Source organism: Lissotriton vulgaris, chromosome 1_1, assembly GCF_964263255.1.
Source record: "Lissotriton vulgaris chromosome 1_1, aLisVul1.2, whole genome shotgun sequence".
NCBI classification, from domain to species: domain Eukaryota; kingdom Metazoa; phylum Chordata; class Amphibia; order Caudata; family Salamandridae; genus Lissotriton; species Lissotriton vulgaris.
In genome coordinates, this window is record NC_141685.1 from 270,188,653 (window position 1) to 270,260,741 (window position 72,089).

The window sequence follows — 72,089 nt, forward strand, 5'->3', positions numbered from 1 at the left end:
GCTATTAGGGACACGCAAAACGGCCCGTACATGAATCAGGCTGTAAGTGCCTTCTGTGAATACGAAAATGGTAGTAAGTTTAGGATTTTGTCTTAAGTTAGTTTTGTGAATCGGGCCCCACATCTCCAGCAACATACTCATATTTTTTCACCACCCATTTGAAAAATTCACAGGTCTCTCTCATTGATGGCCAGCACCGACATACACTTTTAGACACACCTCCCGCCACAAGTTCTAGAATTGCGAACTTTAGAGCTGGGGAGCTACGTTCGAATATCGGCATCAGCTCAACATCCTGTGATTCCAGGCATATCGCTTTGTCTCCCTGTGCTTACCACAAATGAATGTGTTCTACTGTAATGTAAATTGTGCACATGCCATGTTGTCGAGTTCGCGCTATATAATATTGCAAGGAAAAATAAAGTAGGGAAACTCGAGTTCACACACTACTGTACGCACACTCTTAAGTGCATCAGCAGTGCACTGTGAATCGGAGCATTTCACAGGCCTGTCACAGATAAGGAATGCTATCAAAACGAAATCCTACAAAACATTATACCGGCAGCAATTCATACCCAGACAACGTCGGGACGGGCTGCTAGTCTATACTACTATTATAAAGAGAGAACTGTGTCCTTTGAGCCAGGTAAACTCAAAAAGTACACCACCGATCCCAACACCCAATACAGCGTTGGAAAGGGCAGTTGCAGCAGAAGGACATAGGCTAGGCAGACGCCCACCATATACATTTAAAAAGTAAAAGAACCGTGCCAGTAAAGTAGTCCCTTGTGGGCGTGTCTGTGTTGTGCTGTGGGCTTGTGCTGGGGGGGCGTGACAAATGCTGGGGGCGTGTGGTACGTTCCGCCCTTCGGGCTGGACTGTTCCCATGAGGCATAGGGTCAAGGCTGATTTGCATATGGCCATGTCTGAACTGGGGTGGTGTGGAGTGCAAAGAAACTATGGATTTAGGCCCAGATCTCTGTACTGGGGTGAATGTATGACACTGTTCTGTATTCTGTCCATCAACTGTTGTTTTTGCATTTGTCACCCCGAGTGGGATGGGTATGCTGAGACGTGAGTCCCATGCTCGCCACAACACTGGAGTCAAGCTATCCTGGCTGAAGATGGCTGATATCCTGAAATTGGTGAAAGAAATGGCTTGGCAGTACGACCTGGAATGTTTCCACGAGGCCCAGGGTCAAGGCAGACTTGCTCATTGCAGTATCTGAACTTGGGGGGGCGTGGAGTGCAAAAGAAATGATGGATTAGTCCAAGATTTCTCTATTGGGGTGAATTTATGGCATTGTTCTGCATTCTGTTCATCAACTGTTGTTTTTACATTTTGCCCTTCATGCCATGTCTCATATTGTGTGCTGGGGGTGTGGGCGTGTGCGGGGCGCGCGTTGTGTCAAATATTTCATTGTTTTTTCTTCCCAGGTTCTGTACATTCCAGCTCCTTGTGTCCACTCTGCTCCCTTTAAATACTCCTGCACCCCACAATCAAAACCCACCCTTACTCCGTAAATTACCCCAACACCCTTAAACACTAACCCATCTTAACCCTATAAATATACCCTATACCCCATAACCCAAACCTATACCGATATCCTAAAAATACCCCAAAAACCAAACCTACCCCTGAACCCTAAAATACCCCTGTACCCCATAACCCAAACCTAGCCCTGAACCCTAAAAATACCCCTGCACGCCAAAGCCCAAACCTAGCCCTGAGCCATAAAAATAACCCTGTACCCCAAAGTCCAAACCTACCCCTGAACCCTAAAATACCCCTGCACCCCAAAACCCAAACCTAGCCCTGAACCCTTAAAACACCCCTGTACCCCAAAACCCAAAACTACCCCTGAACCCTAAAAATACACCTGTACCCCAAAACCCATACCTAGCCCTAAACGCTAAAACTACCCCTGTACCCCATAACCCAAAACTATATCTGATCCCTTAAAATACCCAAACACCCCAAAACATATACCTCAGTACCCCAAAAACATACACCCCTATACCCATACTTACCTTATCCAAACATTAAAAATAAAACATGCTTTTACCATTCATGCATTTACAACGCATTTCGTTGTAAATGTATGCGTGGTTAAAGAATATAAAATGTAATGCCATGTGTTATAATGGCATTGCGGAGTCATGGCACTTTCATAATGAAAGTATGCAGAGTGATGGTCTGCGGAAAGAAAGTTGCGGAATAATGGGGGTTTACCCTCCTACGGTAAGTACATTGGTGGCACGGCGGCCCACATCTCCAGCAACATACTCATATTTTTTCACCACCGATTTGAAAAATGCACAGGTCTCTCTCATTGATGGCCAGCACCGACATACACTTTTAGACACACCTCCCGCCACAAGTTCTAGAGCTGCGAACTTTAGAGCTGGGGAGCTACGTTCGAATCTCGGCTTCAGGTCAACATCCTCTGATTCCAGGCAAATTGCTTTGTCTCCCCGTGCCTACCACAAATTAATGTAATCTTCTGTAATGTAAATTGTGCTCATGCCATGTTGTCGAGTTCGCGCTATATAATATCGCAAGGAAAAATAAAGTAGGGAAACTCGAGTTCACACACTACTGAATGCGCACTCTTAAGTGCATCAGCAGTGCACTGTAAATCGGAGCGTTTCACAGGCCTGTCACAGATAAGAAATGCTATCAAAACGAAATCCTACAAAACAATATACTACTTGCCGGCAGCAATTCATACCCGGACAACGTCGGGACGGGCTGCTAGTACTATTATAAAGAGAGAACTGTGTCCTTTGAGCCAGATAAACTCAAAAAGTACACCACCAATCGTAACACCCAATACAGCGTTGGAAAGGGCAGTTGCAGAAGAAGGACATAGGCTAGGCAGACGCCCACCATATACATTTAAAAAGTAAAAGAACCGTGCCAGCAAAGTAGTCCCTTGTGGGCGTGTCTGTGTTGTGCTGTGGGCTTGTGCTGGGGGGCGTAACAAATGCTGGGGGCGTGTGGTACGTTCCGCCCTTCGGGCTGGACTGTTCCCATGAGGCACAGGGTCAAGGCTGATTTGCATATGGCCATGTCTGAACTGGAGTGGTGTGGAGTGCAAAAAAATGATGGATTTAGGCCCAGATCTCTGTACTGGGGTGAATGTATGACAATGTTCTGCATTCTGTCCATCAACTGTTGTTTTTGCATTTGTCACCCCGAGTGGGATGGGTATGCTGAAACGTGAGTCCCATGCTTTGCACACCACTGCAGTCAAGCTATCCTGGCTGAAGACGGCTCTGATAGCCAGAAATTGGTGAAAGAAATGGCTTGGCAGTTCATCCTGGAATGTTTCTGTGAGACACAGGATCAATGCAGTCTTGCGCATGGCTGTGTCTGAACTGGGAGTGGCGTGGAGTGCTAAATAAATGATGGATTAAACCAAGATCTCTCTATTAGGGTGAATATATGGCATTGGTCTGCATTCTGTACATCAACTGTTGATTTTACATTCTGACCTTCATGTATTGTCTCATATTGTGTGCTGGGGGTGTGGGTGTGTGCGGGGCGCGCGTTGTGTCATATATTTCATTGTTTTTCTTCCCAGGTTCTGTACATTCAAGCTCCGCGTGTCCACCCTGCTCCCTTTAAATACCCCTGCACCCCGCAATCAAAACCCACCCTTACTCCTTAAAATACCCCAACACCCTTAAACACTAACCCATCTTAACCCTATAAATATACCCTGTACCCAAAAACCCAAACCAATACCTAAATCCTAAAAATACCCCAAAAACCAAACCTACCACTGAACCCTAAAATACCCCTGTACCCCATAACCCAAACCTAGCCCTGAACCCTTAAAATACCCCTGTACCACAAAACCCAAACCTACCCCATAATCCTAAAAATACCCCTGCACCCCAAAACCCAAACCTATACCTGAACCATAAAAATAACCCTGTACCCCAAAACCCAAACCTACCCCTGAACCCTAAAATACCCCCGTACCCCAAAACCCAAACCTAGCCCTGAACCCTAAATATGCCCCTGTACCCCAAAACCCAAACGTAGCCCTGAACCCCTAAAATACCCCTGTACCCCAAAACCCAAAACTACCCCTGAACCCTGAAAATACCCCTATACCCCAAAACCCAAACCTAGCCCTGAACCCTAAAAATAAGCCTGTAGCCCAAAACCCATACCTATCCCTAAACACTAAAACTACCCCTGTACCCCATCATTCAAAACTATATCTGAACCCTTAAAATACCCAAACACCCCAAAACATATACCTCAGTACCTCAAAAACATACACCCCTATATCCATACTTACCTTATCCAAACATTAAAAATAAAACATGCTTTTACCATTCATGCATTTACAACAAATTTCGTTGTAAATGTATGCGTGGTTAAAGCATTTTAAAATGTAATGCCATGCGTTATAATGGCATTGCGGAGTCATGGTACTTTCATAATGATAAGTATGCAGAGTGATGGTCTGCGGAAAGAAAGTTGCGGAATAATGGGTGTTCACCCTCCTCCGGTAAGTACATTGGTGTCACGGCGGCCCACATCTCCAGCAACATACTCATATTTTTTCACCACCGATTTGAAAAATGCATAGTTTCTCTCATTGATGGCCAGCACCGACATACACTTTTAGACACACCTTCCGCCACAAGTTCTAGAATTGCGAACTTTAGAGCTGGGGAGCTACGTTCGAATCTCGGCATCAGGTCAACATCCTGTGATTCCAGGCAAATTGCTTTGTCTCACCGTGCCTATCACAAATTAATGTGTTCTTCTGTAATGTAAATTGTGCTCATGCCATGTTGTCGAGTTTGCGCTTTAGAATATTGCAGGGAAAAATAAAGTAGGGAAACTCAAGTTCACACACTACTGAATGCGCACTCTTAAGTGCATCAGCAGTGCACTGTGAATCGTAGCGTTTCACAGGCCTGTCACAGATAAGAAATGCTATCAAAACGAAATCCTACAAAACAATATACAAATGGCCGGCTGCAATTCCTACCCGGACAACGTCGGGACGGGCTGCTAGTATATCTATATATATATAAATATATATATTGATATATATATACATATATATCTATACTACTATTATAAAGAGAGAACTTGAACCTTTTGGCCAGGTAAACTCAGGAACCACAGCACCAATCACAACACCCAATACAGCGTTGGAAAGGGCAGTTGCAGCAGAAGGACAAAGGCTATGCAGACGCCCACCATATTCATTTAAAATGTAAAAGAACCGTGCCAGCAAAGTAGTCCCTTGTGGGCGTGTCTGCATTGTGCTGTGGGTGTGTGCTGGGGGCGTGACAATCGCTGGGGGCATTCTGTCACGAGTGTTGTCTTTTCTTCCCAGGTTCTATACATTCCTGCTCCCTTTAAATAGTAATTCAGTGGAGGTCCCATTCTCTTAGAACCACCTCAAGCACAGTTATGGGCAAAAATACAACTAAAAGGCCCTGCAAAGCATTATGGGATAAGCTTAGCATAATTTTTAGCATTCATGAAAGGGTTTCAATGTTTTTGAATTTTACTCATCAGGGACATCTTGGGACGACGAGGTGAACTGCAGCTTGATGTATAATATTTTAAATGCTATTGCATTTGCCTCATCAGGGACATCTAGGGACGGCGAGGTGAACTGCAGCTTGATATATAATATTTTAAATGCTATTGCATTTGCATCATCAGGGACATCTAGGGACATGAGGTGAACTGCAGCTTGATGTGTAATATTTTAAATGCTATTGCATTTGCCTCATCAGGGACATCTAGGGACCATGAGGTGAACTGCAGCTTGATGTATAATATTTTAAATGCTATTGCATTTGCCTCTTGGGGACAACTGGGGAGAACGAGGTGAACTGCAGCTCTTTGTAGAATTATTTGGATACTATAATATTCACTTCCCACTGCTAACGTCGTCCCATAATGGTTTGCAGGGGCTTGATCTCAAAATCATCACCTCTCTCACTGCTTGCTGGAAGCTAATTTCACTTTTGTGAAATGACTATATGCATTTTAGCATGTAGAAATACTTGGGGACAGATTTATGTTAACTGGCGCATCCCGAGAGATGCGCCAGTTAACGTGCGCCACAATGCGCCACAGCTACGCCACCCATGGTGCGCCGCATTTATAATGCGGCGCACCATGCTGCAAAAACGGCACAGATGGGTGATGCATCTGTGCCGGAAATATGGCGCATTGCTGGAGTTGCGTCGCAAGCGCGATGCAGCTCCAGCAAGGGTCGGGGGTACACATTCTGCACAATGCTGCGTCAAGACCTACGCCTGCTTCAAGCAGGCGCAGGGTTTTGATGCAGCATTGCCCTGCAAGTGGTCTCATAGATTTCACTCAGCCACTTTCAGGAGGCGTTCCTGCGCAGGAACGCCCCCCCTGCGCAGGAACGCCATCCTTATGGTGCAGTGCTTTACAACGTGACGCATCTCCTAGATGTGTCACGTTGTAAATAGGGCGCATTGTTTGCGCCGCAGTTGCGTCAAATAAAGTGACGCAATTGCGGCGCAAAGAGGCGCAACAGCCTCATAAATCTGCCCCTTGTTATTTTACCTTGAATAAATGAGGTTTCTGTTTTAATAATTGGAAATCTGACGGAACGAAATATTGCGGATTTATTGTACCAAGTTCGCGCCAATTCCGCCCACCCGTACTTTAAATACCCCTGCACTCCATAATCATAACCCACCCTTACTCTATGAAAAACCCCAACACCCTTAAACACTAACCCATCTTAACCCTATATATCTACCCTGTACCCCAAAACCCAAACCTATCCCTAAACCCTAAAAATACCACTGTACCCCAAAACCCAAACCTAGCCCATAACCCTTAAAATAGCCTTGTACCCCAAAACCCAAACCTACCCCTGAACCCTAAAATACCCCTGTACCCCAAAACCCAAACCTAGCCCATAACCCTTAAAATACCCCTGTACCCCAAAACCCAAACCTACCCCTGAACCCTAAAAATACCCCTGTACCCCAAAACTCAAACCTAGCCCAAAACCCTGTACCCCAAAACCAAAACCTAGCCCTGAACCCTATAAATACCCATGTACCTCAAAATCCAAACATACCCCTGAACCCTAAAAATACCCCTGTACCCCAACACGCAAACCTACCCCTGAACCCTAAAATACCCCTGTATCCCAAAACCCAAACCTAGCCCATAACCCTTAAAATACCCCTGTACCCCAAAACCCAAACCTACCCCTGAACCCTAAAAATACCCCTGTACCCCAAAACTCAAACCTAGCCCAGAACCCTAAAATACCCCTGTATCCCAAAACCCAAACCTAGCCCTGAACCCTAAAAATACCCCTGTACCCCAAAACCCAAACATAGCCCTGAACCCTTAAAATACCCCTGTACCCCAAAACCCAAACCTACCCTTGAACCCTAAAAATACCCCTATACCCCAAAACCCAAACCTAGCCCTGAACCCTAAAAATACCCCTGTACCTCATAACCCAAAACTATATCTGAACCATTAAAATACCCAAACACCCCAAAACATATACCTCAGTACCCCAAAACATATACCCCTATACCCATACTTGCCTTATCCAAACATTTTTAAAAAACATGCTTTTACCATTCATGCATTTACAACAAATTTCGTTGTAAATGTGTGCGTGGTAAAAGCATATAAAATGTAATGCCATGCGTTATATTGGCATTGCGGAGTCATGGTACTTTCGTAATGAAAGTATGCAGAGTGATGGTATGCGGAAAGAAATTTGCGGAATAAAGGGTGTTTACCCTCCCCCATAAGTACATTGGTGGCACCGCGGACCACATCTCCAGCAACATACTCATATTTTTTCAACACCAATTGGAAAAATGCACAGGTCTCTCTCATTGATGCCCAGCACCGACATACACTTTTAGACACACCTCCCACCACAAGTTCTAGAATTGCGAACTTTAGAGATGGGGAGCTACGTTAGAATCTCGGCATCAGCTCAACATCCTGTGATTCCAGGCAAATCGCTTTGTCTCCCCGTGCCTACCACAAATCAATGTGTTCTTCTGCAATGTAAATTGTGCTCATGCCATGTTGTCGAGTTCGCGCTATATAATATTGCAAGGAAAATAAAGTAGGGAAACTCGAGTTCACACACTACAGAACGCGCACTCTTAAGTGCATCAGCAGTGCACTGTGAATCGGAGCGTTTCACAGGCCTGTCACAGATAAGAAATGCTATCAAAATGAAATCCTACGAAACAATATACTACTGGCCGGCAGCAATTCATACCCGGACAACGTCGGGACAGGCTGCTAGTTTACACAATAAAACAAAATGAAGCATGTCCTGGGGAGATATAAGATCGCAGCCACAGGAGCCTCCTTGGGATAAGGGAAGCAATCCAGCTGGTGATGCTAAAAGGTGGTGAAGTTGATTAAATCTGAAGCGCGACATAAAAATCTATCATGGGCGCTAGAGTGCAAAAATATATGTTTCCATACCCAGCATAGACTGTAGCATTACATAAGCCCTCACTGTAGGTTTACTGAGCTATTGTTTTCGCGTTGGGCAGTGACAAATTTATGATGCAACTCTTTTGTGATGCTAAGATCTCCAGGGCATGAAGTGTCATGTGCAAAAAAAAGGTGTGGCCTTCCTATAGCCTGTACGAATTCCTTAATATAACATACCCAGGGGATTGTAGTGCCCTGATCCTGGGCCTGACAATCCTCTAAAATAAAGTGGTTTTGAAATGACCTCCAGTGCCCATGAGCCCAGTCTGCTGGGATAGCTGGTACTCAATCAGTCAATCAATCAAGCATTTATAAAGCGCGCTACGTACCCGGAAGGGTTCAAAGGTGCTGGGGGAGGGGGGATGGGTGGGCGGGGGGGCTGCAGCTAGTGGTCGAAGAGCCAGGTCTTGAGTAGTCTCCTGAAGGTCTGAGGGTCTTCCGTCTGCCGAAGGTGGAGAGGGAGGGTGTTCCATGTCTTGGCGGCGCGGTAGGAGAAGGACCTACCTCCGGAGTTGGTCCTGTGGATGCTTGGGACGGCGGCCAGGGAGAGGTCAGCGGAGCGGAGTCTCCTGTTGGGTGCCTAGAATGACAGTCGGTTGTTGAGGTATGCTGGGCCGGTGTTGTGAAGGGCCTTGTGTGCGTGGGTTAGGAGCTTGATGGCGATGGTCCCCACGGACAGATTCCTACGCCTTCCCAGGGTATGCGTAAGGGAGACTCAGCAAAGTGAAATACCTAAATGTTTGCCTTTTATTTAACTACTAGCAGCCCGTCCCGACGTTGTCCGGGAGCAAAAGGCTGCTTCTAGGCCCCTGCCCGCCCCGACGTTAAGGCTGCTTCTGGGCCCCCGCCTGACGTTAAGGCTGCTTCAGGGCCTCGCCCGCCCCGACCCGCCCGCCCGACGTTAAGGCTGATTCAGGGACCCTGAGCAGTGGGAGTCTTTCTTACCTGCTCCTGAGTTCTCCGCTCGGCCCCTCCTTGCCGGTCATCACCCCACCCGTCCCGACGTTAAGGCTGCTTCAGGGCCCCGCCCGCCCTGACGTTAAGCCTGCTTCAGGGCCCCTGAGCAGTGGGAGTCTTTCTTACCTGCTCCTGAGTTCCCCACTCTGCCGCTCCTCACCGGTCGTCACCGCTCCTCCCCGCTTGTCCGCCAGTCCTCTCCGCTCCTCCCCGCTCTTCCTCTTGCTCCGGTACGCCGCTCCTCTCCGCGCTCGTGATGTCAGCACGCACGTTGCGGCCGGCGCTTCTTCCTAGAGACTACTTTTTTTTTTTAATATAGCCTATGTCCATCTGCTTGCCCTGACGTTTTCAAAGATGTTTTGGGTGTTTGGATTGGTGGTGTAGTTTTCGAGTTTACCTGGCTCAAAGGACACACTTCTCTCCTTATAATAGTAGTATAGATAATCCCCCCTAGAAGTTATCCACTGTGGTCACTATAGTCGCTGAAATTTCATTACTTTCTCAGTGGTGAAGGGAAGATCAAATATTTCTTACAAACACCTATGGGTATTGTCTTGGGAGAGCAGTGTGGATGAGGGAGGTGTTATGTTTTGAATATGTCAAATCATGGTCTGGGGGGTTTTTCGTATGAGGCTTTACAGAAAGATGTTAACAGGATATTATAACACATCCTAGCTTTCTTTTCTGTGAACATTTTTTATTTGATTAAGAACATCGAAACATGGCTTATGCCTCAGTGATATGTAGTCATCATGTTCCGTTCCGTTGCTTATTTTGTTCTGCTGTTTACATGGCTGCTGAGAATGCAAAATAATGAAATCAGAGCTGTGTGAATAATAACTGCGTGAGCCCCGTGCTGAGGTGCATCATCAGAGCTGTGTGAATAATAACTGCGTCAGCCCCGTGCTGAGGTGCATCATCAGAGCTGTGTGAATAATAACAGCTGTGAGCCCATGCCTGAGATGCATCGTCAGAGCTGTGTGAATAATAACAGCTGTGACCCCCGTGCCTGAGGTTCATCATCAGAGCTGTATGAATAATAACAGCTGTGAGCCCGTGCCTGAGGTGCATCATCAGAGCTGTGTGAATAATAAGTGCGTCAGCCCCTTGCGTGAGGTGCATCATCAGAGCTGTGTGAATAATAACAGCTGTGAGCCCTTGCCTGAGGTGCATCATCAGAGCTGTGTGAATAATAACTGCGTCAGCCCCGTGCGTGAGGTGCATCATCAGAGCAGTGTGAATAATAACAGCTGTGAGAAACAGCATACTCTTGCACACACTCTCGCTGCTCACCAATTCAAAGTTTGCTAAAAAATTATGCAACGCATTGTCATACACAATGCCAATAACTCAAACTTTAATGCTGCGAGACCTATTGCATTGTAATTGCTTGTTTTGTTGTTGTTATTCTGCTTCAAAGTACTGTCACTTTTGTACTGGGAACGCAGAGTTCAATAGCTATTTTGTGAAAGTGTGTTAGAGTTTCAAAATCGGCAAATGTGACCTGTTTAATGAAGATGCTATTTTCTGGAAGGGCCTTTCCTTCTTTTACGTTTTGCATCCCTTGAATAATGTTTCCGTTTCGTTTTTCTAATTCTTGTTTTTTTTTGGTTAAGCTTTTAATATTGTTCGCAACATCCGTAATTAGTCGTAGTTTTGGGAGGAAAGTCTCAGGAAAGTTCACTCGATTGCCTTTCTCTGGTAAGAAATGGCCGCTTCTTTTGTTCCGGTTCATCCCCCTGGAACGTCGTTGGCGAATGGTTAAAGAGTTGTTATTTATTTTCACTGAAGTCGTGTGTGTGTGTTAATTATTGTGGGTTGTGATTGGTGTACTGTGTGAAGCAAAGCGATGATAGGTGGTTCTCATTTGTAACCCTGCCCCCAGTGTCACGCCATTGTTATTGAATCTGCGACGATGGAAGGCACGGCCATTTTTTCATGTGTGTTAATTATTGTGCGTTGTGATTGGTGTACTGTGTGAAGCAAAGCAATGATAGGTGGTTGTCATTTGTAATCCTGACCCCTTTGTCACGTTATTGTTATTGAATCCGCGACGATGGAAGGCACGCTCATTTTTTCATGAAATCCGACTAATGCGTCAATGTTGTCAGGGTAACGCCGACGAATGTTCGTATGTTGATGTTAGTATATTTGTGATACCGCGCACCTCTGTTGTTATATTTTGAAAAGTGTGTTATAAAGTCATTGAAAGCACATTCCCGCTATGTATGTAGTTGGAAGTGTGTGGTGAAGTGTGTAGCTTGCACAGTGAAATGCGGTTACGCCGACCAATGTGCGTATGTTGATGTTAATATATTTGTGATCCCGCGCACCTCTGTTGTCGGATTTGCAAATGCGCGTTATAAATCCAGTGAAAGCGCAATTCAGTGAAAGCGCATTCCCGCTATCTGTGCAGATCGAAGTGTGTGGTTAAGTCGCTTTGCCTATGTTTGTTCTTCGCCCTGTAAATGCCAGCATTTGTCCTTCGACACGCCCACGTTCTTCTTCCACACGACCGCCAACATTTGTTCTTTGACACGCCCACGTCCACGTTCTTCTTACACACGACCACGCCCATGCTAACGCCCACAAGGGACTACTTTTCCACTTTTGGAGTTTTTGCTTTTTTAATGTATATGGTGTAGACATCTATACCCTATGTCCTTCTGCTACATCTCCCCTTTCAAATGGTGTATTGGGTGTAGTGATTGGTGCAGTACTTTTTGAGATTACCTGGCTCAAAGGTTTGTGTTCTCTCTTTATAATAGTAGTATAGATTGAAAAAGTTTCCACTTAAAGCCCTGGTGACATCTGCCGCCCGTGCGCCTCAAGATGAGTCACGCATCTGCCCCTCCTTGCTCGATGGTGCGCTGCATTGTAAATGTGACGAATCTGTTCTGGCGCATCCCTGCTGATTTGCAGAGATCCGCCAGAAGACGTAAATATGCCCCCAAATGTTTACACCAGTGTACATTAAAATAAGCAGAAGCCAGGAGGACAATGTCAGGAAATCCAGTAGTGAAGTGGACGTTTTTTTTATTATACCTTTTCAACATAATAGACAGCAGCCACACTGCTCTACCACATAACCGTAACACATTGGCATCCTCAACTCCCCCTGCACCACCTCTAATCTGCTCTAATGACCATTTCTCTCACTGTATCTTGTCCATTTCTAACTATATCTTTTACTTAATATGTACCTGCTATGTTCATGTGCCATCACTATGTAAAGCGCTCTGATACTCTTGGGTCCAGCAGCGCTATATAAAACTTTTTAAATAAATAAATAAATAAATAAATAGCCAATAGCTCTAGTCATACAATTAAAAGGTCCCACAGGCCAGACCTATTGGCTATGCCAATGCTTGTTTAGTTGGGTGGTGGGCGAGTTTGGGGACAGGTTGGGGTTCAAAAGTGCCTCTAAGGTTCATCTCTTCAGGAGGCCCCGCCCCATCAAGGTCTCGCCCCCTCTTGACTCGTGAGATTGTTCAGGTTCTTGGCTGGTATGACGTGCCTGGTTGTCCGGAAATAAGCAAGGTACTCGAGATTATGCATACCCACAATTTTTTGCAAAGTCACAGCATACTTATGGATGGTATTTATTTAAAGTGAAGCTACAGATGTGTACCCAAATAGAGAAGAAATACGTGCGCTGTGATAACTGATGCGAAGAATGTTTAATGATAGTCGCTTTAGCATGTTTAGGGTGATGAATTCCAGAGTCATACAAGCAGAATTTCATGTTCTCAGGGTCTTGATACATGCAAGTCCCAGGCCCATGTATGTAAAGACATCTTCAGTTCAGTCATTGTAAATGGTTGTAAAACAGACCCCTTTCCTATCAGGTCTGGGGTAAGACAAGGCTGCCCGCTCTCGCCACCTCTGTTTGTTTTGGTTACAGAACTTCTTGCCGAGTACATCAGGAAGAACCCAAACATCAGAGGGGTCCAGACACCCGGCGACGCGAAGAAGGTCAAGTGTTTGCTGTACATGGACGATATCACCCTCTTCTGCGCGGATGGAGAATCAGTCAAATCCCTGCGGGAGGCGTGCACAGACTTCGGAAAGGCATCAGGGACGAGAATCAACGTGGACAAGTCGCAGGCCAAACTCTTCGGGCGATGGGACCTCTGCAACGAGCCTCTCCCCTTCCCCATCGAGACAGGACTGATGAAGATCCTCGGCGTCTGGTTTGGAGGACCAAGGCCAGCAGCAAAGAGCTGGAACGAACGCTTGACCAAGGTGAAGCAGAAACTGGGCCTCTGGAGCCTGAGAAACCTGAGCATTGAGGGGAAGGCTCTGGTGCTCAGGAACGACGCCCTGCCCGTGCTGCAATATGTGACACAGGCCTGGCCACTCCTGGCCAACGTAGCACGGGCCATAAACAGCAGGGTGTTCCACTTCATCTGGCACTCAAAGATGGACAAGGTGAAACGGTCGGTCATGCACAAGGAGCACCGCAAAGGGGGGAAGGCAGTCCCCGACATCCCAACAATCCTCAGGGCTTTCTTTGTGTGTGGCTGCGTCCGAATAACTCTGTTAAATATGAACAAGGACCACTCTGCCTACAAAGTCTTCCGCTTTTTCCTCCTCCCGGTGTGGAGACGACTGCGGGGGTGAGATTTTGATCGATTATCTTATCACCCTGATCCTTATCTCACTTGAGTCCCTATCTGAATCGATTATTGACTGTCATTGAGTAAAAGGCAAACCCACATAGATCAAATCAACCCCATAGACTGACGCAACTCTAAAGAACCACCTACTACTGGAAAGTTTTAAAGATTTATTATAATGCCAAAATCAGTTGCAAGTACAAACACCTCATTAGGAGGTTCAAAAGATATACAGGTAATAGAATGAACATGAACTCTCTAAGAGATCTCAATCGACAGAAGAAAACTACTAAAACCAATTCAAAAATCAATAAGTTGAATATCGTTGACACAAGATGAATCTGAAGCGTCATTTACAGAAAGAAATGAAACAGGTTAAACTGTCCCTACTCTATGCTAGATGACATCCCTACTTAACAAGCTCTTTACCTAAAAAGGTGTCAGCCGTTGAACTTTCAAAGAAGCTCAATACCTCTTAGTCTCAGATGGAAACCTATGTCGTGTAGCAGTACCCTTTCTGCCTACCCATCCGCTCTCTAAGAGTCCTCAGGCCTTCTGCTCCACCTCCTCCCCGGGGTACTGTCCCTAATACAAAATCACAGTATGGGTGGAACGCCCCTTTGAGACGCCCACCACGTATACATTTCACGTGGTCTTGCTTCTGTTTTTTTTCCATAGTTTCGTTTCTTTGGATCGTCTGTTAAGTTGACCTTGCTTCCCAGACGCCGTCTCCATCGTGCCGGTACCCCCATGACATTCCGGTTGACTCCTCCGGACCCAAGCCTATCTCCTCAAACAGAGCTCTATTCATAAAGCTTTTGATTGGTACCCCCCTTGCACCTGGAAACAGACACTTCGAAACAGGGCCCCAAATTCCAGGCTTCTCTTATCTTACTAGGCCGTAAAACTTCGACCAGCATTGGCAATTTGTTTTAACGAGACTTTTGACTTTTAACTCACACGTGCAGATCAAAGACAAGCCACTATCTCTCCGGGCTCACTAAATTATATGCAGTATTCTACACTCTGTGAACTCTTATTCCCTCAGCTTAAAATAACACGCTAACCTACCACACTAAAGTTATACAAAACACTTCTATAAAATATTGCCTTTAACTTATATATGTAAGCAAAATCATTGATTATAATGAATCCATGTCGCATAAAAGATGCAATTGTATCTTTCTTCTCACACAGTGCCGCGTGGTCTGCACGTTTCTTCATTTTACATTTTACATCTTTCTTCCTTTTACAGCTACATACATGGAACTCGATTAACACGTCTAATATTTCTAACCAGTCCCACACATTTCTACTTTAGCTCACACTCTATATGGATTTTCTACTTCTAATAAACACTCTAGAGTAAATACGAATACATTTTCTCACTTCTGCGGTTACATTGGCTAACTTTACGCCACAAGCTTGTAAATATGATGTATACATAATTTTCATTCAAATTTCGCTCTCTCAGTTCCCCCCTTTGATGACCTCTAGGGGTCATCACTAATATGTCAATTTGAATGTGTCACACAGAACTTATTGCAGAGCTCCCTCTTTTTACCGTTTCCAGAGCTCTCAAACTTCTGTATTGATTATCTTGCATAGCAGCTAATCTCCGCTCCTGCTCTCTCATGGATCTTTCCAACTTATTTGATCTATACCATCTGTACAGTCTCACTAAACCCCATAATATGATTATACAGATTAAGACTATGAAAATAGGCTTCAGAATATACCAGACAAAGCTCTTCCCGAGATTGGCAAACCAACCTCCAACTTTACCCATTCCATGACCTACTTTTTCCCAAACATTTACCCTTGTTAGGTCTTCAATCTCTTGGTGTATCTTAGTAATATTCTGTATAGCCTTCTCAAGAGGTTTTGAATTGTCTGGAATGTAAGTGCAACATTCCTGGACCTTCAAAGCCTTACAGACTCCGCCCTCTTTTGCTAGCAGAACGTCTAATGCAAGACGGTTCTGAAGAACCATTGCCCTAATCGATTGCATCTCTCCTTCCACCAGCATCAATGACCTTGCAGTACTGGCAGACAACCTATCTACAACTGTAGCTAATCTCCTGATCTTGACATCATTAAGTATCAAACCTAAAAGAGGAAACATGGCTCCAAATACGTCTCCAACTACTTCAGCATCTCCTGCATCCCTTTTCCCTCTTGCCGAAACCTTTCCCTCTATAATCTCCATATCCTTTGCATGATATATTTTGGGGAAGACAATTGCCAAATAACATGAACCATACCAATTGTCAGGCAACTTTACGTAGGCATTTCTTCCACATACAAAATATACATTAGGAATCACTTGCATCCCTTTCATGAAATCTTTCGTATAATATTCTAATCGAAAAGCGTGTTCACAACTAACTTCACCTACAAATACACTCTCATAGTACGTTTTACTTCGGGTCAGACATAACTTTCCTTTCTGTGTTCGATCCAAAGCTATTGGACCATTACTACCCTTCTTTTTGTGTGCCTTTTCCTCTTCAGTCCAATCTGTTTTCCATTGTCCTGACATTTTTAATATCTTCTGCCTCCTGTAACGGTCATCAACTTGACCAATAAACTTTTTCTCGATCTCTGACACCTTGCAGGTCAGATTATTTCGGCGTGCATATGAAGTATCTAATGTATCCCAAGGAAGGAAGAATTTAGCCAACCTATCTTCCTTCTTGTAATAGTCCCATTTGTTCATCTGTTTATAATTCGGGACTTCGGCAGTACCGAATCATAATTCGAAAAGTAGTATTCAAACCCCTCTCGACCATAAAATATACTGAGCAGTAAACTACATGTGATCCCATATGTCAATGGAAGGTGATGATATCGAATGCCTTCATCTACGGAAGCCGGCAATTGCATGCAGACATAACAATCCTTGGCCTCCATGGCATCAATATACTCATACAATAGTTTAGCATATGCGTTTGTCCTGAAATTTCCCTGTGACTCATCTACGTGTAACCTACGAGCCTCAGCTGCCAACAACGCCTTTTCCTGTATTACATTGCTCTCCTCCTTCTTTCCATCAAGAGCAGATTTCAAAGTCGTTACAGGCTTTACATCTCTTGTCTCAGTTCCACTTGCATGTCCCACTGTGTATGATACAGTAACTACTATGATTATGAGAAAAATTACTACTGCTATAAGTGTGCCTACTATGCATTTTGCTTTGCGGTTCGAACTGCCGGTTTCCATTTTATCAGATAGCGTAGCTTTCTTTGAAAAAAGTCTCTTTTGATTTCTTCACTCAGCTTACATTTGATTTTTCGGTCTACGAATCACACTTGAAAAATGACAAAGTCTCTTCACCACAAAGTCTCTTTATATTCAATAACAGACAACCCTAGCCCTTCTCCATCCACTAAATGGAGTCCCTAATTTTCTTCTTCTTTCCACTAGGCGCTAGGTTATCTTCTTTCTCACTGGTTTATTTACAAAGTCTTTAGATATCTACAATAATTCTGGTGCCAGCAGCCCTAATGGCGTATTCCAACAGTTCTAGACGAAGGATGGTTTCCTCTTGTGCTGGTACCGGATGACCCAAGGTTGGAAACTCTAATCTATTTAGCACCAAGTCCTTTATCCGGCTTAGATACAGGGGAACGGGGAGTGTGAACGTTAGCAACCCTTCAGTTTCGATTCCAGGTGTCAACAGCCGAACTTCCACCGTTACAATTGGATAGAGATTGTTCACTTGCACTTCCCTCACCCTCCCGGATCTCTGTCCCCAAGACATCTGCCGCCAGGTAGGTCCACTCAGGAGTGGCGTATCTTCGGCAGGGCACACGTACTCTCCTTGATCTTCTTGGACTCTCGGAGTCTGAGTCTGCTGCACCTTCGTCTAGGTCTGAGTCTTCAGAAATCGGGACAAGAGTTCTCTCTGGATTTGCTCTCAGGCTTGGCCTCCTTCTTCTTTCCGGCCAGCTAGCTTCTCCACTCCTTGTCCTCCTGCTTCTTGTTCTTGCACTTGACTCCGGACCACTTGCAGCTTGATCAGTGTCCGATTCGTACTCCCAGCTACTTTCTCCTTCTGTCGCAGCTTCAGTTTCGCTGGTGTATTGACCGTCCTCGGCCTGGTCAGATACGCTTTCAGTCTCCTCTAACACCTCTGCAGCTTGGCTGATCCCCTCTGTGGCTTCTCCGCTTTCAGCTGGATTTTCATCCGAGAGAGGAGCTGTTTCTTCCAGAGGTGCTGGAACTCTTCGAGTGTGTGAGGCGTGGATCCAGTTAGGCAAGCCTCCACACTTCACTGCAGTGTTCGTGACCAATATGACTTGGAAAGGTCCACGCCAGCGCACGTCTAGACAATTCTTCCTGACGTGTTTCTTCACCAGGACCCAGTCCCCCGGACACAGGTCGTGGCACAGGTCGTGAGACGACGGGACTTCGGCAGCCTGCACCGATCGTTTCACTCTTTCTTGGCGTCTGGTCAAACTCCGGTCGTACGCCGCCCTGAACCATGCATTGAGGGCTTCGAATTGTGTTGGCCTGGGTAGAGGTCTTGTTGCGAGCATTACTGCTTTCAACTGGTTCAACGCTTCCAACCTAAACGTTCCGAATCTCGGGAACGTCAGTTCCTCATTTCCCTCTGTTAACTTGCTCCACTCAGAGATCCATAGTATAGTATGTAACCCAACATTCACAGCCATGTAATAAGCTGGTGTGCCCTCCGGTGGGGCCTCTTCCCCAGCATATTTAGTTCCCTCTGTCTCTCTTAAAGATCGCCCTTAGACATTTAAAACACTTCATTTTTAAGACTCTACGATTTTCCTCAATTCTCTTCCTTGTTTACTTCCCGATGATGATGAGCCACCAATCCCTACGCGGCTTTCGCTGATCAGCCTATCCCAGCGCGGCTCTACACCGGCCAGCCTATCCCAGCGCGGCTCAACACCAACCAGCCTATCCCAGCGCGGCTCACTCTGACGTCACTCCTCCCCTTTGCAGCAGTTCCCCTCCTTTCTCAGCTCGTCTCCCGGTCATGCATGCGTCTCATTCATACACCGAAAAATGACTACTTCCGACCAAGCAATCACTTATCTTGACTGTACGTCCACAGTCGAACTGTAATTGTCACCTCAACTGACGAAGCGTCTTCCCTAACGGTCAGACGTTCGCCTTACTGATAGGTTACTTACACACAGTAAACGTCCGTCCAGCGTCCGTTTACTCATAGACTCACTCTTACGTTCCCCCTATCACGGTCCTGCGGGCGATCAATGGTACCTCATGACCCCCTTCACAATGGTAGACAATTACTCTGGATGTCCGATACACCGGAACCACTTAAGCCCTTCTCTGGACTTAAGATTTTCTCCGATTGCGCGCGCTCACAACCGTCTCTCAATCACACTACAGGCATTTGACTCCGCTTGACATTACAACACAGGTACAACACAAAACACCGCAATCTGGCAACGCATGACCCTTATACTCACTCTCGACCGACTCTGCTGCTTTTCTCTCGCACCGTCAGCACCTTCTTCGACAGGTGGCTCTTCTTCTGGTCATCGATGACTAGGGCCTTGGGGTAATCTTAACCTAACCTAGGTCGCCTTCCTCAAGAAGCCAACCATCTTTCTCTGCTACCAACTGCGGGCGTGAGATTTTGATCGATTATCTTATCACCCTGATCCTTATCTCACTTGAGTCCCTATCTGAATCGATTATTGACTGTCATTGAGTAAAAGGCAAACCCACATAGATCAAATCAACCCCATAGACTGACGCAACTCTAAAGAACCACCTACTACTGGAAAGTTTTAAAGATTTATTATAAAGCCAAAATCAGTTGCAAGTACAAACACCTCATTAGGAGGTTCAAAAGATATACAGGTAATAGAATGAACATGAACTCTCTAAGAGATCTCAATCGACAGAAGAAAACTACTAAAACCAATTCAAAAATCAATAAGTTGAATATCGTTGACACAAGATGAATCTGAAGCGTCATTTACAGAAAGAAATGAAACAGGTTAAACTGTCCCTACTCTATGCTAGATGACATCCCTACTTAACAAGCTCTTTACCTAAAAAGGTGTCAGCCGTTGAACTTCCGAAGAAGCTCAATACCTCTTAGTCTCAGATGGAAACCTATGTCGTGTAGCAGTACCCTTTCTGCCCACACATCCTCAGGCCATCTGCTCTACCTCCTCCCCGGGGTACTGTCCCTAATACAAAATCACAGTATGGGTGGAACGCCCCTTTGAGACGCCCACCACGTATACATTTCACGTGGTCTTGCTTCTGGTTTTTTTCCATAGTTTCGTTTCTTTGGATCGTCTGTTAAGTTGACCTTGCTTCCCAGGCGCCGTCTCCATCGTGCCGGTACCCCCATGACATTCCGGTTGACTCCTCCGGACCCGAGCCTATCTCCTCAAACAGAGCTCTATTCATAAAGCTTTTGATTGGTACCCCCTTGCACCGGGAAACAGACACTTCGAAACAGGGCCCCATATTCCAGGCTTCTCTTATCTTACTAGGCCGTAAAACTTCGACCAGCATTGGCAATTTGTTTTAACGAGACTTTTGACTTTTAACTCACACGTGCAGATCAAAGACAAGCCACTATCTCTCCGGGCTCACTAAATTATATGCAGTATTCTACACTCTGTGAACTCTTATTCCCTCAGCTTAAAATAACACGCTAACCTACCACACTAAAGTTATACAAAACACTTCTATAAAATATTGCCTTTAACTTATATATGTAAGCAAAATCATTGATTATAATGAATCCATGTCGCATAAAAGATGCAATTGTATCTTTCTTCTCACACAGTGCCGCGTGGTCTGCACGTTTCTTCATTTTACATTTTACATCTTTCTTCATTTTACAGCTACATACATGGAACCTGATTAACACGTCTAATATTTCTAAACAGCCCCACACATTTCTACTTTAGCTCACACTCTATATGGATTTTCTACTTCTAATAAACACTCTAGAGTAAATACGAATACATTTTCTCACTTCTGCGGTTACATTGGCTAACTTTACGCCACAAGCTTGTAAATATGATGTATACATAATTTTCATTCAAATTTCGCTCTCTCACGGCTGGGATGGGATAAGTGGGAAAATGCAGTAACTTTCAACTGGGACCTACCATGGTACTACAGGGAGGTGGAAAAGTTTGTGGGTGAATTTGGGCTGAACTGCGTCATCCCTTGCCTTTGGAAGCCCAAGACAATCCGCAAACTGATCAGGACCAGGGACACCGCCGAACCAGTAAGCGACCTGCCCCCAGCAATGGCAGCGCACGTGTGGGGGAATGTATCCTCCCCAAGTCTGACCAACAGACACAAGGACATAGCATCGATGTCTGTGAAGGGGGGCCTGCCAGTAAGGTCCTTCATGCACAGCAGAGGCCTGTGCCCGCACAGGAACTGTCAAAGGGGATGCCCCGCAGAGGAATCTGCACACCATCTCTTCTGGGCCTGCCCCTTTGCCCTGAGACTACGGGCTGTCTTACGCCAAGAACTGCTAGCTCTCATCCCCTACGAGAACATTACTGAACAGTCCATGATGTACGGGCTGTTTCCAGGGACACACACAGAGGAAGCTATCCAGGGGTGCTGAGGCTCCTTTGCTGTATTAAAGGCATTCTCCTGTTCGCCAGGACCCGCCTGGTGACCAATGGAGAGGTGGTGAACCGAGAAGGGTGCCGCAGGATGGTGCTCATAGAGACTATGCAGCCATGGACAAGCAGAAAAGTGATGAAGGGGAAGAACTGTAACACCCCCACCCCCCCTACCCCACTAGACTCTTTAAAGTGGCCCCATTAATAACTGCAAACGCTATCTGCAGACATTCTTGAACCCCAAACTGACGACTTGTAAAATGTTTAAATACATTGATTAAAAGTTAAAGTGGACTGCCTTCCCTAAGGGGGAGGTACCACTTCCTTGAAAACTATGTATCGCAAACTTTTAAGCACTTAATAAAAGTCTTTCCCCCAAAACTAAAAAAAAACCTAAAAAAAGCACTCCGTGTGTCAATGATCGGCCGGCCTCGAATCTTGTTGAATATATGGATATGGGATATCTCTGCATGTATAAAGATCTATAGCGCTGTTACATATGATTCGTGTAATGTATCCGTTTCGTAATGGAGGGCAGACCGGTGCCTCCAGTGAGTTGTTCCGATGGTAAAGAGCTACTATTTTGAGTTACAATATAACTTTTAACATCTGTAGATGTGTGGAAGCCTTAACTAACAATTACGGTGAAATGCAGAACACTGAACTTATTTAGAACAGGCAATGTCAATGCTTGTTTAGTTTAGTTTTTTTTTGGGGGGGGGGGGGTTATGGACAGGTTGGGGTTCAAATGTGCCTCTTAGGTACTTCTCTTCAGGAGGCCCCGCCCCTTCAAGGCGCCCCCTCCCCCCTCTTCATAGGGTGAGATTGTTCCACAGCTTGGCTGGTATGACGTGCTGGTTGTCCGGATATAAGCAAGGTACTCGGGAATATGCATACCCACAATCCCTTGTAAAGCCACTGCATACATATGGATGGTATTTATTTAAAGTGAAGCTACAGAGGTGAATCTTTGAGAATACCATCTGGAGAAGAAATACGTGCGCTGTGATAACTGATGCGAAGAATGTTTAATGATAGTCGCTCTAACATTTTTAAGGTGATAAATTTTTGAGTCATAGAAGCAGAATAGCACGCTCTATTGAAAGAAAACGAGTCCAGGGCGCAGTCATGTGCACTTCGTGTGGCGATGATCAGCGTCGTGGTTTGTTGAATTTTTGGAGATCTCTGCATGTGTAGAGATCTACATCGCTGTTAAAAGAGTAATGTGATAATTACCAGTTATATACTGGAGGGCAGACCGTTGCTTACAGAGAGTAGTTCCTTTTAGAAAGATGTCCTATATTGTGTAAAATATAACTTTTAATGTCTGCAGATGTGTTCAAGCCTTTACAAACAATTACGGTGAAATGCAGAACTCTGAACTTTTAGAACAGACAATGTCAATGCTTGTTTAGATAATTTTTTTTGGGTGGGTGGGTGGGGGAGTTTATGGACAGGTTGGGGTTCAAATGTGCCTCTTAGGTACTTCTCTTCAGGAGGCCCCGCCCCTTCAAGGCCGCTCCCCTCTTCATAGGGTGAGATTGTTCCACAGCTTGGCTGGTATGACGTGCCTGGTTGTCCGGAAATATGCAAGGTCCTCGAGAATATGCATACCCACAATCCCTTGCATAGCCACAGCATACTTATTCGCAACTGTCAGATATAGGGGCAATGCATAGCCACAGCATACTTATTTGCAACTGTCAGATATAGGGGCAATTCAAGGCGCTAGGCCTGCGTCACCCTGGCTTGTCCGGGGCCAGGCTGCGTGTCGGGGAGGGGGAGGGTAGATAGTCCAGTGTGGACCCTCGGCTACTAGACCCTGCGGCTGGGCCTTCGACCTCTGGCTTGTCCAGAGCAGGCTGTGCCATAGGGAATAGGAACCTGGGTGAAGGGCTGCTGCAGGGCAGTATCGTTCCTCCGAATTTGGGAACTCTTCTTTGCCAGTTTGGATGACCGTCGCTGAGGGGGAGGAGACCCTGGCTGAGAGCCAGGCAGGGTCATTTCACCACTATAGTTCTGGGATTTACAGTGAGCCCCCTCGGGGCCCCTATTTGAGCAGGGGTCCCTAAGGAAGCAGGGCGCTGCACACGGCGAGAATCCATTGCGGCCTGTCGGGACCTCCGGCCACAGCTTTGCACCAAAGCTGACCAAGGATCACCGGCCACAAGGGATGCGAGGCGTTGCCCCTTGCCCCTGACCCCTGCAAAGTGCCCCCACACCTCCGAGGAGAGGAAACACGGAGGGGTGAAGGAGGCTGCCGGGAGACTTCAAGATTCACCCTGCAGTACCGCCTTTTGCCCCAAGAGGGCCGGGCCGGAGCAGTGAAGCAACCTTGAGGGGAGTCTGGGTCCCGGTTCTTACTCGGAAGTCGCTGGAGGCACACGCGAGAGAGGAAGGCTTCTCCCCCCTTTAACATTAACACCGCGGAGCAGGAATCTCTCCCTCTACCCGCCAGCAAACCCACCCCAAACAGCAGTGGGGACTCGCACCACCACCCGAGTGCACCCCGGTTTGAGGCGCAGAAAAGCCCTACCGCCCGATTCATGTACCTAAATTGCGCTCGCAAGGGGCCGGATTCTGAGAATCCGGCCCTTTGCGAGAGCGATTTTTGCATTTGGGATTCAGCATCCCAAATGCAAAAATCGCTAATTGCGATGTCGCAAATGTGCGAGGAATTACATTTAAGGAATCTCTATTAGAGATTCCTTAAATGCAATTCAACATCCAATTTAAATTTGCGAATTCGCAATTTCTAGGCGCAATTTACCGTGAGGTCAGACCTCGTGGTAAATTGCGAAAACTCAGAAAAATGCATTTAAATGCATTTTTCTGAGTTGCATGTTACACACACACATGTCCTCTGGACATGTGTGTGTGCAACACCTGTGTGAAATTTCATTTGAGGGGTGCTACAGGGTGTCCTGTGGACACCCCTGGCACCCTTCAAATCGCAATCTTATTTGCGATTAGCTAATTGCTAATCGCAAATAAGGAATACTCCCCATTCATTCCTATGGGCCTTTTGGCCCATAGGAATGAATGGCGAGTTATTCCTTATTTGCGATTAGCAAGTTGCTAATCGCAAATAAGGAATCAGTAGGAATCGCATTTTATTATGCGATTCCTACATGATTACCGTTTTGCGAGACCTTAATAGCGAATCGCTATGATTCGCTATTAGGGGCTCGCAAAACTGCCTGTTGATGAATCAGGCTGTAAGGGCCTTATTTATGAGGCCTTGCGTCAGTGGGAACAGCTCATTAAAGAATTAACAGGACAGGCATCCCTGTCCTATGAACTGGTTCTATATGGGTTGGGCATGAATTGCAATGTAAATAAAGAAAGGACACTATGGAGAATAATAAACTGCGTGAAAGAGGCGATGTGGGAAAACAGGAACCTTTCCTTGTATAAACACCAAGCAATCACGGAAAAAGAATGCCAAAAACTTGTTTTCACTAAAATGTTCTCTTACATGTGCACAGGCACCCATATATTTGGACAAGAGTGGGCAAAAGAAACCTGGAAAATCAGGAGTTGGTCTGGATGGGTAAAATGAGAAATCTTGATGGAAAACCACCAAAGATAGCCTGATGCGCTTCTTTGAGAATGGTTAAATGTACAGCACCCAAATATAAGGGACTGCTTGAAATGTAAACCTGACAAATAATTTTTAAAAAAGTATATTTTTACAAAAAAAAAAATCAGGGTCAAAACAAAGGTTCACCTGGGAAGCAGAAAGTGACAAAGTCAAATCAAGAATTGGTTTCATTTTCACCTCCAAAAATATAAAAGCAAGGAATTATGAAACAAACGAGTGTGGTATGTCAGACCACAAAATCTTGAAATCAACCAGGAAGATATACTCGACAACCTCGCCAATCTTGGACTCAAGCAGCTGGTGTCCGCCCCCACCCACCTCGCCGGACACACACTCAACGCAGTCTTCTCTTCCTGCACAGACATCGACTTCAGCCATGCCACAGAGCTTCAATGGACGGACCACAGCTGCGTCCACTTCACCTTCAAGAGAACGACGACCCACCACCACCAGCAACAGGCCGCCCGCAGAAGCTGGAACAAGATCACAGCAGACCAGCTCGCCACCTCCCTGAGCCAGCACCCTCCTGCCAGCTCAGCAAACCCCAGCCAGGCCGCCGACAACCTCACGAAGTGGATCAGCATCTGCGCGGACGAACTCGCCCCGCTGAGGACCCCGCCCAGCAGACCCGGCAGCAAGAAAGCCCCGTGGTTCACCGACGAACTCAAGAGCTCCAAGAAGAAATGCCGAGCCCTCGAGAAAGTCTGGAGAAGGGAACCTACACCGGACAACAGGACCACCTTCAAGCTGGCCACCCGGAAGCACCACCAGCTGATCCGCGCCGCCAAGAAAACTGCATTCAAGGACCGGCTGGACAACAACGCACACAACTGCAAGGAACTCTTCAACATCGTGAAAGAGCTATCCAACCCCAGCGCAGGAAACAACGACATCACCCCATCGCAAGACCTCTGCAACTCCCTCGCTTCATACTTCCACAACAAGATCGCGGACATACACAACAGCTTCAACAACCAACCAACGCACACCAAGACCGAACAACCACCCCCCACCACCACCCTCCACGCCTGGACCCCGATCAGCACCGAAGACACCATCCTCACGATGAACTCCATCCACTCCGGATCACCGACCGACCCCTGCCCTCACCACGTCTTCAACAAGGCCGACGCTGTCATCGCACCCCACCTGCGAGACATCATCAACACATCCTTTGACACCGCCACCTTCCCTGAGAGCTGGAAGCACGCCGAACTCAGCGCTCTACTCAAGAAACCCACTGCGGACCCTACCGAACTCAAGAATTACCGCCCCATCTCGCTCCTCCCGTTTCCAGCCAAAGTCATCGAGAAGACCGTCAGATGGCCGCCTTCCTCGAGACGAATGGATCCCTCGACCCCTCACAGTCCGGCTTCCGAGCCAATCACAGCACCGAGACCGCCCTCATCGCCGCCACCGATGACATCCGAGCCCTGATGGACAACAGAGAAACAGCGGCCCTCATCCTCCTAGACCTCTCCGCGGCATTCAACACTGTCTGCCACCGCACCCTAGCTCAGCGCCTCAGCAACGTCGGAATCCTGGACAAGGCGCTGGAATGGATCATCTCCTTCCTCGACGGACGAACACAGAGAGTCCGCCTACCACCATACAAGTCAGAGGCCACCGAAGTCATCTGCGGCGTCCCTCAAGGATCCTCACTGAGCCCCACCCTCCTCAATGTCTACATGAGCCCCCTCGCGGCCATCGCACGCCAACACAACCTCAACATAATCTCCTACGCCGACGACACCCAGCTGATCCTCTCCCTGACCAACGACCACGCCGCCGCCAGAGCCAACCTGCACGAAGGGATGAAAGAGGTAGCCGAGTGGATGACGACCAGCCGCCTGAAACTGAACTCGGACAAGACGGAGGTCCTCATCCTGGGCTCTTCACCCTCCGCCTGGGACGACTCCTGGTGGCCTCCCGCCCTGGGCACCGCACCCAAACCGACAGACCATGCACGCAACCTGGGCTTCATCCTGGACTCCTCCCTCTCCATGACCAGGCAAGTCAACAACGTCTCCTCGGCGTGCTTCAACATCCTACGCATGCTACGGAAGATCTTCTGGTGGATCCCCACCGAGACCAGGAAGACCGTCACCCAGGCCCTCGTCACTAGCCGACTGGACTACGGCAACGCCCTCTACGCCGGTACCACCGCCAAGCTCCAGAAGAGACTCCAGCGGATCCAGAACGCCTCAGCCAGACTCATCCTCGACATCCCACGAACCAGATACATCTCCGGACATCTGAGAGACCTCCACTGGCTCCCCGTCAACAAAAGAATCACCTTCCGCCTCCTCACCCACGCACACAAAGCCCTACACGACCAAGGCCCGAGCTACCTCAACAGCCGAATCAACTTCTACGCTCCCAAACGCCACCTCCGATCAGCCAACCACGCCCTCGCCGCCGTCCCCCGCATCCGAAGAGCGACTACAGGAGGAAGGTCCTTCTCCTACCTGGCCGCCAAGACCTGGAACTCCCTCCCGACCGACCTGCGCCTGACCCAAGACCACCTCTCCTTCAGGAAGAAGCTGAAGACCTGGCTGTTCGAGCAGTAGCGGCACCCCCCCACCCCCAGCGCCTTGAGACCCTACGGGTAGGTAGTGCGCTCTATAAATGTCACTGATTGATTGATATGAAAAAATTACAGTGATATGTACAACAACTTAACAACTAGAAAGGTAAGTTTCCCATCCTTAGCAGAATGGTGGGAAGAGGTAAAAAAACAAACAAAACTTTTTTTCAGAAAACAGAGCATGATCAAAAGCAAGGAAAACTTTCAAAAATTTGATGAAATACAACAAAGAATGATCACGCTAGAAAACCTGGAAAGGGGTGGAATGGAAGTAGGGGAGGAAAGAGAAAAAACTAAAACAGAACTGAAAGAATGGCTGAAACAACGAGGGAAAGAACACATTTTTAACTCCAGGGTCAAGATCTTTGAGGAAGATGAAAAGTGCTTAAGGTTCTTTTTCAAAAAGGCACACAAGTGCAAAAGGTAATGAATGAACTGAAAGACACAAATGGACAAACACAAAAGGGCACAGAGAAAGTAGAGAAAATAACAACAGCCTTTTTTCCCAATTGTACAAAAAAGAGCCATCAGATATAAGTGCATGTGAAGATTTTCTAGGGTCTTTGCAGAGCTCTTTATCCCAAGAGGAACAACATTTTCTAACCACCCCCATTTCAGGAGAAGAACTCTTCCAAATCATTCAGGAAGCCCCAAAAAGGATCAGCCCCTGGGCAAGACGGCCTTCCATGGGAGTTTTACAAAGCTTTCTGGGGGCTTATTGCAAAGGATTTTTGGAGTCTGTTGAAAGAATGCTTGGAAAAAAATGTTTTGCCCCCCTCCTTTCCACAGGGCATCATCAAACTGCTGGAGAAAAAGGGGGACAAGCTGGACATCAACAATTGGAGGCCAATCACCCTCTTGAATGTGGACAGTAACAGTGGCGGTTCGTCCATTGGGGGCGTTGGGGCGTTGCCCCATTAGCCAGACGACCGTCACTGACACTGTCATTACTGCGCGCACCAAAAAGTACAATTATGAGACAACAACAACAGCCCGAGTGCCGAGTGAGTCATAATGATTTGGGTCGGAGACTCGGAGTACTGTCACAACAATAGTGACGTCATCGCGATCTCAGAAGGTGGGGGGCGGGCCTGCAGCAGAGAGTGAGGGAGGGCAGCAGTAGTGTGCGCATTTAGGACAAGTCATTTTTATGACTTGCCCACGCATGTGCACAAATACAGTAGCCCCTTCCCTCCTCCTCCCTCCCCCTAGCACTCATACAGGCAGAGACCCGGGGGAGCCGGGTCTCATTATGGGCAGTATTAGCCCTGCTCTGTAGCCAATCCTGGCGCAGTGGCGATGTAATGCTGCGCCAGGATTGGCTGTTTTACCGCGCACGAGGTGGGTGGGTGGCTGGCTGTGCTTAGCCTGCCGCACTGTATGGCCAATCACCAGTGCCCATTGGCGGCAACCATGTAGTCAGTGGTGATTGGCCGGCGTTGGCCGCTGTCGGGACGTCACTCGTCCTGGCGTGGACTGCCACAACAACAACACCAGAGCCACGAGGAGACTACCTCGCGACTCAGACCTCGTGACTCGTGCCTGCCTGTGCATGGTCATCATTGTCTTCTTCTGTGACTGTCGAGTGACTGACAAACAAGAGTCTGTCAGTCAGTTCTGATAAAACCGTCCGCGTAAGCTTTTTTATGGTGGTGGTAGCATCATACGGGGTGGGATGGTAAAATAATAAAAAGGTGTGTATCCCACTGTTGGCCACTTTCCGAGTAACCGCTTTGCTTGATTCATGTCTGAGGAAAGGCCAGAGTCGTATTGTTATGCGGAGTCCCAACAAACAGGTAGTTATGGAAGACAGACCACATAGGCCTGGGTGGCGCTGTCTCTCGGCCTCTTCAAAGCGGGCAGCGGCGCTGTCCGATTAGTAAACACTGCAGTTAAAACAGAGATCGCTGAGGGCTTAGATTCACACCCCATCAAGTGCCCGCTGAGAGGCTAAATAACTCATTAACTGCCGCCCTCACATCAGGCTTTGAATACACAAATGATTAGTATAGGCCTCAGCGCGGTCTGGGTCCCGGTCCTGTCAGAGGTGGGGTGACTGCCAGCGGCGCACGTCTCCCCACAGACCCCCATATCCTCACACACAGCCTCGCCTCTAGCCCTTTATAAACCTCTGTTTATGTTGTAGCCAGTCCCAGGGTGACGTATTACTGCTGCAGTCCAGTAAGTGCTTTATTGAATGTTTTGGTGCCTGTGTGTATGTATGCTTGTAAATGTATATACACAGTTCTTCCGTGAATGGGTGTCTGCATTTCTGTGCATGTGTGTCTGTGAATGGATGGGTGTAATTGTGTACGTGTGTGCTTGTGAATGGATGGATGGGCATATCTGAGTGTGTGAATAGTTGGGTGTGCGTGTGTGACCTCCCCACTACTCCTCTAATTAATCAGCCACCACTACACTGTTTTGTATATTCCAGCTGGAAGGGCAGATGAGATGGCTACCATGGGAGGATTATTTTATCCTCATGCACAGAGAGATACAAAAGGCAGTCCGTCGATACACGTCACATGTGCGAGTATGGAAGAGGATGTTGTCTTGTGAAGGAAACCTAAATAATATTAAGGGCCCCACAGCGGTTATGTGTGGTATGTCGACTGATACACCACAAAAGGTTTGACCTGCAGCAGGCTTTGTTCTATAATTGGAATATTTAATGATTCAGTCGAGGCGGATACAGGAAGAGAGCCAGGTCGAGATGGAGAAGTGGATTGAAGGGCCTACGTAGCTTAAGTGTTGTTTCCACCAGTGATTCTCCACAAAGAAGCAAAATACCTCCACTTGGAAGTTGGAACCATGTCGCACCACATCAGTCTCCGAAATCCACATTCCCAACTCTTTTAAGGATGGCCCATTGGATTTGTGCTTCTCTTTTCTACTTTCCATCTTTCTTTCCATCTTTGCTTTCTACTTTCCTTCCTTCTTTCAGACTCTCATTTCCTTCTTTTATCTTTTGTCTTCTTTAATCATGTTTCATTCCATTGCCACCCTTTATCCCCACCCCAAACTTGCAGTATTATTTACTAGCTTCTGTTTCAGGCTTGTGGCCTGCGACTAACAGATAGAAGTTAAGAAGTGTCAATAAGAATTGTTTAAACTGTCCACTGAAAACGAGCTGAACGTATGTCTCTACTCCCTACTGCATGGTGGTCGAGAGACGAATATAGTTCCAGGTGCCTAGAAGCAGTTCAATCCAGGTGCTAGACCATTGACTAAAAAGGCCTAAAGGTAGAGGGCATTTATTTTCGGTGCACCAAAGAGCAGTGGCAATGTGCTCTGCACACAGATTTTTTTTTAATCGCAGCTGATAGATGTTAAACATGTATTACTGAAATTACATTCTATTACAAGTATTTCGATTTGAAACACAAGGAAGTAAAGTGATTTGCCCAGAATCACATGACGTTTGGTCAAGTGCGATGCTGGGATTAAGGGCCAGGCTAGCAATTTAGGAATTGTATTAGATCTCTTTCCTGTGGTCTGATAAGTGTCATCTTCTTTGGTGAAGGTACCCATGGGCCCAATAGGAAAATATTTCCTCTGAATTTTCCACTGAAAAATTAAATATACCCCTAACATCTCTTGCTTAAAGTTCTCATCCTATGAGTGATGTCCGAATAGATCACAAACCCTAGCAGGCATTATCAGAGGAACAGTTTAATGTTCTTATTGTTGGAGATTGTAAGAGATGCAAGACTGGCTAGAGAGAACTCCTTTCCCCCAACACTGGAGGGCCCCTTTGAAATTCAAGTCAGGGACCTAGGATTTATACCACTTCCTGTCTACACAGTGAGGCATTAATCAGGCACAATTAGTAGACTAGGCAGCAGAAGAGCATACAGATTCACTTGTCAGATAATACAAAGGTTAGCTGGTAATTTGGACTTTGCAGAATAGGACAACCCCCAGGATCTGTGAGGTACTCAGAAATGCATTATATCTCAGTCTGTTATGAAGCTCTGTGGTTATACTGAATAAGCAGCTACATATGTTATATGTCATCTCTTTAATAATGTAATACCTGCACTTTCACAATTGCTTTCTTAACATTCCTGCTATTCTCAAATTTGCTTGAAAATGCACCATTTTCCCACTCTTTTTTCAAAATTTTCGAACCTTGGGTGGTTCGGGCTCGCTCGCTACGCTCACTCGCTACGGTGAGGTATGACAACCGTTTTACGCCCCATCACTTTCAAATGTCACTGGACAGTAAGAGCCTAAGTAAAGTCCTGGCAGGAAGATGCAGAAAGGTGCTGGTCTCCATTGTGCACCCAGACCAAACATGTGCGGTCCCAGGAAGTAAAATCTGGCACAGCTTGACCATCATTAGAGACACCTTGAGGTTAGCGAAAGATAGGGGGAATCCACTAGCTATCTTGGCCCTTGATTTCCAGAAAGCCTTTGACTCCCTAAGTCATGAAGACCTTTTCAAAGTGCTCAGGAAAATGGGATTCCCAGAAGGTTTCAACAAAACTGTTGGCTTAATATACACTGGATGTGAAAGCCAGGTCCTTATAAAGGGTACACTATCTGAGGGGTTCCACATTGAATCAGGGGTCAGACAGGGATGCCCCTTATCACCGGAACTCTTTGTATGTACAATTGAACCTCTCCTATGTGCCATCAGGAAGGACACGTGCATAACTGGCCCTCTGGTACCGGGCAACCAAGGCAAACAGGTCAAATGTGTAGCATACATGGACGATGTCACCATTGCTTGCATTGACGCTAAATCGATAAAAAGAACTTTCCTTAAAACCCAACTCTTTTTCCTAGCAGCTGGGCTACAGGTGAATGTGGAGAAAACGCACTGCATGACGATGGGACAATGGGACAAACTGTCTCAGCTGCCAGTGAAACCTTCCAAAGACCCAGTAAAAATACTGGGGATTCTTTTTTCACAGGACATGAAGGGAGAAATAAACTGGGAGAAGATCCAGACAAAGCTCAAGCAGAAAATGGCGCTCTGGACGACAAGAAAACTTTCCCTGGAAGGGAAAGTCTTGGTGCTGAAAGCAATATGTCTTACAATCCTGATGTGTATTGCCATGATTTTCCCTCCATCATACAGGTGGACAAAAGTGAGACAAAGACTTTTTGCAAACTTCTTTTGGGGGTCAAAAATTGAAAAACTAAAAAGAGACACTGTTTTCAAACTACCCACAAAAGGAGGGAAAGACCTGCCAAACCTCCATGACTTCCTGATGTCACACTTTGTTAAAAACGTACTGGGGAATGCAAAGAAAGACTCACATGTGGCTGCCTACACACTGTTTGCTACAAGCTTCATCTTATCAAGAGTGGGAATATGTAAACTGGACAATACAAAGCCCTCTTTACTAGAACCACCCCCTGCGTACAAAGGCATCAAACCTTTTTTCAAGAGGCTGGAAGAGAGACAAATTCAAGCGAAGGACATCAAACCCCAGATGGCCTTAAGCAAAGAACTGAAAGAAACGGACTCAGTGACAATGGTAAACAACTTATCAGAGAAGCAATCAGGGAAGGTTTGGGAGAGGGTGAACCACAAAGACTTGACAAACTCCCAGAAAGACTTGGCATGGATGATGGTATACAAATGCCTACCAGTGAAGCAATTCCAACATGCAAGGAAACTGGCAAAAACAGCAAGATGTCCAACACCAGGCTGTGCAGCAGATGAATCCCTGATGCACTTCATTTGGAACTGCGACGGAGCACAAAGCATGTGGAAGGCAATGGGACAGCTCATTAAAGAATTAACAGGACAGGCATCCCTGTCCTATGAACTGGTTCTCTATGGTTTGGGCATGAATTGCAATGCAAATAAAGAAAGGACGCTATGGAGAATAATAAACTGCGTGAAAGAGGCGATGTGGGAAAACAGGAACCTTTTCTTGTACAAACACCAAGCAATCACGGAAAAAGAATGCCAAAAACTTGTTTTCACTAAAATGTTCTCTTACATGTGCATAGGCACCCATAGATTTGGACAAGAGTGGGCAAAGGAAACCTGGAAAATCAGGAGTTGGTCTGAATGGGTAAAATGAGAAATCTTGATGGAAAACCACCAAAGATAGCCTGCGTGCGCTTCTTTGAGAATGGTTAAATGTACAGCACCCAAATATAAGGGACTGCTTAAAGTGTAAACCTGACAATAATTTTTAAATAAAGTATATTTTTACAAAAAAAAAAAAATCACAAAGATAGAGGTTTTTTTACGTTTTTTACAGAGCTGAAATATGAATATTTTTTACAGGGTGTGTCACTCATGTGTTCACATGAGAACCTCAAGGGGGTCAACATTACTGCTATGGCAGCAGCAAAGGAGGTGGCAGTAATTGTCCATATGTATAATGCCCATGTGTCTACCTGGGAGATTGAATGTTTTTTAAATAGGTTTTGCGCAAAGGTGAGGGGAGGTATTTTACAAAGAAATAAGTTTGGAATCTGGAATGGCAAGAGAACGTTTTTTGTGATACTTAAACCAAACCCTGCTGGGGGAGTGACCCACAAACCTTTGCATTGGGCCCAAACAGAGGCTATTTAAACTACCCAAGCCAACCACAATATTGTAGGAACTGTTTAAGTTTTGGCCACCTTAAAGAAGAATGCAAAAATGAGGGTTGCAAGTTCTGTGGGGACATAGGCCACAAACACACCGAATGTAATGCCCCCAAATCATGTAACCTATGTGGATCCAAAGAGCACCTTTATAGAGCATGCCCAAAGCAAAGATTCTCATATGCGGCATCTGCAGCTGCCAAACATCACCAGACAGGGGATAGTAAACCTTACGCCGCAGTACTGGCACCATTAATCTTTAAGACAGTTAGTGATGGAGGCACCGGGGAAACACCCAACACAAAAAAACAAGTAATACAGGTTGAACCTACCCCTACCCCACAGGCAGAATGGGAACAAACCAAGGAAAGTACACAGGTAGTAGAGGAAACTCAAATGACAGAAATAGTGGAAAGTGAAAAGAAAGTTAAAGGGATGTCAGACATAGACTCACAAGTGGAAGACAGGGAAACAGATTCAGATTGTACTCTTATCCCTACAGATATATATAACATCATCAAAGAAGCCAAGGACAGGGCACAGGAAAAAACGGAAAGAGAAGAACAGACCTCCTCAGAAGAGGAAACAAAAACCACTGAGGGCCAAATGCAGATGGTTAAAAAAGAAATAAAATCAAAATTAAAAACAAACGGCAGACCCAAGTGGTCTGGCCGCAACAGAACAGAAGGAAACTAGGAAGAAAACTCTACCAAAAGAGAACTGCTCAGGGTCCAGGTATAGTGTACTAGGGGACCTCTCAGACTCAGAAGACCTACGACGAGCTTATTCTCACAAGAGGTAGGAGTAACCCCCCACAAAGACCTTTTTCTACAGTCCCCATTTTTAGGGGGAGCAGAAGAAATTGGCGAGCAAGAGACCAAAATCGTGAGAGCAATCAGCAAATATGTGACAGCATCTGGTCGCCATTGAGCTTTGAAAATGTTCAGGTTTAACATGTATTGTATACCATGCAAAGTAATCACCATTGCAAATATAATGTTTAACATAATATCATGGAATGCCCGAGGAATGGTCTCACAAGTGAAAAGAGCGTCAGTGTTTGAGCTCTGCAAAGTACAAAAAGGGGACATTATATGTTTACAGGAATGTGCAATTCCCCACTCCACGGACTACAGTCACATATCCAAATATTGGGAAGAAGGCCCCTCCAAATGGTCTGGGGGTGGAAACAAGAAAGCTAGAATAGGCATTCTCATAAAAAACAAAGAAATGTCAATCCTTGATACTAAAATTATACGGCAGGGCTATGATGGTCACCATACAATACAGAAACACCACCTTTAAGATCTGTAATATTTATGCACCAACCGACAAGAATGAAAGAATGTCCCTGTTTGAAATGCTCCCACTTTTTATTGCAGGTGCAACCCCAAAGGTGTTAACAGGGGATTTCAACTGCATCATAAACCCCACAGACAGATGTGGCAAAAAAATTGTTACAAAATTGATAAGTCTGCAAAATGTCTCAAAAACATGTGTAAAGATTTGCAACTGTCAGATACAGGGGCAAAACCAGGGTCAAAACAAAGGTTCACCTCGGAAGCAGAAAGTGGCAAAGTCAAATCAAGAATTGAATTCAGTTTCACCTCCAAAAATATAAAAGCAAGGAATTATGAAACAAACGAGAGTGGTATGTCAGACCACAAAATCTTGAAAGCAACCGTTGAAATCTCAAACATGTGTCAAATGGGGAGGGGTGTGTGGAAAATGAACATCTTGTTATTTTTTTTTTTTTTTTGTCCTCATCTTGCGATTACTGTATGCCTGTGGAGTATCAGGTGTCTGCCTCTTTGTTCTTTTCCGACACTGCCCCTTGTTCTCTCTTGGCTGGGGAGTTTTTTGGCCTCTAGTTGGTGTGAGGAGTTTCCTTTTACTCTTTGCATATCAAAGCTTCTGGTTTGGATCGGGGGGAGCTAGCCAACTTGACTACTCGGCAAGTACCATACTTGTCCACCAGAAGATGTATCGCTTTAATCATTGGACTTAAGTTTGGATCTTATTTGGGGTTAACAAAAGTTTCAAAACTATCCCAAAACTTAAATCTTTTGCTTACATTTCTTAGCTTATCAAGTTTGTTGATTCTTATTGCCGAGTTCAGCCATTCTGTATGAGTAGGGCTAGAGGCTCCTATCCGTTTAATACAAATTTCTCTCCTTGCAAGAACTATTAACACAAAGAGGAGATTTTCCTGCTCCCTAGTAAGCCCCCCTTCATTACTTGAGTCTAATATCCCAAAAAGAATAAGTGTAATACTCACAGTTAGTTGTTTGGACAAGATAGTGCTCAGGGTCTTACCGACTTGATCCCAAAACTCTTTCAGTTGGGGACAGTTTTTAAACATGTGGATATCGTCTGATTTTTCCTCTCCACATTTTGGACATTTCTTTATTCCAGCGTTTTTAAATTTGGAGAGTTTTTTTGGCGTCCAATAAGCCCTATGAATTGTATACAAATGATTCCTCTTCAGAGCGGCAGATTTCAAGTTAGACCAACATTTATCTACTGATTTTTCCCAAATTAAGTCCAAATCTGTGGTTACAATGTCTTTCCCCCATATTTGGGTTTCCATGTTGATATTAGTATCATTGGCCATTATCAGAGCCCAGTACCACTTTGCTACTTCCTTTGGTAGTCGCGCTGGTTTGATCATGTCATCTTCCAGTTTTTCATTACCATTTATACTGGGCAGAGTTCTAGACCAGCTTTGCATTTGGTAATATTTAAATTTAGATAGAGTATTATTTGACATTTCTTGTAGTTCTAACCATGTTTTTAAATTTGTACCATTTAGAATTTGTCCCCAATATTTGATATCAGCTTTTTTTAATGCCAGAGCAAGAGTGTCTTTTAAGCATTCTGGAGTTCCAGGAGAGTCCCAGATAGGAGCCCACTTACTGTAATACGATATGTTTAGGATGCCTCTAATTTGTGTCCACATCTTTGCTGCATCCCTTAATATCTTGAGCTTTATTTTTTTGAAATATTTGGGGTGTCCAAACTTAAACAACGCATGATCTTCTGATTTTGTAATTACCTTGAAGTAGGTGGGATAATAATCGTGGTTTTTTAGTAATACTTTGATATTTTTGAATTGAAAAGCTCTGCAATACTCCACCAAATCTGGGCTCGCCAGCCCACCGTCTTTCTTGCTCCTCCTGATCTTTTTGCATGCTATCCTCGATCCTTTTGCTGCCCATATGAAGCTTGTTAAGTTTCTCTGCACTCGAGCTAAATCCGACTTTCCAAATTCCATTGGTATCGCATTAAATAGGAATGTAAACTTTGGCAAAATGGTCATCTTGATTATATTCGATCTCCCAATCAGACTCAAAGGTAGAGAGTACCATGTCTCAAGGAGTTTTCTTACATCTCCGGCAACTTTGGTTAGATTTCTGTTTGCAGTCTTCATTATATCATGATTGATTAGAATTTCTAAGTACCTTATTTCGTTTTTTATAAAGTTGCTTTGAAAAGTCGTATTCCATGTCATGACCTCTGTCTTCATTTGATTCACCAAATAACCTGAGATTATCCCGAATTTCTTTAAAGATTTCTCAATTTCTGTTTTAGCTTTTGGATAATCATCCGTAAAGATCATTAAATCATCCGCATATAGAGCGATTTTTTTCTCCCATGTGTTGTATTTAAATGGATTGATTTTGTTGTTGTTTCTTAGCTCGTTTGCCAATGGTTCAATATATAAGTTGAATAATAAAGGAGAAAGCGGACATCCCTGTCTCGTTCCTCTGGTTATCTTTATATTTTCTGTTAAACTACCATTGATTAAAACCTTTGATCTTGGATCTTTATAAATCTGCTTTACCATACCGATAAAATGAGGTCCGAAATTGTTGTTGACCATAACTTTCTCAAGGAAGGCCCAATTGACTCTATCGAAAGCCTTTGCGGCATCAACAGTGAGTATGGTAAGTGGGATTTTCTCAGTTGTTGCGATATCTATTGCAATTAGGAGTTCTTGTGTTACTTCGTGTAAGTATCTTCCTTTAATGAAACCTTTTTGATCTTGATGTAACAATTTTGAGAGTATTTTCCCTAGTCTAGCTGCCATTATTTTAGTAAATATTTTATAGTCTGCATTTAATAATGATATTGGGCGATATGACTCGCATTTATGAGGGTTCTTGCCGGGTTTCAGAATAACTGTGATTATGGCATCATTCCAGGAGTCTGGTATCGTTTTCTGTTGTATTAAAATTAGGTTAATTAGTTTGGTTATATGAGGGAGTACAGAGGTTTTCAGTTTCATGTATAATTCATTTGGTAAGGCATCCGGCCCTGCTGCTTTTCCCTTTTTTAAACTTTTAATAGCTTCTGCCACTTCCTCTTCTTGAACTTCTTTTTCTAACTCTTCTCTTTCATTCTCTGCGAGTTTAAGAAGTGTTGCTTCTTTAAGGTAAGAATTAATCATTTGATCCGAGGGAGTTATATCTTCCGTGTATAGGTCTTTAAAGAATTTCCAGAATTCATGCTTAAAAACATTTTCATCAGTGGTAGGAGTTGTTTGGTCGTCAGGAATAACACTTTCTACTTTGTTTTTCGCTAGATCCGTTTTGAGCTTCCATGCCAGCCATTTTCCGCAGCCCTCACCAAACTCATGTTTCGCTAGCTTGCTAGAATCCCATTTTTTCTGTAACCTGTCTTCCAAAATGTTATCGATTTTATCCTTTTGTGCCTGTCTTTTGTTAAGAAGATCTCGTTTTTTTTCCTCCTCTTGTTCTCTGGATATAGCAATATCTAAGGAGCTGATCTCTGATTCCAAGTCTGAGATCTCTTGTTTTAGTTGTTTATTTTTATGTGCCCCTAAACTCAAGAGTTTGCCCCTTATGACAGCTTTATAAGTGTCCCACGTTATTTGTTCTGAGGTGCCAGATGCGTTTAGCTCAAAGAAGATATTTGTTTCCTGTTTCTAGCTCCTTTATAATTTCTTCGTCTTCCAACAAAGTTCTTTCGACTGTGAATCTCCTTTCAGTTATGTTTTCGGTGAATTGTATGTCTAGTTGTACCGCTGAATGATCTGACAGATGAGCTGGTAGGTGAGATACTCTTCTCACTTCTTTTGATAATTCATTGCTGACCAAAAAGAAGTCGATCCTAGATTTATGTCCCAGTTTTTTGTTGTGTAGTGTAAACGGGTGTGATTTTTCTCCTTTGTTTTTCCAGATGTCTACCAGATTGAGATCCCTTTTATAAGACACGATCCATTGTCTCATTTTCTTTAAGTTTATGTGTCTACTCGGTGGTGATCTGTCCAGTTTTAAATCCATTACTAGGTTAAAATCCCCTCCCAATATTATTGGGGAGGTGGCTAGTAGTAGTTGTGAGTATAATTTTCTCAACGGATCAGCATCGTCCAAGTTCGGACCATAGTACCCTGCAATAGTAATAGGAGAATTTCCTATTCTAATACTAGCTATGGCCCATCTTCCTTTATTATCCACTTCTGAGCTGGTTATATTAGCTTTTAGGGACTTTTTAAGAATGATTGCTATTCCTTTAATGTTGCATTGTTGTGTTGTGCATATTAATGTATCTACCCACCATAAACTTTTAATAATTTGATCCCATTCATCTTTTAATAGGTGAGTTTCTTGTAATATTATTATCTCACTTTTCTCAGTTCTGATATACTCAAGGATTTTATTCCTTCTGCTTTTTGTCCTCAACCCGTTTACATTCCAAGATAGGATTTTTACATCCCTACATACACTCCCCATTTTTTCTGTTTAGTTGTTGTGAAGTTATGTTTTACTCCTAGTTGTTTTAGTTTTTTGAGTATTCGCAGATGAGCGATTTTTTGTTTTTTTTTCCCTATTTTGCTCCCCACCCTTTTTTGTATAGTTTTATATTTTCTAAATTGTGCTTTAAAGTTACCCTCCCCGGGAAGCCTCCCTCTTCTTCTCTTTCGGTTATCTTCATAACCCTTTGGCTTCCCGATCCCACCTCCGTGATTTTTATCTATGTACATTTAAAAAAGAAATTTTTTGGTTGGTTTATAGCTTCTTCATTTTTATTCTATTCTATGTCCTGTCCTTAGTTATAGTTTAGATCTGTTTCTCTGTATATACTTGTTATATGTAGTTTTTTTTCCTCCCGTGTATCAGTGTTTATACAAGATATACAAGGTTATATGATTTACAGGATCCATATGATTTTATGTGAACTTTTAACTCAGAGGTTCTTCAGAACGTATTTGATCTCTGATTAGCTCTATCAAATTCTTCACTTCATCAGGCTCTCTTAAATTTCGCATTTTGTTTCTCCACATAATCCGTAGTGAGGGTGGGAATTTCATTTGCACCGTGGCACCTAGTTGTTGCAGCTCAGACATTAGGTTTCCCAGTTCCCATTGTCTGGTCTGAGAGGCTTTTGACATATCAGATCTTATTTTAAAGTTCCAACTGTCTTTGTTGTACATCCCTTTTTTCAAAGCCTCTCCCAGGATCCTATCCTTCAGAATATATGTTTTGAAATTGACTAGGATCTTTCTAGGATTTTTCCTTTCTTTACTCTTTCCATAAGGATCTCTGTGTACTCGCTGTATATCCTCATCTAGAGTGCCTTTGTCTGCCCATGGGAAATATTCCATCAAAAGTGCAACTACAAATGCTTTTACATCCTTGCCTTCTTGGTTCTCTGGCACGTTTAGAATCCTTATGTTATTTTTCCTCGCTTGATTTTCCAAGGATTCCAATTTTTCGTTCATGGTTTTATTTTCCAATCTCAGGGAGTTTATTTCCTTTCTATTTTTCTCCACCCTTTTGTCCAAACTAGTGACTTCATTTTCTACTGCTGTCACTCTGTCGCCTAGTGCATTTAGCTTGCTGTCCAATTTCTCGCAAACCTCCTGTATTTTATTTTGTTTTGATTCGGATATGGAAAATTTCTCTTTCATTTCCACCCATATTTTTTCAAGTAGTTCATCTGTATGGGTTTTTGTTATATACTTGTTGAGTTCTACAGTTCTTAAGTCATCATCCTCAACCTCTCCGGTTGTATTTACTGCTGCAGCAGAAGAGACAACCTCTTCAGTTATCTCTTCCGTTGTGTTTACTGCTGCAGCAGAAGAGTCTCCCCCCCCCTCCGCCATATGACTCCCCACTCTCTCCTCCGAACCGCTTTCTTTAATTTTCCAGATCTCTTCCAAACTTATGTTTTCTACCAAGTTCTTTTTCTTAGTTCGAGGTTTTCTTCCTTTCTTTCCGCTGCCTGTGTTCAATTTCACAGTTAGAGTGGGAGCCGCTCGTTGTTTCTCTTTTCTTAAGAAACGGCTATCCAGTGGTTTGGTTATAAGTTTGGTTGTTGTAACCTCTTTCTCACTTTCCAAAACTTCCGAAGCTCCTTGTGATTCTAGGGAGCTAAAGGGTTCTGAGTTCGACTCTTGCTGCTGAATTTTAAAATAGGACCTAAGAGAGGGAGTGACTTTTATTTTGACTTTGGATTTCTGGATAGGCTCCAAATTGTTTTCTTCTTTTTCTTGATTGTTCTTTAGGTGGCCTCTGAGTGATGTTTTTTGTTTTTTTCGCTCACTCTCGGAGTGATACCTTTCAGAAACTGCTCCTGACTCAAGAACTTTCTATTCCGTAAACTGTAGAAAGATTTCGCTGTGTTAGACTGGGTCTCTAGTTTCTGAGGTTCTGCATCGATTTTGGATTTAGTTTGATTTTCTGAGAGGGTTTTTAACTCTTGAGGCGTTTTCTCCTCTATGTCCTCCTGTGTTGATTCTGTGATTTTACTCATATGCTGATTTTTTAAGTTTTTTTCTATTATGTCTTTATTTGTGACTTGGCAAGGTTGAAAATGTTTGTAGGTTTGACACAGCAGGAGATATTGGTATAGCTGACTATCGGTACTATTGGCATTGATGAAGTTGTAATCTGTATTGTAACATAGGTTTGTTTGTTGAGCTTTATATTTATAACATGGAGTTTTTTGTTGAGAGTTTCCATGTAAATTTTCCAATATCCAAACACCTTCTGCACTCGAGTGGTTGTTTGTTCCTCTATCCTCGCATTTACACTTTAATTTTTTTAGTTCTGCCTCTCTTGAGTGCTCTCTTGAGTACTCTAGCGTGTTCCTCCAAGTGGTTTTCTCCCCCGTCGTGTATCTCGCTGTGCAAGCTGCCAAGACAGAACCTCCCTCACTATCCCTCTCGAGCCGCTGCTGCCTGACTCTGTCGCTCGTGCTCCGGAACTGAAATCTCAGTCTTCCGGAGGTACGGCGGCAGAGCGACTTCGCTTTCCTTGCGGTGCTCCACTTCTCTGCTGAGGGGCAAGCTCCGGGACTTTCCAACACACCACCCGCTCCGCTGTTTACCTTGAGACCTCGGTCCGCTCCGCCGACAATCCAGGACCTTCCGTCACTGTATTCCGCTCCGGCGGTCTTCCGAGGGACCTGTTCCAGCCAGGGAGGCGCGCCGCTCACCTCCAAGATCCCGCTGACAATGGCGGAACACCAAGCTTCACCCTTCTTTCCGAGGCTCCAAGAGAAAGGGGATAGTCCAACCAGAAGCACCATACCAGGCACTATCCACAGGTAGGAGGCTCTGTCGACACAAGACGGGCACTTTCTGACTATGATAGTTTCGGTTTTCGAAGCGCTATGTGCCGCTATGTGCCGCTATATCTCGCAGAATATGTAGTTCATTCGTTTCTCCGCATGTTTTGGGCTTTGTCTTCCAACCCTGTTGCGATAATCACGGGTGTGTCGGGAGCTCTCCGACCGAGCTTCCTACTCGGCCGCCATCTTCCCCCCTCTTTTAATATGCCCAACATCTTGTTATTACAAGAGGAAGATATATGTTTTCCTTGCTTTTGATCATGCTCTGTTTTCTGAAAAAAAGTTTTTTTTTTTTTTACCTCTTCCCACCATTCTGCTAAGGATGGGAAACTTTCCTTTCTAGTTTTTAAGTTGTTGTACATATCACTGTAATTTTTACATATATCAACATCTTGTTATTACAAGAGGAAGATATATGTAAAAATTACAGTGATATGTACAACAACTTAAAAACTAGAAAGGAAAGTTTCCCATCCTTAGCAGAATGGTGGGAAGAGGTAAAAAAAAAAAAAAAAACTTTTTATCAGAAAACAGAGCATGATCAAAAGCAAGGAAAAGTTTCAAAAATTTGATGAAATACAACAAAGAATGATCACGCTAGAAAACCTGGAAAGGGGTGGGATGAAAGTAGGGGAGGAAAGAGAAAAAACAAAAACAGAACTGAAAGAATGGCTGAAACAACGAGGGAAAGAACACATTTTTAACTCCAGGGTCAAGATCTTTGAGGAAGATGAAAAGTGCTCAAGGTTCTTTTTCAAAAAGGCACAGCAAGTTCAAAAGGTAATGAATGAACTGAAAGACACAAATGGACAAACACAAAAGGGCACAGAGAATGTAGGGAAAATAACAACAGCCTTTTTTCCCAATTGTACAAAAAAGAGCCATCAGATTTAAGTGCATGTGAAGATTTTCTAGGGTCTTTGCAGAGCTCTTTATCCCAAGAGGAACAACGGGGCATATTATCAAGCCTGTGCGCTAAAATTATTGCCGCTTTATCAGCCGAAAACGGCCGATAAAGCGGCGATAATGGGCTTGATAATATGCTCTATGGAATTCCAATCGAAGCACATGTTAGATGTGAAGACATCTAACATGGGCTTCGATTGGAATTCCACAGAGCATATTATCAAGCCCATTATCGCCGCTTTATCGGCCGTTTTCGGCCGATAAAGCGGCGATAATTTTAGCGCACAGGCTTGATAATATGCCCCAATATTTTCTAACCACCCCCATTTCAGGAGAAGAATTCTTCCAAATCATTCAGGAAGCCCCAAAAGGATCAGCCCCTGGACAAGACGGCCTTCCATGGGAGTTTTACAAAGCTTTCTGGGGGCTTATTGCAAAGGATTTTCGGAGTCTGTTGAAAGAATGCTTGGACAAAAATGTTTTACCCCCCTCCTTTCCACAGGGCATCATCGAACTGCTGGAGAAAAAGGGGGACAAGCTGGACATCAACAATTGGAGGCCATTCACCCTCTTGAATGTGGACAGTAAGATCCTAAGTAAAGTCCTGGCAGGAAGATGCAGAAAGGTGCTGGCCTCCATCGTGTACCCAGACCAAACATGTGCGATCCTAGGTAGGAAAATCTGGGACAGCCTGACCATTATTCGAGACACCTTGTGGTTAGCGAAAGACAGGGGGAATCCACTAGCTATCTTGGCCCTTGATTTCCAAAAAGCCTTTGACTCCCTAAGTCATGAATACCTTTTCAAAGTGCTCAGGAAAATGGGATTCCCGGAAGGTTTCATCAAAACTATTTGCTTAATATACACTGGATGTGAAAGCCAGGTCCTTATAAATGGTACACTATCTGAGGGGTTCCACATTGAATCAGGGGTCAGACAGGGATGCCCCTTATCACCGGCACTCTTTGTATGTGCAATTGAACCTCTCCTATGTGCCATCAGGAAGGACAAGTGCATAACTGGCCCTCTGGTACCGGGCAGCCAAGGCAAACAGGTCAAATGTGTAGCATACATGGACGATGTCACCATTGCTTGCACTGACGCTAGATCCATAAATAGAACTTTCCTTATAACCCAACTCTTTTTCCTAGCAGCTGGGCTACAGGTGAATGTGGAGAAAACACACTGCATGACGGTGGGAAAATGGGGCAAACTGTCTCAGCTCCCAGTGAAACCTTCCAAAGACCCAGTAAAAATACTGTGGATTCTTCTTTCATAGGACATGAAGGGAAAAATAAACTGGGAGAAGATCCAGACAAAGCTCAAGCAGAAAATGGTGCTCTGGACGACAAGAACACTTTCCCTGGAAGGGAAAGTCTTGGTGCTGAAAGCAATATGTCTACCAATCCTGATGTTTATTGCCATGATTTACCCTCCATCATACAGGTGGACAAAAGTGACACAAAGACTTTTTGCAAACTTCTTTTGGGGGTCAAAAATTGAAAAACTAAAAAGAGACACAATTTTCAAACTACCCACAAAAGGAAGGAAAGACCTGCCAAACCTCCATGACTTCCTGATGTCACATTTTGTTAAAAACGTACTGGGCAATGCAAAGAAAGACTCACATGTGGCTGCCTACACACTGTTTGCTACAAGCTTCATCTTATCAAGAGTGGGCATATGTAAACTGGACAATAAAAAGCCTTTTTTACTAGAACCACCCCCTGCGTACAAAGGCATCAAACCTTTCTTCAAGAAGCTGGAAGAGAGGCAAATTCAAGTGAAGGACATCACACCCCAGATGGCCTTAAGCAAAGAACTGAAAGAAACGGACTCAGTGACAATGGTAAACAACTTATCAGAGAAGCAATCAGGGAAGGTTTGGGAGATGGTGAACCACAAAGACTTGACAAACTCCCAGAAATACTTGGCATGGATGATGGTATCCAAATGCCTACCAGTGAAGCAATTCCAACATGCAAGGAAACTGGCAAAACCAGCAAGATGTCCAACACCAGGCTGTGCAGCAGATGAATCCCTAATGCACTTCATTTGGAACTGCGGCGGAGCACAAAGCATGTAGAAGGCAATGGGACAGCTCATTAAATAATTAACAGGACAGGCATCCCTGTCCTATGAACTGGTTCTCTATGGTTTGGGCATGAATTGCAATGCAAATAAAGAAAGGACGCTATGGAGAATAATAAACTGCGTGAAAGAGGCGATGTGGGAAAACAGGAACCTTTCCTTGTACAAACACCAAGCAATCACGGAAAAAGAATGCCAAAAACTTGTTTTCAATAAAATGTTCTCTTACATGTGCATAGACACCCATAGATTTGGACAAGAGTGGGCAAAGGAAACCTGGAAAATCAGGAGTTGGTCTGGATGGGTAAAATAAGAAATCTTGATGGAAAACCACCAAAGATAGCCTACGTGCGCTTCTTTGAGAATGGTTAAATGTACAGCACCCAAATATAAGGGACTGCTTAAAATGTAAACCTGACAAATAATCTATACTACTATTATAAAGAGAGAACTTGCACCTTTTGGCCAGGTAAACTCGGGAACCACAGCACCAATCACAACACCCAATACAGCGTTGGAAAGGGCAGTTGCAGCAGAAGGACATAGGCTATGCAGACGCCCACCATATAAATTTAAAATGTAAAAGAACCGTGCTAGCAAAGTAGTCCCTAATGGGCGTGTCTGTATTGTGCTGTGGGTGTGTGCTGGGGGGCGTGACAATCGCGGGGAGGGGGGGGGCATTCCGTCACGAGTGTTGTTTTTTCTTCCCAGGTTCTATACATTCCTGCTCCCTTTAAATAGTAATTCAGTGGAGGTCCCATTCTCTTAGAACCACCCCAAGCACAGTTATGGGCAAAAATACAACTAAAAGGCCCTGCAAAGCATTATGGGATAAGCTTAGCATCATTTTTAGCATTCATGAAAGGGTTTCAATGTTTTTGAATTTTACTCATCAGGGACATCTTGGGACGACGAGGTGAACTGCAGCTTGATGTATAATATTTTAAATGCTATTGCATTTGCCTCATCAGGGACTTCTAGGGACGGCGAAGTGAACTGCAGCTTGATATATAATATTTTAAATGCTATTGCATTTGCATCATCAGGGACATCTAGGGACATGAGGTGAACTGCAGCTTGATGTGTAATATTTTAAATGCTATTGCATTTGCCTCATCAGGGACATCTAGGGACCATGAGGTGAACTGCAGCTTGATGTATAATATTTTAAATGCTATTGCATTTGCCTCTTGGGGACAGCTGGGGAGAACGAGGTGAACTGCAGCTCTTTGTAGAATTATTTGGATACTGTAATATTCACTTTCCACTGCTAATCTCGTCCCATAATGGTTTGCAGGGGCTTGATCTCAAAATCATCACCTCTGTCACTGCTTGCTGGAAGCTAATTTCACTTTTGTGAAATGACTATATGCATTTTAGCATGTAGAAATACTTGTTATTTTACCTTGAATATATGAGGTTTCAGTTTTAATAATTGGAAATCTGACGGAACGAAATATTGCGGATTTATTGTACCAAGTTCGCGCCAATGCTGCCCACCCCTACTTTAAATACCCCTTCACCCCATAATCATAACCCACCCTTACTCTATAAAATACCCCAACACCCTTAAACACTAATCCATCTTAACCCTATAAATCTACCCTGTACCCCAAAACCCAAACCTATCCCTAAACCCTAAAAATACCCCTGTACCCCAAAACCAAAACCTAGCCCTGAACCCTATAAATACCCCTGTACCTCAAAACCCAAACATACCCCTGAACCCTAAAAATACCCCTGTACCCCAACACCCAAACCTACCCCTGAACCCTAAAATACCCCTGTATCCCAAAACCCAATCCTAGCCCATAACCCTTAAAATACCCCTGTACCCCAAAACCCAAACCTACCCCTGAACCCTAAAAATACCCCTGTACCCCAAAACTCAAACCTAGCCCAGAACCCTAAAAATACCCCTGTACCCCAAAACCAAAACCTAGCCCTGAATCCTATAAATACCCCTGTACCTCAAAACCCAAACATACCCCTGAACCCTAAAAATACCCCTGTACCCCAACACCCAAACCTACCCCTGAACCCTAAAATACCCCTGTATCCCAAAACCCAAACCTAGCCTATAACCCTTAAAATACCCCTGTACCCCAAAACCCAAACCTACCCCTGAACCCTAAAAATACCCCTGTACCCCAAAACCCAAACATAGCCCTGAACCCTTAAAATGCCCCTGTACCCCAAAACCCAAACCTACCCCTGAACCCTAAAAATACCCCTATACCCCAAAACCAAAACCTAGCCCTGAACCATAAATATACCCCTGTACCCCATAACCCAAAACTATATCTGAACCATTAAAATACCCAAACACCCCAAAACATATACCTCAGTACCCCAAAACATATACCCCTATACCCATACTTGCCTTATCCAAACATTTTTAAAAAACATGCTTTTACCATTCATGCATTTACAACGAATTTCGTTGTAAATGTGTGCGTGGTAAAAGCATATAAAATGTAATGCCATGCGTTATAATGGCATTGCGGAGTCATGGTACTTTCGTAATGAAAGTATGCAGAGTGATGGTATGCGGAAAGAAATTTGCGGAATAATGGGTGTTTACCCTCCCCCGTAAGTACATTGGTGGCACGGCGGCCCACATCTCCAGCAACATACTCATATTTTTTCAACTCCACTTGGAAAAATGCACAGGTCTCTCTCATTGATGCCCAGCACCGACATACACTTTTAGACACGCCTCCCACCACAAGTTCTAGAATTGCGTACTTTAGAGATGGGGAGCTACGTTAGAATCTTGGCATCAGCTCAACATCCTGTGATTCCAGGCAAATCGCTTTGTCTCCCCGTGCCTACCACAAATCAATGTGTTCTTCTGCAATGTAAATTGTGCTCATGCCATGTTGTCGAGTTCGCGCTATATAATATTGCAAGGAAAATAAAGTAGGGAAACTCGAGTTCACACACTACAGAACGCGCACTCTTAAGTGCATCAGCAGTGCACTGTGAATCGGAGCGTTCCACAGGCCTTTCACAGATAAGAAATGCTATCAAAATGAAATCCTACGAAACAATATACTACTGGCCGGCAGCAATTCATACCCGGACAACGTCGGGACAGGCTGCTAGTTTTAAATAAAGTATATTTAAAAAAAAAAAAATCTGTACTCCATGTGGCAATGATCGCCTCGAATCTTGTTGAATTGTTGGAGATTTCTGAATGTATAGAGAGCTATATCGCTGTTAAATAAGATGTGTGTAAATTAACTGTTTAATATTGGAGGGTAGACCGGTGCCTCCAGTGAGTTGATCCGTTAGTACAGATCCATCATTTAGTCTTCAATATAACTGTAACATCTATAGATGTGTGGAAGCCTTTACGAACAATTACGGTGAAGAACAGGCAATGTCAATGCTTGTTTAGTTTTTTTGTGAACAGGTTTGGGTTCAAAAGTGCCTCTTAGGTACTTCTCTTCTTCTCTTCAGGAGGCCCCGCCCCTTCAAGGCTCCCTCCCCTCTTCACTCGTGAGATTGGTCAGCAGCTTGGCTGGCTGGTATGACGTGACTGCTTGTGCGGAAATAAGCAAAGTACTCGATAATATGCATACCCACAATCCCTTGCAAAGCCACAGAATACTTATTTATGGTATTTATTTAAAGTGAAGCTACAGAGGTGTATCTAGGAGAATACCAATTAGAGAAGAAATGCGTGCGCAGAGATAACTGATGCAAAAAATGTTTACTGATAGTCGCTCTAATATGTTTAGGTGATACATTCTTAGTTGGGTTCTACAAGCGGAGGAGTAAATAGTGGCTTAGAGGGAGGGCGGTCAGCTGGGATGTTTTCATTGTACTTCGTGGGTCAATGATATTCACCGCACGGTGCAACAAGATGACGGAATCAGAATGTGATGGTACCGGAACGAAATATGACAGAAATGTCATAACGCATATGACAACGATGTCATAACGTTTTTAGTAGCCTGGCACGCTGGACTGTTGGGTGGCCCTTCCAAAGGGGGGGCGACTGGCAGGCAGGCTGAATTGTGATTTTTTTCGTAGGTCTGCAGGCCGGACTGGGCTACTGTGCAGACCGGCTTTGGCTGAAGACCGGTCAGGGCAGAACGGCATGGCTGCGAACCCTCCTAGGTCAGACCGGCACACGTCCAACCAGCTAATGGCTGTCTGCGGATTGGTTCCCCGATTTCAGCTGGGCTGGGGGCCTGCTGGATGGAGGTAGTAGCAGGACAGACCGGGGTTGGCTGAAAGGATAAGCCATGCCTAGAACCCCCTGGGCTAGTAAGCCAGGCGAGACAGCTGGGTTGCAGGGCGAGGTCAGCAGGTGTGGCAGACTGGCCCGACCGGCTGACTGAGGGTGTGGCGGGTAGGAAAAATAAATGACTGTAAAGTGCTCTGCCTTACTCTCTCTGGAAAACAAGCTAGGCTCTCTTATCATCTCCATCTCTCAGCTTGTAGCTGCCATTTCACTTTTAAGCTCCAAGATTTCCACCTTTCCATGCACCTCTACTCCTTCCCAACTTTCCACGAGATGCACCTCGCCCCCTCACCCCAATACAGCCAAGCTCAACCTGTCGTCTGCAAACTTCGTTAATTCACACAAGCCCTTGAACGCCACCCTTCTTCAACCTGCATCCCTAGTAACCCTACTATCTACACTATTCTGACCATCTCCTCTGTCAGAACCAGGCATCCACCTAAACCCTCCCGAGCACCCCAGCATAAGTACAATATCCCAATCACCCTTCAGAGCCCAAGTGCCCCCGTCTGTCAAGATCGCGACTTAACCGAACTACGTTTCCCGGCATGCCCTGGGCCGGAACTACAATTCCCGAGATCCTTAGCGACGCGCTGCGTTCTCTCGATGAACACATTTAAGGAGAATGGCGGCCGGGGATCGGTGTCGGGTGTTCCGGTCCGTGAGCCTGTTCTGATGCGGTAAGGGTGCTTGCACCACAGCCCTTCTCAGCAGATCGCTGGTTGTTGTTTTGGTTTCCTGGTTACTTTGGGGCTTAACGATAACAGCTGTTATCGTGGTGCTAGTTCTAAGGCTTGGTTTTCATTGGAATTGTCTCGGTTGGCATTTTCGGCCAACAGTGGTTCTTCTGCTTCGTGCTAGCAGACTTTTGGGTAGCACCAAGTTCATTTCAAGGTTGCTCTATTGTACATTGTGATTTCGCCTTGTACCCAGCTAAGAGGCATTAGTTGGGTGTTTGGAACTGCCAAGAGTTTAAGGAGGATCTTTGATTGATGGCATTTGAACTGTGTTTTCTTTTAAAGGCAACATGCATTACCTTTTCTTTAGGTGTTAACTGTGTATTTACCTCTTCTATTTAACAGGGGTTCGGGAGGTGTAGGATACACTCTTCCCCTGTGAGGTTTAGTAGAGACAATACTTAGGTATGTTCATATTTCATGTACAGCAGGACATGTAGATGTACGTAGTATATTATGTCACGAAGTATATCACGTTTTCCTGTCTTTTGTGCATTACTATAGTTACACCGTATCAACCCCTACGTTGCCTCTACACATCTACAAGGTTTAAATATTCTTTTACAGGTATATCTCCTTACGGTAATTTCAAGAGTATTTTTGTGTCTAAGGCATAGGAATCTAGTCTTATGTGTGTGTTCTGTTTATGTCTTTCAGATCTCCTTCCCTGCTGTCCCCTTCCTTTCCTTCCCTGATCTTTTCTATTATCCCCTCGCTTGATCCTGTCAATGCTCTGTGCCATTACGGAAATTCAGGCGTTGGCTCGATCTAGAGGTGGGCATACCAATAAACAAACCGATCCTGAGGACTACATCATAACAGAATACCCGACCCACGTATCTTAGTCCTCCCGGTCGTGTGTGTGGTATGGCCACGTTGGATGATGTGATAGAGGCTTTGGGTGCATTACAGTTGGAGGTAGCGGCGTCTCGGCTAGAGACTGCTGACTTGAGGGCCCGTGTGGATGTCGTTCAACACAATACTTTTGATGCGGGGGGCGCTCCTCCGCCTCAGCCTGTGGTGATGGAGATGCCAGTGTCAGTTCCATTAGCGTCACCTGAGCGTTTTCATGGGGATTCAGACAAAGTTCAGGTGTTCCTCACTCAGATAGCGTTACATTATTCTTGCAAGCCTAGATCATTCCCCACTAATCAGGCTAAGGTGGCCTTTCTGATATCCTACCTGGCTGGCAATGCTGCTCAGTGTGCGGTCCCGTTGGTAACTCGCAATGATCCCTTGTTGCATGATTGGGAAGCATTTAAAACAAAATTCCTTAGAGTGTTTGACAGAAGGGCCGATTCCTATACAGCTGATAGGGAGCTGTTGGAATTACGGCAAGGTAAAAAGGATCTGGTTACATATTTGAATGCCTTCAGGCGTCTAGTGACAGAAACCACGTGGCCCGAAAATAAACAGGCATCTTTGTTTCATCAAGGGTTGAACGATGAACTTAAAAATGTAATAGCACAAATTGATCCTCAACCCACCACATGTGAAGGTTTGATCAATTTGGCCCTGCGTTTAGACCATCGACTAGGTGAGGGGAAAGGGGAAAATCGGAGGAAACCAGGGGTTGAGACACACGTCGCCAAAGAAGGGAATCCGGCTTCCTCTTCTGAACCTATGGAGATAGGGGCTGTGAGATCAACTTTGACACCAGCGGAGAGAGAATCAAGGCGCAAACAGGGCCTTTGTTTATATTGCGGAAAAAAGGGCCACTATGCGAGAGAATGCCAAGTAAAACCTAAAACAAACCGTTTCCAGGGTAACCGAGTGGCCGCTGCAGATACAGAAAAGGTGTCGGAAAACTAATTGACTCTGGGAAACGGGAAGGGGTTTCTTGGAGTCCAAAATATGTCCCTTCTTTGAGTGGCAGAGTGAAACAGGTGAAGAATCATCTGTTTGTGTCCATAGTGTTAATGCTGGCAGGGGAAGCAGTAGTAACATCAGCTACGGTGGATTCAGGGGCAACGGGCATGTTCATTCATATACAAGAATTCCAATGCATGGGAATAGCTCTGGTGCAAAAAGAGAGGCCCGAAGAAGTATATGGTGTTGATGGGAGGAAGCTTAGTATGGGTCCCATTAGCTATGAAACAGAAGAAATTGAGGTGTTACTAGGGGACACACACTCTGAGTTTCCTAAATTTGGTGTTATCAGGGCTCCTCAATACGGTATAATCTTTGGTTTACCTTGGTTAGAGAAGCATAACCCTAGTATAAATTGGGACACCAGAACCGTTCATATGGGTTCCGAGTATTGTATGAATCATTGTTTTCAGGGAGCTATGAAACCTGCTCAAGCCTTATCTGGTGGGTCTTGTATCGCTACAGCCGCAGAAAAATGAGTTCAACTCCCTGCGGAGTATCAATCCTTTGGCAAGGTGTTCAATGAGGAACAAGCTGAGGAGCTCCCTCCTCATAGACAGTATGACTGCCAAATTGATCTGGTCCCAGGAGCTGCGATCCCGTGTGGGCGGATTTATGCTCTAACGGAACCAGAGAACCACCACCTACGAGAGTATTTGGACAAATTGTTAGATCTAGGATTTATACGCCCATCCAAATCCCCTGCCACCTCGCCTCTATTTTTTATTTCAAAAGCGAATGGAGAGCTGCGCGCGTGTGTTGACTTTAGAGCACTAAATGCAATTACTGTTAAGAACAGGTATCCTTTACCCTTGATTAGTGTTTTGTTAGAGCAGGTGAAAAAGGCTACTATATTCACGAAACTTGATTTGAAGGGGGCATATCATCTGGTCCGCATGTGTAGCGGGGATGAATGAAAGACGGCATTCAAGACCAGATATGGACTCTTCGAATACAGAGTAATGCCCTTCGGTCTCTGTAATGCCCCTGCGGCCTTTCAATTCTTCCTAAATGATGTGTTCCATGACATCTTGTACCGATATGTGATAGTCTATATAGACGATATTTTGGTTTACTCGGACTCGGAAGATCTGCACTGTCAACACGTGGCCAATGTGCTTACCATTTTGCAGGCAAACAATCTGTACTGTAAAATTAGTAAGTGTGACTTTCACGTTCGTGTTGTGGAGTTTTTGGGGGTAATGCTGAGCCCGGAAGGTCAAGAGATGGCTGAACGGAAGGTTGCGGTGGTGAGGAATTGGCCTGTTCCAGGTAATGTTCGTGATGTACAGTATTTCATAGGCTTCGCCAATTTTTATAGGCGTTTCATCAATCAGTTCTCTAGGTTGGTAGCGCCTATCACTCGGCTGCTGAGGAAAGGGAAGGGATTCGTGTGGTCTGAGGAAGCGCAATCCGCTTTCACGGCCCTCAAGGACGCGTTTGTATCAGCTCCTGTGTTGTCCCATCCTGACCCGGACAAGCCCTATATCGTAAAGGCAGATGCCTCGGAGGTGGCGATCGGGGCTATCTTATCTCAACGCCATGCGGATACGGGTCAGTTACACCCGGTGGCGTATATGTCTCGTAAGCTGAATCCAGCAGAAATGAACTACCACATCGCTGAAAAGGAGTTGTTGGCCATTCGGGACTCTTTTCAGGAATGGCAGCACTTCCTCATGGGTGCTCGGCATGTGGTCACTGTTTATTCCGACCACAGGAATTTACAATTCATGTCTGCTGCGCGTCATCTTTCACCTAGACAGCTCAGGTGGATGATTTTTTTCTCTGGGTTCAATTTCGTTATTACGTTCTGCCCTGGTGCTGACAATCGGAAGGCGGATGCACTCACCCGCCAGTCGACAGTTACGCCTTGTGTGGAGAAGGCCGAGGCTAGCATCGTTGCTCCGTACAGAGTGGTGTGTGTTTTGCAGCCTGATGCCTTCTTGAGGGATGTCAGGAAAGGGGTGGAATCCTTCGTTTGGAAGACCTGGCTTGGTTGTCATCAGGAATGGAGGTTGCATGGTGGCCTGCCGATGTTTCGCAACAGGTTATTGGTGCCTACATTGGCCTTGAGGAAGCAGGTTTACGTCTGGTGCCATGAGTCACCAAGTGCGGGTCATCTGGGTTTTGCCAAGACTCTGAAGCATGTACTGCGACAGTTCTGGTGGCCATCTGTGAGACCTGATGATGGGCGATGGGTGTCCGCCTGTGCACAATGTGCTAGGAAGAAGTCCGACCAATAACGTCCACAGGGGTTGTTGCAGCCTCTCCCTACTCCAACAATCCCTTGGGATTGGATATCGGTGGATTTCATCGAGGGTCTTCCCGCTGACCGGGGCTGTACGGCTATAATGGTGGTGATCGATTATCTGTCCAAGATGGGGCATTTTGTGGCCTGAAAACAAGTGCCTTCGGCAGGACAGCTGGCTGTACTACTCATGGTTAACGTAGTTAGGTTACATGGTCTGCCAAGTGTCATTGTATCTGACAGAGGGTCACAGTTTTCTGCCCAGTTTTGGAAGAAATGGTGTTCTTCGTTGCATATCGACTCAGCCCTTTCCACCAGTTTTCACCCACAAACCGATGGCAAGACTGAACGGTTAAACCAGACTCTTAAGCAGTATTTGAGATGCTATGTGGATAATGATAAGGAGAACTGGGTGGACTACTTGTGGTTGGCAGAAGTGGCTTATAACAACGCCACGCACAGTTCCACCAAGAACACTCCGTTCTATTGTTTATATGGCAGAGACCCTCGGTTTCTTCCCTTTGTGCATCCAAAACCGGACTCACTCCTTCCAGAGGTGGTGCACAGGATGGCCCATATTAAGGAAACTATGGTTAAAGCGCAGGAACAGCTGCATGCCGTGAAACTCAAGTACAAGGCTGCCGCTGATAAACACCAGAGGCAAGGTCCATTGTACTGCACAGGTGATGAGGTGTGGTTGTCCACAAGGAATATGCGTTTCAGAAAACACAGCGTGTTCAACCCTAGGTACATTGGACCCTATAAGGTGCTGAAACGTGTGAACCCGGTGGCGGTGAAACTAAAACTCCCTTCCCATTTACGCATCCATCCGGTGTTTCATGTCTCTTTGTTGAAACCTTCATTGTCCAAGGGCCAACATCGTCCTCCCCCCTTGATGGTACGGGGTGAGTTGGAGTATGTGGTCAGCCGAATTCTGGACTCCAAATATCGGAGGAGTGAGTTGTGGTTTCTGGTGTCATGGAAGGGGTATGGGCCGGAGGAAAATTCGTGGGAACCTGCTCTGGGTGTTCATGCCCCCAGGTTGGTGTCTGCCTTCCATCGGAGATGCCCCCCGAAGCCTGGTCCATGACCCCTCTGTTGAGAGTGGGATGTACTGTCAAGATCGCGACTTAACCGAACTACGTTTCCCGGCATGCCCTGGGCCGGAACTACAATTCCCGAGATCCTTAGCGACGCGCTGCGTTCTCTCGATGAACACATTTAAGGAGAATGGCGGCCGGGGATCGGTGTCGGGTATTCCGTTCCGTGGGCCTGTTCTGATTTAGGATTCAACTGTCCTGGTGCGGTAAGGGTGCTTGTACCACAACCCTTCTCAGCAGATCGCTGGTTGTTGTTTTGGTTTCCTGGTTACTTTGGGGCTTAACGATAATGGCTGTTATCGTGGTGCTAGTTCTAAGGCTTGGTTTTCATTGGAATTGTCTCGGTTGGCATTTTCGGCCAACGGTGGTTCTTCTGCTTCGTGCTAGCAGACTTTTGGGTAGCACCAAGTTCATTTCAAGGTTGCTCTATTGTACATTGTGATTTCGCCTTGTACCCAGCTAAGAGGCATTAGTTGGGTGTTTGGAACCGTCAAGAGTTCAAGGAGGATCTTTGATTGATGGCATTTGAACTGTGTTTTCTTTTAAAGGCAACATGCATTACCTTTTCTTTAGGTGTTTACTGTGTATTTACCTCTTCTATTTAACAGGGGTTCGGGAGGTGTAGGATACACTCTTCCCCTGTGAGGTTTAGTAGAGACAATACTTAGGTATGTTCATATTTCATGTACAGCAGTACATGTAGATGTACGTAGTATATTATGTCACGAAGTATATCACGTTTTCCTGTCTTTTGTGCATTACTATAGTTACACCGTATCAACCCCTACGTTGCCTCTACACATCTACAAGGTTTAAATATTCTTTTACAGGTATATCTCCTTACAGTAATTTCAAAAGTATTGTTGTGTCTAAGGCATAGGAATCTAGTCTTATGTGTGTGTTCTGTTTATGTCTTTCAGATCTCCCTCCCTGCTGTCCCCTTCCTTTCCTTCCCTGATCTTTTCTATTATCCTCTCGCTTGATCCTGTCAATGCTCTGCGCCATTACGGCAATTCAGGCGTTGGCTCGATCTAGAGATGGGCATACCAATCAACAAACCGATCCTGAAGACTACATCATAACACCGTCACCAAAACAGTCTTGACAGAGCTGCGCTGTCTGCTCCACAACTGCAGATCTTCAGTAAAACACAAACTTGAAATCTCCGATACCATCCCCCTTCACAATATTCACATGCTCTTCCTCACAGAGACCTGGTTCAACGATATATCTCACTCTATGTTTGATCTCCTATTACCCACAGGCTATTCTATATTTAGGAATGACAGAACTGACAACATTGGGGGGGGTGTTGCACTCCCTTCAACTTAAGGCTTCTCCTATCAGCTCCTTTGAATGCCTTTCTCTTGAGCTTCAATTGCACCACCACTCACCCCTCAGATTCCATGTCATTTACCGCCCGCCTTGTAGTGGCCCTTCGTTTATGTAGGAACTCACTGACTTCATCAGCGGCCAATACTTACGAAGTGACAATCAGACCTTTGTGGGTGACTTCAATCTCCACTGGGGAGTACCGCATGACTCTTCTGCGAACTCGCTGGCCACCTTCCTCTCTGCAAACGATCTTATCCAACACTGCACTGAATCAACACACTCTAAGGGCTCCATCCTGGACCTTGTTATTTCTAAAGCAGGCATGCTTTCTATCTCTACCCCTCTTATCCAACACTGCACTGAATTAACACACTCTAAAGGCTCCATCCTGGACCTTGTTATTTCTAAAGCAGGCATGCTTTCTATCACTACCCCTATTCATGTAGACTGGTCTGACCACCTCCTCATCCCATTCTCTCTTCACCTATCACACTCTATCCCCCACATGCATCAATGTAGGATTTTGCATTTCTGAAATAGCGAAAATTAAGGAATCGCTATTTAGGAAATGCAAAATGCTATGCATCATTTTTTTCGGTATTTCTTTGTGATTCGGTAAAAATCGCATTTTTTACCGAATCCCAAAGAAATACCGAATTCTTAAGTTAATTTTCGCAATTTCCATTGATTCCTATGGGCCAAAAGGCCCATAGGAGTCAATGCAAATTGCGAGTGGCACTTAGAAAATTTCATGGGTGCAGGGGGGGGTCCAAAGGACCCCCCCCTGCACCCCTGAAATGTATTTTTCGCATCATGTTGCACACACACATGTCCTAAGGACATGTGTGTCCGTAACATGAATGTTGAAAAAAAAACATTAAAAGCATTTTAAACACTTTTTCCAAATTTACCGAGTGGTTCAACCACTCGGTAAATTTGGAACCCTAAGTGCGAATTTTCACTTGTCAAAGTGATGATGCATTGCTTTTAAGAAGTCGCACATCTGCGACTTCTTAAAAGCACCCGCAATTTTAGAACTCGCAACAATGTTGCGAATTCTAAAATTGCTTCATGCATCCCAAAAAGCACTTTTGCATTCGCAAACGGCCGATTTTAAGGAATCGCACCGTTTGCGAATGAAAAAGTGCTTGATGCATGTGGGGGTATAACTCTTGGCCACTTGCAGCCGAAATCAATAACGTTGCTCCACTCAAATGCAAAAAGATAAGGCCCACTCCCTCAGCACCTTGGTTCAACAAATACCTCTAGGAAGAAAGGAAGCAGCTACGATTCCTGGAGAAATAATGTAGGCAAGTGCCCTCCACCGATAATTTGGCCACGCTTCGTTCAGCAAGATCCAAGTACCACAAGCACATCTTCCTTGGGAAAGCATCGCACTTCAAAACCCTCCTTGACTCAGCCAAAAATAGACCCAAAAAACTATTTGATCTCATCAAGATTCCTAGCTGCTCTCCCCCACCCTCCAAGTTGGAGGATTCTACAAAGAAAGCAGCAGATTTCGCTATTTTCTTTGATGAAAAAGTGAAATCACTTATGAATCAGGTCGCTCATCCTACCCCTCCAGAGGAGCACAAATCCTCAGACATTTATCAGAACTTTGACCCCATATCTGAAGATGCCCTTCTCAAGTGCATCCTCGAAACAAAGCCCTCCAACCATTCCCTGGACCCCATCCCCAGTGGCATTGCCATTGACTTCTATACCCATTCCCTTTCCTATTGGACCACTCTGGTCAACTTCTCCCTCTGTCAAGGCTCCCTTCCTGTCTCCTTCAAAACTGAGCAGGTCACCCCTCTGCTTAAAAAACCCACCGCTGATGCGAATGATCTCAACAACTTCCGCCCCATCACTAACCTACCCTTTCTTGCGAAGATCACAGAAAGATGTGTAGCAAAACAACTCTCTCATCATATCAAGGATAATGATCTTCTTGACAATTGTCAGTCCGGCTTTATCCAAAACTGCAGCACTGAAACAGCCCTACTGCAGGTGGTTGATGACGCGCCGAGGATACTCGATTCGGGGGGGGGGGGTCCTGTCTTCTAATTCTCCTTGAACTTTCTGCAGCCTTTGACACTGTCAATCACAACACCCTCCTCAACACTCTTCAACAGAGAATGGGCATGGAGGGCACTGTGCTTAAATGGTTTGCTTCCTTCCTCTCAGATAGATCCTATATGATCAAAATAGCGAACAGACTTTTATCTCCTGTGGCGGTAGGTCAAGGTGTTCCTCAAGGCTCTATACTTGCACCCACATTGTTCAATCTCTATTTAGAACCACTGGGAAATCTCCTAAGTAAATCCGGGATCAACTATCATCTCTATGCAAACGACACTCAAATCTACCTCAAGGTTGCCTCCGCTCACGATCTCTCCATCCTAATCTCTACTCTCGACTCCATTCAAAACTGGATGTCAACTCATCAACTGATTCAGAATCCCGCCAAAACTGAATTCCTCCTCCTCTCCTCCTCACTCTCTCCTCCCCCGGTTCAATCATGGATGGATCAGATGAATCTACTTAACAATAAACCCATCATTGTTGACAGTGCAAAATCCCCTGGTGTCATAATCGACAAAAATCTCAATCTAATCTCCCACATGAATTCCATTGCAAAGTCTGCTCGATACCAACTGCGCCTTCTTTGGTGAATTCGTCGCTTTTTCCCGGAGCAGGATCTTAAAACCCTGGTGCAATCGCTGGTCCTCTCCAGACTGGACTACTGCAATTCTCTTCTTACAGGCCTCCCTAAATCCCACTTGTCCCCCCTTAGATCTGTTCTCCATTCAGCAGCTCATTTAATTTATGGGTCCAAAAGAAGCGACCACATCAAACCGATGTTATCCACCCTCCGCTGGCTTCCCATCAAGGCTAGAGCTATTTACAAGACTGCCTGTATCACCCACAAAGCCTTGCACTCCTCCTCTCCTCGCTACCTGGCGAATAAACTGAAACTCTCTGGAGGCTCTAGACCATCACGAAATGCGGAAAATCTACTGCTTGAACCTCCCACGTTCAAGAAGGAAAGATTGATGGCCCAATCCTTTTCAGGCAACGCAGTGAGAATCTAGAACTCACTTCCGCCTCAGCTCCGGACCACCACCTCCTCCCAGGCCTTCAAAACGGACCTCAAAGTTCTCCTCCTCCAAAGACACCTCGAAAAGTAATTCACGCCCTCTCTATTATCTGAAGGAAGACCTACCATTACTGAAAACTCTATTCTCCATGACTATGGAAGTGCCTTCCCAGTGTGTTCTTGTGGTTGGAGTGTATGCCATTTATTGCAGTATTATCCTTGTACCTGTGTTTGGTACGCTTTTGTAACATGCACACGCACCTTTCTCTTGTAACACACTGTTTGCTACCTCTCACATTTTGTTTGCTTTTGATACTTGCACAAGTGCCACCATTGCCTACGTAACGTTTGTTCTTGTGCCTCAGTGTCTAGCATATATTGCAGTATTTTACCTCTAATTGTACTTTGTTTTCTCTTGTAACCTGCACACTTGTCACTCTTTCCTCCTGTAATGCACTGTTTGCTACCTCATGTATTTTGTTTGCTCACAACTGTCACTTTTGCCTCATGTAACTTAAAGTCTGCTTTTTCTGTTCCTATTGTGAAGCGCTCTGACGCCTTCGGGTAAAGTCCGCGCTATATAAAAACGCATAAATAAATAAATAAAATTGATGTGAAGAATGTTTAATGAAAGTCGCTCTAACATGTTTAGGGTGATGAATTCCTTTTTTTTTTATTAATAGTTTTTATTTGCAGATACCAAGAAAATCACCAGCATAGTATGCATTGTTTAGCCGCCACTGACGTTCGAGTCGTTACATGAAAGATGGTGTACACGGCCATTCAGCCCACACCCCGGAGGTCGGGCGGCATGCGTAGGTTCAGCATCTCGGGCATACCAGCAGAGCTGGTGGTGGCATTTCAGATCACAGTGAACATCTGCTTTTTGTTTAAGATAAGGCCCCATGAACCCCCAACTCTTACCCCCCCCCATCCCCAACAATTCAACTGCGTTGTCGCTGCTGCGACTGTCTTATGTCGAACCACGTCTTACACCTTGGGCGGCTTCCGAAGCCTATCCCCCGGGTACATTGATTTGCTAATGTGCTACCTTCCCATTCCCGTCCCACCCCCTTCCCCCCCACAAAACCGGCATCATTGCGTAGCATTTCTGTGTCACAACCTGGCCTCAGTGTCCACATGCATCTCACCACTGGGGTGACATTGAACTCAGTCCTGACTCTCATGACTCATTTACAGTGTAGCACCTCCTCTCCCCTTAGGTACAGTCCCTCATGGTCCCCCCTCCAAGCCGTGGTACTGTCTCCACTTGGCCCACACTCTGCGGAATTTCTTAGGGCACCCTCTCGCTTTGTATGTCACCCTTTCCGCTGCCATATAAAGGTCAAGCCCTCGTCGCCACTCCTCAACGCTCGGTGTTTCAGTGGCCCCCCAGTATTTCGCTATGTCCCTTTTTGCGACTACCAATGCCAGTACTAAGAAAATGAGCAAAGGTCGCGGCAGATCGACCTCCGTCGTCATGCCCAGTAGGGCAAGCTTAGGCTCTGGCGCGAGTTCTACCCCTAACACCTCCCCGAGTTCTGTAAAGATGTGCGACCAGTAGGTTTGTATGTTTGAGCACCCCCAAATGATATGATAGAAGTCCCCTCGTTGTCGGCTGCACCTGAGGCAAGTTGGGTCACTTATTTTCCCCATTTTTAGGAGACGTACTCTGTCGAAATATGTCCTGTGTAACACATTTAATTGAATGAGGCGTAGCCTAGATTTGATCGCTACTTCCCGAGGGTGCATGAGAACAATCTCCCAGTCCAGATCCTCCATCTCCCCTACCTCGGCCTCCCATACTCCTCTAAGCCTCGACAAGTCCCCTAGCATATTATTAGTCAGGGTTTTGTAGGTGAGGGACACCGCTTTGCTCATTACATGCTCCTGGAGGAGTCTGCCTTCCAGTGGTGCGTATTCGGGCATCTCTGTGATTTGGATATTTTGTGCCCTCCAGGCGTGTCGTAATTGTGTGTATTTGAACAACTGTGACTGGTGTAGCCCGAATTCGCTCCGGAGAGCCTGGAACGACTTCAATTCACCCCTGGAGATCACATTGCCTATGTTCGTTATACCGATGTCGTCCCATCTTTGGAATCCCCTGAGCTTATCGAGTTCTGTCAGCCACCGGCAATGCCATAACGGTGTGTGCCTGGTGGGTCTCCCCTCCCATCCCGTGCGTTTGGTGGCCTGTCGCCAAGCTTTCAGCGTGATCACAGTCGCAGGTAAGAGTGACTTCCGGAGTTTACCGCCATACAGATAGTGTAGTATGTTTTGGGGTGACAGTTTATATCTTTCGAGTGCATATGTCGGGTGATCCGCCGGAACATGTATCCAGTCATTGACCGGGGTCAGGTGCTCCGCCCAGTAATAGGCCACCAGGTTAGGCAGGGAGATGCCCCCGCTATATTGGTGGCGTTGGAGCGTCTGCAGGGCAATACGCGGTTGCTTTCCCAGCCATAAAAAGGTGCGAAGATCGGCATGTATCTTTCGTAGCGCCGTAGTCGGTAATGGGTAGTATTCATTTTGGAGGGCGTAGAGGAAGTTAGGCAGGGTAATCATTTTATACATCGCCGCCCTGCCCAGAAGCGTGAGCGGCAACCGTTTCCACCTGACCATGTCCTGTACTGCGTCTCCCATGATTCTGTCTACATTCTTGGAGAAGGAGAGATTCCTGTCTAGGGTGATATATATACCTAGGTATTGAAAGCCCGTGGACGTAGTGACCAAGCGTTCAGGGACGTTTCCCCACTGCTCCCTCCCCTGTGGGTCGTAAAGGACCGACTTGTGCCAGTTTATAGTGTGGCCTGCTCGTGCCCCAAAGTTGTCCAGTACCCTAAACAATTCTGGCACTGTCGTGTCGGGCTTTGTGATGTACAGCAGGACATCGTCGGCATACAACGAGATTTTTTCCTGCTCCGCCGTTGAGGGGTCCAGCGAGAAGCCCTGGATGTCCGGGTTCCGCCTTATGTTGAGTGCCAAGATTTCGATGGTCAGAGAGGGGGGACAGTGGGCACCCCTGGCGGGTACCCCTCTCAATTCGGAATTCACGGGACAGCCTCCCATTCACTCTCACTCGTGCTCTCGGGGCGGTGTACAGTAGCTGTATCCATCCACACAGTTTCGGTCCGAAGCCAAACCTTTGGAGCGCCGCCATGAGGAAGGGCCAGTGCACCACGTCGAACGCTTTCTCGGCGTCGAGTGAAAGGAACCAATGTGGTTCGGTTCTCCCCTTGACTTCTTGCAGCCAGTTGTGCGTGCGCCTGAGGTTTAATTTTGTCGCTCTATCAGGGAGAAAACCTGACTGGTCCGCATGAACAAGGTCTGGGATCACCGCTCTCATGCGAGTTGCTAGGATTGTCGCTAACACCTTCACCTCCATATTAAGGAGTGAGATGGGCCGGTAAGATGCGCAATCCTCTTTGGGTTTTCCCTCCTTATGTATCGGCACAATGGTGGCCAGGGTGAGGTCCGGTGGCAGAGTTCCCTGCTGGTAAGATTCAGTAAAGAGGTTTTTAAGGTGGCGTGTCAGGAGGTCAGTCGCCTTTTTAAAGAATTCCGCTGGGAACCCGTTAGGGCCCGGCGTCCTGCCTGTTTTCAATTTGGTTATGGCTTCGGACACTTCGTCTAGTGTTATGTCCGTTTCCAGTGCCGAGCAGGTTTCCGGGGGTAGCGCAGGTATCTCTATATGTTCCATGTAGTGCAGCGCCCCCTCCACGTCCCCCAGGTCTCTGGCCCTGTAGAAGTGTTCGTAGTAGGTCGCAAAAGCCGTCGCTATTCCCTCATCTGTGCGCAGCAAGACCCCATCCCCCGATTTGATTTGTTCCACCCACCGTGCATCCCTTTCTTTTCTGCTCAGCCAGGCCAGAAGTCTACCCGATTTGTCCCCCACATCGTATAAACGATGAAGAGTTGCCAGCCATTGGGTCTTTGCCTCGTTCGAGACTACCTCCCTGTATGTCCGTTGGGTATCTAGTAGTAGACGCAAAGTGTCCTCCCTCTTAGGTGTTTGATAATCTTTCTCTAGTTGCAAGATGGAAGCCTCCAAGCCCGCCACTTCCTCCTGTAGTTTGCGTCTTGCCTCGCCTAACCTCCCCTGGATCCTGTCTCACAGTACCGGCTTCATCGCCTTCCAGAGAGTCACCCCCGAGGAGACTGACCCCTCGTTTTCAGCTATGTAGACCTTGATGTCAGCTCTAACGCCACGTGCGATTTCTGGAGACTGCAAATCCCATGCCGCCAGACGCCATTCCGTGCCTCTCCCCGCCTCGCCCCCCCCAGCTTCGCATATAGGGGTGAGTGGTCCGAGATACCCCTCGCCTTGTATTCAATCACATCTCCTGCTGTCAGGTGTTGCCTCGCCATGAATATATAGTCAAGCCTGGAGAAGACTTTGTGCGCTCCCGAATAGAAGGAGTAGGCTGTCTGGGTGGGGTCACGCCAGCGCCATGTGTCTGTGAGTCCGACCGTGTCCATAGTTTGTGCCAGAGGGGTCTGTGTACCCCCTCTATGTGTGTGACCTGTGCGGTCCAAGACTTCTGACATGACGTCATTGAAATCACCTCCCGCTATTTGTATGGTGTCTGCTGTGTCGATGAGGATGGACGTGACCGCCTTAAGCGTGCATGATTGGAGCTTCGGCGGTGCATATACCGACACTATCGTGTATCGCTGTCTCCTCCAAGATCCCTGTACCCCCACGTATGTGCCCTGGGGGTCGCTCCAAGTGCGTGTTGTGCAGAATGGGGATGATTTATTAACCAATACCGCCACCCCTCTGGAGTCTGAGGTGTACCCTGCATGAGCCAGGACCCTGTATCTACCCCTTGCTATGAATGCACAGTTGTCCCCTTTGAGGTGTGTTTCTTGCAAAAGAATGACGTCCGGTGCTATTCTCTTACTGTATGCATTCACTAATCCCCTTTTGACTTTTGATCCCAGACCGTTCACATTCCACAATAGAATAGAGAGACCCCTGTCCTCCCTAGGCTGTGCAGTTAATGTACCTGCCATTGTGTTGGTCGAGTCTCACCTGCCATCGGTGTCGACAGAGGAAGACTGGGATGGAGTGTCCAAATGTGTGTGCGTGGCTTTCCCCCAACTGTTTCCCCCCCCCAACCTTGGTCCCCCTTTCCCCAACTGTTTGTAACTCTGTGTCCCCCCATGCCCCCCCTCCCCACCACCCTCCCCTTCCAGACTCATCCCCATATAGGACGAAGCTTTCAGCGGGAGTCGGTCTGTCGCCCACCCTTGCTCTCCCTTACTCAATTACCCCCACCTTGCCCCCAACGTGGAGGAATGTGAGGGCACTAGCCCAGTGTCGTGCTGAGTCGAATAACGTACCCACTGCCAAAAAACATACAAACTGGGCAAAATGAAGAGAACAAAAGGGGTTGTCAACTTGCGTGACTCCGGCCTCCCCGGCCGCCGCTTCCATCATGCCACTTAGTCGTCATTCATGAGTGTGAGTCTTGTGTAGCTGAGTCAGTTCCGCTATGTTTGTCGGATGAGTCCCGTTCCAAATTGCGGATCTCCTTCTCCAGCGGATGCAGTGAGTCCAGTTCCTCCCTCGGCTCTTCCTCCTCGGGCTCTGATACTCCGTTTTCTGCTCGGTCGTCTCCTTCCCCTCCAGAGAGCGTCGATTGATGTAGGGCCTGTCGTCTGGAGTCGGCAGTGGAAGACTGACCCGGCGACTCCGCTCGCCCTCTCCTGACCCTCGTGGGAGTACGAGCCTGGTATGGCATCCCCGGAGTGCGAGAATGCAGTCTTCTGGATTTCCGTCGTTGAGGTTTTGGCAGCCCCCATTGCGCCCTTTCTCTTAGGGACCTGTCCATTTCCTCGCGCCCTGCCGCCTCTCTACTGTTGAGGATAGGCCTCTCTTCGAGCCACTGCCAAGCGTCCTCAGGGTGGTTGAAGAAGAACGATTTTTCCTTGTAAATAACTTTGAGCTTCGCTGGGAAGAGCAGCATGTAGGTGATCTTCGAGGCCCTCAGCTTTGCCTTTACCAGGTCGAAGGAGCGTCTCTGCTTCTGAACCTCTTGGCTATAATCTGGGAAGATCATGATGTGTAGTAATCCACACAAAATGTTGAGTGAAGATGACTTTTATTCAGTATAAGTCAAGTACAGCAACCATCAGCAAAGCCACAAATACTGGTTTAAATTAGAACATTCTCATTGATGCAATTCCACTGCATCATGACTGCATCATCTAATTCTAACCATTACCACATATCTTCCCCCCTATGGAATCAAAAAGAAAGAAAGTAGGAAAACATTAGAAAATGTAACACATTACAAAGTACAATACATATCAATGAACTATTTTACAAATAAATCACATTCACCTTAGCATTGCATCAAAACATACTTACAAATGAGACACTTTACACAAACTTCCAAAACTCCATTTCTTCCCATCGTCTAACTCAACCACAGAGCCTTTTACTGAAACAACTTTATGTGGCTGAGAAAACTTACTTTCCCCTTTTCTTACAAAACCAAACTTCCTCACAACAACCCAATCACCCTCTTTGAAAATTAAATCCTTAACATGTCTCCTACTATCAAATTCCATCTTGTTGCGCCACTGGCAATCAACAGCTCTCGACCTCATCTCTTCCCTATCAACCCAAACTTGATTTTTCTCCTTCAACCACATTGGAGACTCCTTGGTACCTGGTTCTCTTCCTTTCAAAGCCACAAAAGGAGAAACCCCAGTAACTGAATGTGATGTAATTCTGTGACCCCACATCATTCTTCGCAACTCATCCTTCCAAGATAAACCATTAGCCAAAGAAAGCTGTATGGAATCCATTATCATTCTATTGACCCTCTCTACAAGTCCATTTGCCTGCGGACGGAACAAAGCCACTCTCTCATGACTAATGCCCAAACTTAGAAGAAAACTAGTCATATCTGAAGAGACTAACTGAACACCATTGTCAGTAATAAGAGTTTTGGGTACCCCTTCTTCCAAGAAAACCTCTTTCAAAAAAGCAATCACATTTGAAGTGCAAATTTGCCCCATTGATTTACAAGTAAACCACTTGCTATGATAATCCACCAACACTAGCAAAAACCGATTATTACAACCCAGTTTGTCAATTGGACCTAAAACATCCAAGGCTAATTTCTCCCAAGGTTTCATGGGCAATTCCACACACCTCAACGGAGGTTCCCTTGTAATCTTCACTTTATCACTATTGCTACAAGCATGACAATCACGCACAAGATCCTCCACATTCTTGTCCATCTCTGGCCACCAATAAAATTCTCTCAACCTACGTTTAGTCAGACTCCTACCTAGGTGTCCTTCATGTACAATTCTCAACAACTTTGACCTCAACAAAATTGGTGGAACTATCCTATTTCTTCTTAAAATTTTGTCACCTTGTAAACTAAGTTCATCCTTAACAGATATAAATTGTTTATGTACAATCTCCTCACTAGATCCTTCCCAAGAATTCATGATCAATTCTTTTATCTTTTTGTATTCCATATCCAACTCCAAAGCTTCTCTCCACTCTTCTTGACTAACAGCGAATTCACTGTCAATATTCATCACATAGTCTTCTAAAATTTCTACACAAATATCATCCTCTACTGGCATCCTAGAAAGACAATCTGCAATGACATTCCTGCTCCCTCGCACATATTCCACCACAAAGTTGTAATCTAAAACCGATAGTAACCACCTTGATATACGGGGAGTCACACTTCCATCCAAACCTCGTCCTCCTTTAAAAACATGAACTAAAGGTTTATGATCTGTCTTCACCACAAATGGCAATCCCCACAAATAATACCGAAAATGTGTTATCCCCCAACAACATGCCAGTGCTTCCTTCTCTATAGTAGAATACGATCTTTCTGCTCCTTGCAATCTACGTGAAGCAAAGCCAATGATGGTCTCATTACCATCTGACACCTGTATCAACACCGCCCCCAATCCAACATTGCTCGCATCTGTGACTAATATGGACTTTTTCTTAAAGTCAAAATGTCCTAATGACGGAGCCTTTGAAATACATTCCTTTACCTTAACAAATGCGTCCTGACATCCAACATTCCATTCAAATAACACTCCTTTTTTTAAAAGAACTCTCATTGGTTCCACTAAGTCAGCAAATTTAGGTACAAATTTAGCACAATATTCTGCGAGACCTAAAAATGATTTTAACTGTTCCTTATTAGTGGGAGATGGAACATCCCTCACAGCTTTCACAATACTCCCTTTTGGTCTTATACCATCTGCTGATATTTGATGACCTAAATAATTAACTTGACTTAACCTTAACTGACACTTCTCCTTTTTTATTGTTAATCCATGCTCCAAAACTCTACGCAACACCTCATTCATCAACTGATCATGTTCTTCAAATGACCTTCCTACAATCATAATGTCATCTTGAAAACACAACACTCTCTCCATTCCCTTAAAAATATTCTGCATAATGCGCTGAAATACGGCTGCGGCCGACGCCAACCCAAACGGCATCCTACAGTACCTAAATGCCCCCAAAGGGGTCACAAAAGATGTTAAAGGTCGTGACTCAAGGTGTAAATTCACTTGATGATAGGCGGAAGACATGTCGAGGACACTAAAAACACTACCTCCACCTATTCTACCCAACATTTCTCCAATATTCGGTAAAGGTTGTCTATCTACCCATATATTACGATTCAAATCCCTCAAATCAATACATAAACGAATTTTGTTCCCTTCCTTCGGTGCGACAACAATTGGGGACAACCATTCAGATGATTCAATTGGTTCTATAACTCTAGCCTCCAACAGCTTATCTAACTCCTTGCTAAGTGGTTCCCTCATCATGTGTGGTATTGTCCTAACCTTATGAACTATTGGCTTAGCATTTTTCTTTAAAATTATACGATGTGAAAATCCTTTCAACATACCCAATTTGTCAGAGAATACTTGAGAATGCTTTTCCATTAACCTTTTACCCCATTCATTCTCCAACTCCCCACCAGAAGATATATTATCCACATCTTGTTCAATAATCATTACAGGTTCCAGGGCATTTGGATTGAGAACTATATTTAAGTCTTTTTGATGACGCCATCCGAGCAAATTAGATCCTTCCTTGGTAATATATACTCTTCCATGGACCCCATTTTTTCTGAAAACAATGTCCATCCATAGCATTCCAAGAATATTAATTTTTGATCCACTGTACCCTACAGCTCTCATATCCGCAGGTAACAAATCTTTCATTTCTCCATTTAACTTTTCTATGAAAGTCTCCTTTGAAATTAAAGTAAAAAGGCTACCAGAGTCAGCCAAAAGACTTACAGTTCCTTTTCCCAGAGCGATCTCACAGTGAGGTTTCTCTAACTTAGTTGTACTTTCCCTTTTTAAATTCGTGCAAGCCTCACTAGTCTTTGATACATCAGAGTCAAAGTGTTCTACTGATCCAATAACTAGCGAAGGATCTTCCACCGTTTCAACAGAAAGAAATAACTCTTCTTTTTGTTCTTCTTCATTCTCTATTTCTTTAATGCTAGCATTTCTAGTGTATCCCTTCGACCTACAAGCCTTTGCCAAATGACCCTTCTTTCCACATATTCTGCATGTTGCATTCCTTGCACCACATGCAAAGCTTGAACTTACATGACCCGGACATCCACACCTATAGCAAATTATGGGTCTCCTATCACTTGTTTTGGTCAATCCATTTTCATTGCTTCTCATTTGAGGTTTCTTATACATTTCATTCTTTACTTCTTTGACTTCCACAGCGGTTTCCTTGGTCGGTACCACACTTGGATTTCCAGAAACACTTTTACCTTTATCAATTTCTTTGACCCATATGTCAGTACTTTCCATACTTCTAGCAATTCTAATAGCTTGTTCTAAAGTAGGATCTTTAGATAATAATTTTTCTCTTAGTCTTTTGTTACTTGTACATCTAACAATTTGATCCCTTATTAAGGAATCACATAAACCTTGAAAGTCACATGTGACAGCAAGACCACGTAAATCCGCCACATATGACATAATGCTCTCATCAAACCTTTGTACTCTGCAAAAGAACTTGTGTCTCTCAAAAACAATATTTACTTTCGGAGTGAAGTGTTTTTCTAACATTTGTAGAGACATTTCATAAATATTCACTGCTTGACCATCTCCTGTGCCTAAAGATATTTCTGGCAAGTCATCATATATTCTTCTTCCTTCTACGCCGAGGTGATGCAGAAGTATAGCTTGTCTTCGGACAGGACCATATTTGTCCCCTCCAATGGCTAATAAATAAGTTAAAAATATATTTTTCCAACGTTTCCATGGTATGGAAGGTTCACCAGGGACTGCCAAAAATTTTGGAGGAGCAGACATCGAATCATCAGACATACCTGCAAATTAAATTTAAAATAACAAGCAAAAATAATAACCTTACACAATAAATTAAAATAACAACCTAAAATAATTAATTAAAATAATTAATTAACATAATAGATTGAAATAATAATTTAAAATAATTAATCCATATGAGATGTAGGTCTGTGTATAGAGTCTGTCGTTTATTTCATTTCATTGAATAATTTCCGTGAAGTCCTTTCTTTGTTTTAATCACATAGAAACTTCCAGCAGATCAGACTTCAAGACAACCTTATTGTAAGTGCTTTCCAGTCTTCGTAAATAATTTCTCTTGAAAAACCATGTGCCTTTCTCTCAAATGTGCCACGCTGTATTCATTTCCTTAAATGAGTGAAGTACTTAAGCAGACATTTCATAAAAGATATTTCAGGCAAGACGCGTTTCATGCGCTAACATTTGTTTACATTTGATTCCTCTCCGTGGTCGCGCACTCCATTTCCTCGCGCCCTGCCGCCTCTCTACTGTTGAGGATAGGCCTCTCTTCGAGCCACTGCCAAGCGTCCTCAGGGTGGTTGAAGAAGAACGATTTTTCCTTGTAAATAACTTTGAGCTTCGCTGGGAAGAGCAGCATGTAGGTGATCTTCGAGGCCCTCAGCTTTGCCTTTACCAGGTCGAAGGAGCGTCTCTGCTTCTGAACCTCTTGGCTATAATCTGGGAAGATCATGATGGTTGTGTTGTCTAGTCTTATCTCACCCAGTTTCCTAGCCTCCCGAAGTATCAGGTCCCTATCTGCAAAGTTCAGAAAGCGGGCTATCACCGGTCTAGGCCTCGCGCCTTCAGGGGGTTTCGCCAGCAGTGCCCTGTGTGCTCTTTCAATGACGAAGCACGCGGAGAATCGCGCCGTCGGGAAGGTTGTGGACAGCCAAGTGTGAAGGAAAGCCGCCATGTCGTTCCCTTCGATTCCCTCTCTAAATCCAACGAAGCGCAGGTTGTTTCGGCGTGCCCTATTTTCTGCATCGTCCACCTTCCACAGGAGTTGTCTGTGGGATG

At 45.2% G+C, this 72,089-nt stretch overlaps 1 pseudogene; it reads left to right on the top strand.

Annotated features, from left to right (window-relative positions):
* The first annotated feature begins 13,471 nt into the window (after window positions 1-13,471).
* On the top strand, window positions 13,472-21,912 carry LOC147746899 (uncharacterized; annotated as a pseudogene).
* The last annotated feature ends 50,177 nt before the right edge of the window (window positions 21,913-72,089 follow it).